The sequence below is a fragment of the Centropristis striata genome, chromosome 13 (genome assembly GCF_030273125.1).
Source record: "Centropristis striata isolate RG_2023a ecotype Rhode Island chromosome 13, C.striata_1.0, whole genome shotgun sequence".
NCBI lineage: Eukaryota > Metazoa > Chordata > Actinopteri > Perciformes > Serranidae > Centropristis > Centropristis striata.
This window is the reverse complement of record NC_081529.1, coordinates 8,817,716-8,880,702: the sequence shown is the minus strand read 5'-3', so window position 1 is coordinate 8,880,702 and position 62,987 is coordinate 8,817,716. Positions and strand designations below refer to the sequence as shown.

Sequence of the window (62,987 nt, the reverse complement as noted above, 5' to 3'; positions counted from 1 at the left end):
AGTGTGAACAAACATTGTCACATTGTATTCATGTATGGAAGGTAATTTACAGCATAGAGTAACTAGCAATTGACTTGAACACTGGTCTGCTGGGTGAAAGACCAGCGTCTGTTGACCCTGATGTCCTCCCTTTGCGGACTGTGTTGCTCTTTATATTGTGTCACCAACCCAGATCTAAAGCTAAAGGCTGAGGAAAATATTTGTTTTTGTACGAAAATCTTGAAATGGACTCTGTGAGAGTACGCTAATTTGCTTTCTCACTGAGAGCTGGATAAGAAGATTGTTAATTATTGAAGTATCTAAGATGAAAAGGAGTGTACTTTTGTTTTTTAAAACAGTGCAGTGCAGTGATTCCCAACCGCTGTTCCGCGGCACGAAAGTGTGCCGTGAGAAATCATCTGGTGTGCCGTGGAAGATTATCCAATTTCACCTGATTGGTACTCTAAGTGAGCGGTGTGAAGTGAGTGGCAGAACAATTAAATGCTCTTCCAACAGAGAGCAGTGTATCAGCGCGATATGTCCAGCAGCTGGAATAGTGTTGCCAACTTAGCAATTTTGTCGATATATTTAGCAACTTTTCAGACCCCTCCAGTGACTATTTTTCCAAAAAGCGACTTGCGACAAATCTAGGGACTTTTTCTGGTGTTATTGGAGAATTTTGGATAGTCCTTCGAGCGTGTGCTGCCGTGGGCCTGTCCCAAAGTACTCACAAGCGGCCCAGTCCTCCCGCAGTAGTCTCTCCCAGCTGCAGTCAGAGCAGAGATGTTAACCCCTCAGCGTCCAGTCTGCAAATTAATTGTGCATGTGCAAAGTTGCCACTGGCTGGTTTACAGTATGTTTTTGATTACTTTTGCCGGTTCCTAGGCCAGATAAAAAAGGAGGAGGGTTGGAATTATGACAGATGACACATGCAGTTCTAAACATATTTAGGGTATTTTTTACTGTCTTTTTGACATTTTTGTTTGGTGGTATGCCGTGTGATTTTTCTAATGTAAAATATGTGCCGTGGCACAAAAGAGGTTGGGAAACACTGCACTAGTGAAGTGCCTGTAGGAAGTATGTATTCGTACATTACATGAAGACCACTACAACGTCTGCAACTCCATAAAACATTTACTTTTCATAAGGTACCACACCATCCAGCACATACACATTGAACATTGATATTCGCTGGAAACTATTTGAATATTATTGGAAAATCGAACCTTGTAGCGCACTTTAAAACTCCTAAAGATAGGTAGGCTAAATAGACTTACAGATGAGATGAGTCAGGGTGGAAATCCAGAATGAATTGTGTTACTGACCAGGTGTAGGCCTATCACACAATGGGGTGGAGCTCCCCTAAAAGGCGTCCGAACAGAAACAGTGCAATTCCGCAACACGTCCTACGTAAATAATGATATTTTGAAAAATGAAATCAAAAATCTTCAAAATCGAGGATGCACACCTTCGTGCCATGCGCAAGCCACATACGAAATCTGAGGTCAGTCTGACTAACGGTCAGCGAGATATGCCCTAGACACACACAGGGCATGTTCTAAAAATAGCACCATTTACAATGAAGGTCCATCTAAAAATTGTATTTAGTTGTGCTACTATTCTTTTGAATCAATAACACTTGATGTAGATGTATTTGAAATTGACAATATTGAATATAACATTTTCAAAACAAAAAGGTTTAATGTATATATGAACTCTGACCTGGTCTGGGGTCAAAGTTCAATATTGTGCACAAGACAAACCTCCATCTTACTCTGCTGAGACGAGCTAGCGGACGCAGCTGCGATGGGGAGCTAAATGCTGTTTTAACCCCGCAAAATAAAGAAAAACATGGCAGAAAAGCAAAAAAAATGAACATTTTCACAATGATTTGGAGGAAGAATTTTTTTTTTACGACAGTTTGAGAAAAGTGTGTATGTCTCATTTGCTGGGCAACTGTGGCGGCGGCAAAGTGGCAAAATGTGGAGAGACACTTCAGTATGTGTCACAAAAGCTTCCATGCTAACTACCCACCTGGCAGCGCACTACTGGCAGAAAAAGCATGTGAGTTAATGGCAGCTTTGGACAAACAGCAGTGTTTTTTCAGAAGGATGGTGAAAAAGTAACAAGAAGGAACTGAAGCTTGATTTAGAGTGGCAAACTTTTTGATGAAGAGCAAGAAAGCCTTTTCAGACGGGGAATTCTTGAAAGAAGCTATGATGATAATTTGCAAACACTGTGTTCAAAGACAAAAAGTTTGTATCAAACAAGTAGCCCTTCGTATTTCTCAGTACCCTAGCAGTAGCCCTCGTTTCAAAAAGGTTGGTGATCCCTGCCCTAGACACACACACACACACACACACACACACACACACACAGAGACACACACTCAGACACACACACACACACACACACACACGCTTCTTGCTTTATAGATAGATTTCCAGGATTCTTGAAGCAAGACCGTGTAACTTTTGCTAAACCCCACCCAATGTGGCCACAAGCAGCAGTTACAGGATATTGACACATTGAATTTTTTCTGCCATGTCTGGCAAGATATGTCATGTCTATTTCTCATTCTACTGCTGTAATAAAACCCTTGAAATGTATGTTTGTGACAGTATATATTGAGAACATATAACATTGTCTAACTTTATTGTTACTTTTTACTTTTCCCAAAGTTTTAGATTCATATATAATCATAGATAATGCATCTCCTACCTTGTGGGCAGCCTGAGGTGTCTATACATGTCTGTGCTGTATGATAATCAGCTTGCAGACTCGCTTGCGATGAGTAATAAATCACAGTGAATATCAAGCTTTGATTTTTGGCAGAGTTGTTGTTGCTTGATAAAAGCACAGATTGTTTTTTATCTGTGGAGGATGGTGGTTTTGTATTTGTTGGATTGTTAGAAAAAGCAGAATTTGGGAGCTGCATTTTTGCGGTGCTTTGATTATCAAACCTGGAGAAAAAAGATTACAAATGTAGCACAAAGAACAAAGCTTTCCCCCCCAGCACAATATATTTTAAAATCAAAACATAAAAGAGTACAATATGCCTATTTGACTTGTATAAATGGGCAAAACATCCACCCACACAAGGAATTAGTCCTTTATCTTATGCTAACCTTAAAGGACCTTTCTGTGCTTAAGGGTGTTGCATTAAACCTCTGAAGTCCAGGAGATTTTGGTTTTAAATTTGTCAACTTCCTATGCATTCATTTCTGTCTCTGTTTAGCATCTTTCATTCTGTCCTTACATCACATGCTTGGCTCCTTTTTCTCCACACAAACTTGGCTATCAGTCAGATTTTTCATTTTATTTTAATTAACAAAGTATAAAGCTGCCAGGAACTGAAAATACAAACAAAAGACACAGGTTTCTATTGAAATGTATCATTTTTTTAAACCATTTATACACACAAAAACAGCACAAAAATATAATTTATATTATATATTTTAGTTTAAAAATGATCTAGAAACATAAATGGCACACTGTGAAGACCCCTGATTGCACTTTAAACTGGCTTTCTCAGCTTGTTTACATATCATATATAAATAAAGTCATTACTGTAAATAAAACATGTATTTTCAATAAATAGATGGACTCCAGAGGGTTAAATCGTCTATAAATAAATCTGAAAATGCAAAGGAAATCTGCCCACCACAGAATCAGCATCTTCACACTATGACAAAAAGATCTACCCACAGCCTCCCACAGCAGTGACAGTGAGTCAGACAGTGGAGTTTAGCTGAACGCCAACTCAATACATGAGGCCACATTTCATTATGAAGCCCGTCCAAAGTGTCTCTCTGCCTCTCGAGGTGCGAATGATGTGCGTGTGTCAGTTGATCTGATGAAGCAGCGAAGAGGAAACTGATGATTTCATTTCTTGAAGAGAAGCCCGGGGTGCTCTGCATGCAGCACTCGGCTGCAGCCCGGTGAGATCTTTAACATCACGTTAGCCACGGTCTGGTGCACTGTCTGCTCCACATTTGGACTTTTTAGCACTCAGAGTACCACATTCGCTCTTCTCTTCAATCTGACTCCTCTCTGCTTTCATTTCTGTCACCGCATGCCTTAAGCAGACAGTGTTACAAGAGTGTTGCTGCCTTCTTTTGAGCCCAGGCATGTGGAAAATATTTTACTTATGAAGGATATCTGGCTGCTCCAGTGCCTCTATTCATTTTCACTAGATTTATCAGTAAAATAACACAGTTAGATGTTTGCACTGCAAAAAAGGTGTGTCTAAAAACAAGATAAAAACTAAATCTGAGGGATATTATCTTGCTGCATGGACAGATAATTTCACTTGACAAGATTTCTTAAATTAAGATGGTTAAATCTAGAAATAAGCATGTTGAACGCTTAAAATAAGAAATTACTCTTAACACGAGATCAATGATCTAACACTTCTAAATCTAAAGTTTTTTTTTATCTTGGTAAGAGACACATTTGCAGTACACTCTGCCAGTTCATCGCTGCTTGCAGCTTTAATTTATCTTGTTTTAAGAGTTAATTTCTTATTTACAACATGGCATTCAACATGCTTATTTCTAGATTTAATAATCTTAATTTAAGAAATCTTGTCTAGTGAAATTATCTGTCCATGCAGCAAGATAATTTCCCTCAGATTCAGTGATTTTATCGTTTTTTTAGACACACCTTTTTTGCAGTGCATTTTCACAAGATTTATCAATAAAATAACACAGTTAGATGTTTGCTCTGTGGGGTTTGTTGACCACTGGTGGCACTGGCAGTTTTAAAAATCAAATTAATTTGTTTTCTGATGTCCACTATGTACGTAAAACTATAAATTATTAATGTTCATAATTACGAGCTTCCTTTGTAAAGGCCAGAGCTCACATTGCCCCAGGGGGCTTTGCCTCTCAAGCTTGACTCGGCTGTTTGCCATATGGTGCTGCTATAGTAGTGGTGCCAGCATTAAAAGCCCCCTGCTCTCCACTTGTTGGGGTTTTTTAAGATGATTTGAGGATTTGCAAGTGAGGAGAACATTTCATGCAGAGTTGAGAAGATTATTATCAGCGTGTGAACTGCTGACCTGTTCTTGCCAGTCCCTCAGCATCATAATTATAGTCACTGATGCATTGACATGGTTGATCATAAATAGTGTTCAGGGTAACTGCAATAACATGGCTGGGTTTGGGAGGTGTAATAAATAAACTTTGTGAAAATGCATTTGCAACAGGATCTTGCCATAGCTACAGGTCCAGGGGTCCTTGGATCAAAGTAGGGCTGCAACTAACGATTATTTTCATTTTTGATTAACCTGTTGATTATTTAAACGATTAATTGATTAGTTGTTTGGTCAATAAAATGTTGAAAAATATCAATCAGTGTTTCCCAAACCACAAGATGACGTCCTCAAATCTCTTGTTTTGTCCAAACCAAAGAAATATTCCGCTTGTTTTCATAAAGGAACCAGAAATATTCACATTTTGGACTTATTGTATTTAAAAAACTGCTCAAACCAATTATTCGATTATCAAAATAGTGGACAATTAATTTGATAACCGATTAATGTTCAATTCTAGATTCTAGAGCTCTAGATCAAAGCTTCTGTATGAGATGACGGTTGGAAAGTTGGTTAGTCAGTGAAATGACTACAAAGAGACACAAAACAGCAACAAAGAGACTCAGAATGACAACCACCCGCATGCATTGGGGCTGTTAGCAGCCAAGTGTGAAGCGGCTGAGATGAGACCATTGTTCTGTAAAGGTCTCAGGTTCGTAGATCGGAAGCCCTCGAGTAAACACACACTGGAACAAAAGACTGGTCTCAATGCAGGTCTTTTATTAGGTCACAGGTAAAGATAAGCAGCACTGGACTCAGACTGACACAGCTCTCACAGGATCACAGTCAGAATCATCCCCGATGTCTGTAATAATTCACATTTTCATTCTTCTACAGAAGTTGGACAACCGAATTCTATTGGCCGACAGCTGTTCAAGTCTCTTCGAAGGTTATGATACACAATGTGTGTGTGTGTGTTATTCTTACAAGGCGTGCATCTATGAGCTACAAAGCCTATATAAGATATCTTGTGTGAGAATGCGCTGTCTCAGGCCTCTCCGTGAGAAAGACAAGCTACTATCTGCCTTCTTATAATTATTCAAATATAACAGTTCTCTGCCGGAAAGCAGTGGACTGCCCCCTTTGGGTGGGGAGTGAGTTACTGCCCCGGGCGAAGGAGTTCAAGTATCTCAGGGTCTTGTTCATGACTGAGACTAGAACGGAGTGTGAGATGGACAGGCGGTTTGGTGCAGCGTCAGCAGTGATGCAGTCGTAGTACTGGACCGTCGTGGTGAAGAAGAAGCTGAGCCTGAAGGCAAAGCTCTAGATTTACTGGTCCATCTATGTTCCAACCCTCACCCATGGTCATGAGCTTTGGGTAGTGACCGAAAGAACAAGATTGCAGATACAAGCGGCTGAAATGAGTTTCCTCCGTAGGGTGGCTGGGCTCAGCCTTAGAGATAGGGTGAGGAGCTCAGACATCCAGGGGGAGCTCGGAGTAGAGACGCTGTTCTTTCATGTCGGAAGGAGCCAGCTGAGGTGGTTCAGGCGTCTAGTAAAGATCCCTCTCGGGTGCCTCCCATTAGAAGTAGGAGGAAGGAGGCCCCGGGGAGACCCAGAACACGTTGTTAGGGATTATATCTCTCGCCTGGCCTGGGAACACCTCAGGGTCCCCAGGAGGAGCTGATGTTGTGGCTGGAGGGAGGGACGTCTGGAATGCCCTGCTTAGCCTGCTGCTCCTGCGTCCCGGCCCTGGATAGGCGGAGGAAAATGGATGGATGGATGGATGGATGGAGAACCAGGGCTTTACATTTGAGTCTTCATATATGTTTTACTAATTTCACTGATGTGCCCCCTTTCTTTAAAACTGTTGAAGAAATGTAATTAAAATGTTTCTAAACCTGCCTCTGGCTGCTTCCCTCAGCTGGAGCTATTCAGAGTCTATTTCTGTTTACTGTTGTTAATGTCACCTGAGGTCACCTGAGTGGGCAGCAGTCCAGCACAGAGGTGAGGTTCAACAATCACTCCCTCCTGTAATAAATTTAATCATGAACCCATGCAAACAATCAGTGTCCCTGTGTAGGTGTGAGCGGTGTGATAGAGTTATCTGATCAGTCTTTATAACTGTACGACTACATGCAATTATCTGGCATGCAAAGGTTGATACTTTCCGCTGACCTCTTCCAGACACTCCTGCTGATGTCAAACCCTGTGGCTGTTTTCACGGTCACGTTAGGTGGCACCGCTGCATTCAAGGACTACATTTTCATTTTCTCAGTGTAATGAGGCAAATTAACTTGTTCAACTACCCTTCTCTGGCCTCTGCAAGTCTGTTACTCCTGTTACCAAAATAGAAAACACTTTATTTTCATCTTCTCTATTCAAGCTGATCATTATGCATTCTGTCTGTCTAGTCGTTCGTGGTGTATTACTGCCACCTACAGGCTCATCTCCACACTACCTGGAAAAATCCAGATATATTTGTCTCCTCAACTTTTTGTCATTTTCAATTAAAGTAATTACAATAACCAGATTAACATTCTGAAAGAGAGACCCAACATGTGTACAGATGCACTGCAGTATAATTCAGTGATGGTCACATATTCTTTTTATATATAAATTTGAGTGAAATTTATAAAGTCACCCTCTGGAGCCTTCATCTTCAGTAAGAAATGAATGTATTTCTAAACAACTCATATACTGGCCCACATTGAGACAATAAGGCAATGTCACTTAGTTGTTACAGAAAATAAATATTATTTTACAATACATTTAAAACTGATAGACCTTAGACATATGTATCATGTAATTTGTATATAAGTTACGAATCCATTTTAACTACGCATTTGTCTAATAGCCTGTGATATTTTTTTTATGTATATAGTTTAGTTTAGAAAAGGATTTGCTTGTTGAATAATTTAACCAGTGTGTGACAAAACAACATTACCCTCCAGGAATAACTTAGTCTCCAATCATGGTTAAAAAGTATAATATAGAAAGAAAGAAAGAAAGAAAGAAAGAAAGAAAGAAAGAAAGCATTTTTCGAGTTTTGAGTTTGTACCATAGACTGTATAAATACGTTTTGGACTTTATCATAGACTACAATAATCGAAATAAAATGACTTGCAATGCTACGTAGCTGTGCAGTCGGGGGCGCTGTTTAATTACTTTGAATCATGAACAAGGCTACTTCAGCCACTTCCAGTATTGCTTTGTTACCATGAAAAGATCATTTTGCAGGAATGCGCAGTTTTCTGGCCTGATATGTACATTTTTTGGATTCAAGGACGCTATTTAGGTAAAAAATGGCAACATAAAGGTAATCCGTTGTCGGCAGGATTCGAACCTGCGCGGGGAGACCCCAATGGATTTCTAGTCCATCGCCTTAACCACTCGGCCACGACAACTTACAACACTATATCTCATACTGACACAAATTATACTTAACTTAATAATACAAGACAATAATACAATATAATTGTTATAGATTGAAAGTAAATATAAAGTCGAACCGGTTACACCTAACTACACTCTTACCGAATTTGGCCATAATGTTGGGGACGAAAATTACAACTCTTCTAAACTCAGTTAACAATTAATTATATGTAAAGGAGCATTGTTTATTTGTAAAATAGTGAAACCCTCGTTCAACCATTCTGTCTTACTTGATATTGACACTCACATGGAAGTTCTTAAAAATAATATTATTTCACTGCATTCGACAGCTTTACATTGCAGAAAAATCTTTCACATGCAAACTACACGATGAACCGATAAAATATGATGTATTATAGTTTTACAAAGAAGTGTGATAGATAGATAGATAGATAGATAGATAGATAGATAGATAGATAGATAGATAGATAGATAGATACATAGATAGAGCCAGCTTTGCTTAACCTATTATAAAGTAATGCATCGAGCATCTAAATCAGGGATGGGCAACTGGAGGCCCGGGGGCCGCATACGGCCCGCACCCTCACTTGAAGTGGACCTCAGTACAACCACATGCATTTGAGCATGAAATCTTAATTAAATCGCAGTGTAAAAATGCTAAAAATTACTTCTTGCAATTAATCTTGACCTGTTGTACTTGCACTGAAAAAAAAGAAAGAAATCACAGTAAGTGGTTATTTTTTATTTGCTTTAAACATTTTGTATTCCTATTTATACTTCTATACCTGCATTTGAGCATGGAATTTGTTAAGTTACTGCACTGTTAACATATTTAAAATTGCAGTTTCATCACATCTGGTGAAGTGCCCGGTCCTATATGTGGCCCTGTGGTAGTGTCCACGAAAAATTGTGGCCCCCTCCAGCATTTAAGTTGCCCATCCCTGATCTAAACAATAGAAATATTCCAGACATTTTGATTACAACCTACCACACATTCCCCACCTGCAAGTGAGCGTTTAGACGGGCAATCTTTATTTGTGTTTTTTTTTCTATCTTGATTTAGTTTTATCTTGTTTGCATGACATTAACTGGTGTTAATCCCATTTATAACCAATAACACGCTGGTGTGAATTCCGTGCTGCAACATACTAGGTTTTTCCGTACACTGACAAATAAAATGATACCGCACACATTTAGGAAAAAATGTGTTGGCGTGTTTCTTAAAATATGAAACTAAAATTGAGTAATTGTGATTTCGGTGATTGTTGCCAGTGAGCTGGAAGCAGCGGCACCACGTGACTCCTCGGTGAGAGCTGCTGTTTGTTCAGCCAGAGAGCAGAGAGAAGAAAGATGGCGGCTCTAGGCGAAGCCAAACGGGACGCCGGGCTAACGATCTGAGCTTTCACACCCGAACAGACACAGGGGCTCCACCGGGTTACCGCACCGTCTGAACCCCACCGGGACAGCTTTGTAGGGGGGCCGCTTTCGCTCGCGTTCGTGCAGGCTAAATAAACGCAAAAATTGGGATATTAAAATAATAGATTTCGCCTATCATGCGAGGGAAAAGGGGCAGGCCGCCCAAACCGCTACCAGCCGAGGACTCTTCTCCGGCTGCGACCCGAGGTCTGAGACCCAGGAGGAACCTGAAGCCCCGGCTCAGGGACAGCGGGGACGAGGACGCAGAGAGCCCCACAAGGGAGACCACCAAGTCGGCGAAGAAGAGGAAAGCGGGCTCCGTCACGTCAACACGGGGCAGGGGACGAGGGAGAGGAGGCGGCGGAGGGAGAGGAGGCAGGAGAGGAGGCAGGAGGGGAGGAAAGAGGACTCCTGCCTCCAAAACAGTGGTGTACGACGACCACGAGAGTGACGAGGAGGACGATGCTGTCAGCCTGAGGTCGGAGGAGGAAGAGTATGTTGAGGAGGAAGCTCAGTCCGAAGAGGATGAGGCCCTCAAAGAGGAGTCTGATTGCCTTGAAGATGATCTGCTGGAGGAGGAGGAGGAGGAGGAGGTGGAGGATGATGCCAGCTACTGTACAGAGAGTAGCTTTAGGAGTCAGAGCACACACGCCAGCACTCCGGGTAAATACACACCATGATCAGGCTGTAGCTACAGTGTCTCCACTTACAGTGCAGGAGCTGGAGAAAACCTCCAGAAACCTGCTGCTGATCTGATGAGTGCAGGAAGCAGAAAGGTTATTGTTCAAAATGGAGAATGAACACAGGCCGCAGTCAGTCATTAGAGCTACTGCAGGTGGATGGATCGGCAGATGGATCACTAGATTACCTTGTTGTCAACACACAGTTAAAGCAGGCCGATCAATAACACATCTTTTAGGAATAGCCTCGAACGCCTCTAACTCTAAATATCCAGTTGCATAAGTTAATAACTTAGCTGCTAGCATGCTAACGTTAGCAAGTCAAATTGGCTCCTGCTGCCTTCCTTCTGTCATCCTGAAGGATTATAGTTGATTAACGGTAACTTCACGTACTTAAAGCAACATTTAAAACCCACTGCGTCACTCAAAGGTGAAGAATGCATTTTAGTTTCTGACCGGAGCTGATAAAATGACAATGGAATGAAAATAGCTAGCTAGCTCACTAACTTAGCGTGGCTAGCATGCCTGTCATTTTTACACTCTGGCAGCTTTCAACTTGGTTAACCCTACAAATCATCGCTCCATAACTCAGTACATATTACCGATGTTTTCTCTCACGGTGCAACACGAAGACGGGGTTATAACGTGTGGTCTGACTAATATTTAGGTGATTTTCTAGATGGACAGCTAATGTTTTCCTGCTGCAGGAGGACGAGGCAGCCTCATTGAGCTAATAGTGACACTGGCCATGTGTTGAGCCAGCTCGGCCAAAGAAGCAAACTGAAGAGTTTGCAACTAACTTAAAACCAGATATTTATATCATGATCAGATTGGTTTCTTTTAGTGCGTATGGTAAACCAACTGCACCTATAGATTTGAAAATAATGTGAATAACAACAATGTTTATAAATTATGCACAGGGGCTGTCACCATATCAGATTTTCACTACAGGATTATCTTGGCCAAAAGAGTCCAAGAAAACAATATTATTGCGATGTCCATAGAAATAGATGTATAGTTTGATCAATCAAATTCATCTTTAATTTGATCTGTTGTGTGTTTTCTCTTTGTTGTGGCAAGTTAATGTCACTTAACAAAAAGTGTAGGGAGTTGGAGAGTCTTTAACCAAAACTGTACATAGAGAGGAGAGGCACTAGATTCTTAAGAGGCACTGGGAAACTTACACAGTATCATGTGCATTATTAAGGATGATTTCAGTATTTATTTATTTTTTTAATTACCACAATATTGCCTGTATATCACAACAGCCCCTATGTGCACTTTATATCCAGTTACATGCTAGAAATATTGTCATACATCGATATCTCTGCTGTATCCTATGAATAATAGTACTGTAATAATGGCTAATTATACCATTTGTTTATTCTACAGGGAAGAAAAAAATACGTGCCCCCCGACCTCGCACTCCTGTCCTGGAGGATAAAGAGATTCCTCCTCTTGAGCTTCCTGACACCTCTGAGGATCTCCTGGTGCCCAATGAGGAGCTGCTCAATGCCACCTCCATCTACGAGGTGATTCGGAACTTCAGCACGGTGCTTCGTCTCTCCCCCTTCCGCTTTGAGGACTTCTGTGCTGCGTTGGTAGGCCAGGAGCAGTGCACTTTAATAGCAGAGACCCATAATTCCCTCTTAAAGGTAATTCTACGGGAAGAGGAGACCTCAAACACTACTTTTGGCCCAGCTGACCTAAAAGACAGCGTCAACTCCACTCTGTACTTTATCGACGGCATGACGTGGCCGGAGGTGTTGCGGTCTTACTGCGAGAGCGACCGGGAGTACCATCACGTCCTGCCGTTTCAGGAGCTGGATGACTATCCCTATGGCCCCCTTGAAAGTAAGATCAAGGTGTTACAGTTTTTGGTGGACCAGTTTCTCACCACCAACATCGCCCGTGAGGAGCTGATGTCGGACGGCAGCATGCAGTACGACGACCACTGCCGCGTGTGTCACCGCCTCGGGGACCTGCTGTGCTGTGAGACCTGCTCAGCAGTCTACCACCTGGAGTGTGTGAAACCACCACTGGAGGAGGTTCCAGAGGACGAGTGGCAGTGTGAGATTTGTGTTGCACACAAGGTGCCGGGTGTCACAGACAGTGTGACCGAGGCGCAGAAGAACAGACCCTACATCCGCCAGGAGCCCATTGGATATGACCGCCACCAGAGGAAATACTGGTTCCTAAACAGAAGGATTATTGTGTAAGTTAGAACCCAAACTGCATTCTGCTCTGCTACAATGACCTCTTTTCTGTGTCAACTGCTTTATTTCCCAAACTTACAGACGTTATTACCAAATGCATTCAAAACTAGAAAGACACTCGGACAGTACAGACCTCTGTTAAGGCGTACCCTATCTCGCAATATAAATGTTCTGAGTTGAGGGGATATTCACATGAATCTGGCGCGTCGGGAACCAATTTTTTCAATTATTCTGACACCACATGAATGCAGGACAAGTAGCCTTTGTAACAATGTTTCTGAAAAGTGAAAACAGTTGTGTATCTGCCCTGTGAGTTGGATTCACTTCAAAATGAAATGGGGTCATCCTTTGCCCATGTTACAGACCATCATGGTTATGTGACTGTCACAGAGTCATGTGGTTAACAATGGGAAATTAAACTACTAGGTTATGTTTAGGAAGCAGAACAACTTGGGTTAGGTTTAAAAAAAGACGTCATGACATTGTTACCATCTGTGACACAACCTAACATCGTCACATTATTTAAATGTGTAGCAAAACCAACCGGTAAGTTAGAATAACTCAATGTTGAGATTTGGTTTTATATGAGACTCAAACACTGGAATTCTGGGTGAAAAAATCCTGTTTCGCCCTTTATACTCTGCTACTTATTCTCTCTTTTGACCCCTTTACAATTGTTTTGGCCACTAGAGAGAGACGCCTATCAACAAACGTAAATATAGGCCATAATAAATCACCTGTTCAGACAACTTCTACAGCCGTTTTTTGGTTTAGGACGATCTATATATATTCATAGTACTTAAATACCTCAAATTAAGCATCCATGTAAAACATGTCACCAAAGTCATGAAGCAGAAAAAAAAGTATTAGCTATGCACTGTAGTTACTCAAGACCAATGTAAATATTTAGTAATCTGCTCCAAATTTGACAAACAAGGGTCTCAAATTTAGTAAGAAAGAAAAATCAATCATGCAAAGCATTGCAGTCAGCTGAATAAAGTTCCTTAAAAGGTCATCTTGCATTATCAGACACTGTGTGTAAGAGTGAAAATGAAAGTGACAGTGAAAACTTTTGGCGCGTCAGATGCAACATGCTTCCATGAATGTAGTTGTGTTGACTAGAGATTATGGAAGAGACATGCTCTTTATCTTTACTGGTAATGATGTGTTTTCTGGTTGCCTCCTCACTTATCACCACCCCAGACCTGTGTTAGACTTAACAAATAAGAGGCTGAACTCCTCTAACTGTGAGACAGTATCTGCCTTAGCCTTTAATTTGGTTAAAGAAAAGACACTCCATGCTTGAGCTACACCAAGAGAATATAAATGTGAGTGGGTCTATTAGAGTCACAGTAACCTGTCCTTGACACTCCGTTTTATCTTGAAGCCCATTATCTTGACTTCTTCACAGATGGCTGGTATCATTCTGTATGAAGGAGCTTGCTATAGCTGTTGAATTCTTGTATGAAAATAGATTTTGTGCAGGCTGGCTAACGTTTTATATAGATATCTAAACGGAGTGCAGAGTTGGTTTAAAGGTTCCACATTGTAAAAAGTGAGGTTTTCTTGTCTTTTTTTGATCATTAACCAGTTCTGTGAAAATATCCAAATGCTCAATCCACATAGAAATACATACTTAGAAAGTGTCTAGAGTGCCATTACAGTCATTCCCCGGCTGCAATGATGGTGCAGAGACATTGAGAGTGCAGGTGTGATGACCAATCAGAGCAGACTGAACTTTTTCCAGAGAGCGTCTTAAAGAGACGGGCACTAAAACAGAGTGTTTCAGACAGATTGTGAATACAGGTATATTCAAACATATAGTTTCTGAAAAATTAAGTGTTTTTGTACTCTAAAGAATGTAAGCATGTTCTAGTAGAAACCCAAAGTGCAAGTGTGAACCGGAAAATGATCAACATATGTCCCCTTTAATCCAACCCAGACTCTAAGTTCAAACTCAAAAGGTATTTACCGGTAGTGTCATTATTCTTATTCACACTGTAACCAGTTTGTATTGTCTGATAGAGGAAGAGGAAGACATTTGCTTTGTTCCAATATAAAAACTCAATCTCCTGTTCTCACCCTCCAGCGAGGAGGACGGGGAGCATGAGAAGAAAAAGATCTGGTACTACAGCACCAGGACGCAGCTGGAGGAGCTCATGGAGTGCCTGGATAAGCAGTACTGGGAGATGGACCTCCATGCAACCCTGGAGGAGATGAAGGAGGAAGTGCAAGCTCTCATGGACATCACAGAGGACCTGACCAACAAAGCCCGTGGAAACAATAAAGCCTACCTCACTGCTGTCAACGGTAAGGATTAGATTTTATCATCGTTTCCTAAAATAGAGAAACATTGCAGTGGTGCAAGGTTGTTCTGGTGCGGTTCTGAGTAGGATGATTTTCATGTGAGAGAAGTGTTTTAAGGGAATGTTCATCCGACAGCTACTGAGCAGGGTGTGTGTGTGTGAATGTATATATCTGCATCCATCCTGCAGGCCTGCATTCTGAAACACTATCGAATCTTCAGATATTATAGTTCCTCCCTCAGGCAGCATCGCTCTGCTATGATGGCAGTTGGCTCACAAATGTTAGGTGCTGCCTTTTCTTCCTGCTTTACACTCTCTCAGACATCAAGCAACTGTTTTTCCTCCTCCACCTCCCTCCAAGGTGACGGAGTGGTTAGAGAGCTTTTGATTGCTCTGCCAGCCGTTTCCATTTGTGTTTGACAGGCGGCCATATCTGTGTTCGAAACAGTTTTCCTGTGTCTGTCACCAAGCTGCTCTCAGAAAGGCCGTGTGGCACTATGTTTTATTGGGGGTTGGTCTTTGGCATCCTGTCAAAAACTAGTTTTGAATAGGTGTTCTATAGCCCTACATGGAAGAGATGTTTTTGTAAAGTCATTGCAGAGCTTTTTCCCCCATCATAAGTGATTTATGTGTGTTGCTGGTATTTTTCATCCGTTAAAAGCCCACTGCTGCTGCAGCACAGGGCTGCCTGCACCTTGCATTTTTTTCATTTAAGATAGCCGGGACACAGCTTGTTCTATCCCAGTGAAAATCAAGTTACGAAACATGGTTAGACAGATTAGATTTGGAGATTTGTCTTTTTGAGGAAATAAATCTGCCTTATCTTAAATCTCTGTGGATATAAATATATTTTCTTTCTTTGCTGTGTTAACTGAGTTATGGAAACTGGAACTGGAAAAAAGCAGCATTTTATCATTGGAATATGTTATGCTCCTATATGCCTGTCACAGTAATTACAATATTGACTTATCGAGCTCTGCAAAAGTTATCGAGGTCATGTCCATATATTGTATGATATCGCCTGTTGTGTTTGCATGTGTTTTTGTGTGCATAAGAATGTCACCAATATTTTAGCCAACACAGTGCCAGAAACAGCAAGGATTTCCTGACCATGATAAGACTTAGGCACAGTGCTGGAGCGTTTTTCCACAGCACCTGAGTCAAATGAACAAAAGAAAACAAGATGAGACCAATGTTGTTGTAATTTCTGGTCACACCACTTCTGTCCTCTTGTTTACTTTTTATGTCAGCATAAGCAGGGCTCAAGCAGCTTCTCCACACAGGCAGACACATACATATTAAACGTTTGTTGCTCTTTGAGTGGTTGTACTTTAGACACGGGGGGGATCGATACAGCATAGTATCGTGATATTTTGGGTGGCAATATTATATCGATTCATGGCCGCCAAGTATCGATATTTAGCGTTCTGACGGCCAACAGGCCAGCAGTGTTTTCACCGTAGCAGGCTCATTTTTTGGAATATACTGGAGCTACTGGTATCATATGAAACTAGAAGACTAAAGAAATCAGGCACCAGGTGCTTCAGGATATCATGTCAGGAAGTTGTTGAAAAAATGCTGCAAAGTTAGGCTTCTTTAGGTTTCATAAAAAAAAAAACTTCAGTGCAGCGAAGCTTAAAGTTTTTGAAAGTTTGATAAAATGCTGCAGTTGTTGTCGTGCATACATGTTTGATATCAGTTCAGTTCAGTTTGACTGAATACTTTTTTGGCCAGTCTGTGGGTTTGACTCTCATTGTGGAGAAATTAAAAGACTGAAGTGATTATTTGACCAAACATTTCTTGATTGAATTTAATTTTTATGGACACAATGCAGCTAAACAGTTAAATTGCAATATATTGTCTCGCAAATTGTATCGCAATAATGTCGTATCATGACTCGAGTATCGGGATAAAATCGTATTAGGGGCCTCTGCTGTACTTGCTAGTGTACTTGCATTATAATGCGGTTTTATTATCATTATGTCAGTGACATTATATTAAACTTCTTTAATCAAATATCTTGAAATGACAATATAATTTATAGCAAATATTCAAATATACAGTCCAATAATATGTAGTTATCATAAAAGGCCTATGCTCCAGTTTATAGACACTTCTTTTGAATATTGTTAATGCAACTGCAATTCTGAACAACTATTTGTTGCAGCCCTGATTATTTTAACTGGAGCAAATGCTCAAAGAAATGGGGAATGTAACTGTACGATTTTTTTAATGTTTTTGCCCAGATAATTCATTAGTATGAACTGCTTTTATACAGTACTTTGACTAGCTTAAATCTGAAACCAAATATATACAATATATGTGTCCTTATGTGTTTTTTTTCACTTGTGGACTAACTTGGAAAAAGCAAATGCGCAAGACAGAGTGTTTACATTTGTTATATTTGTTTAAATTTTACATGCAACTATTTTTAAGAGTTGATATTTTTCCTTTTAGATGTGGTCATGGAGCGCCTGAAGGTCAGGCAGGAGGCACAGGAAGCAAAGAGGCGATCAGAGGAAGTAAAGCCGGAAGCAGAAACGGGCTCAGCTAAGACGGCAGAGGACACTGCCCAGTCCACATCGCTGCTGGACAACGGAGAGCACAAAGACACTGAGGCCAAGGAAGATTCTAGTTCACAAGGTAAAAGTGAACTTCATGTGCAGTATTTCTCCTAACAGAAGATCCAGTATTGATGGTAACAGCAGGTGTATTTTTTGCTTCCGTTGTTCTCATATTATATGGTGAAACTGTGTCGCTGTTTCTGCAGCAGCATCAATATCTTTACCTCTACTTGACCTTCTTCTAAACAATATTATTCCTCTGCTGGCGCTGTTCGCTCTGTGCATGTATCTCATACCACAGCAGTCACGGTTCCCCCTGCTGCAGAGGAGAGCTGCATGTCCGACGTTAACCCGGGCTCGGCCACCCAGGACACAGCCGTTCCAAAAACGGAGTCCCTTGAACCTAATAAGGAGACGCAGTCTGCTCACTGCACGAGCCAGGAGAGTGGGGAGTCCCCTGTGGTGGCGAAGCAGGAAAGGACAGGTACTCTGAGGCAAAGATGGACTCATGTTCGCTGTGGTTGTCTCTAGCTATTCAGCTAACCTTCCACTTCACACCCTGCTGCCAGCCTGCACATCCATCCTCATCTGTATGCTTGTCTGTGCTGGTTGCCACTAACCATACTCGCCCCTTCTCACCCCGCTCATTTGCTTTGTTGGGTGTAAGACAGAGGCCATGCTGATTTGTGATCGGTCTCCATACAGCTGTCATTTTAAAGTCAAGACAGAAATCTTGTTTAAGAAAATTGTGCAGCAAAAAAACTTTTTTTTTTCTCCACCCAAAAAAAGCAAGGGACCTCACATTCACTCGGATCATTTTGGCTAAAAGGAAACTCAATAAAAAAATAGCTTGCAGTTGCTCAGGCTATTCAACTTACCTCTGAATAACAGAGGCTGCTTTAAGTCAATAGGCTTCTTTCCACTGAGTACTTTTTGGAAAGCGGTGGAGTGTTTTGCCTCCCCCCACTAGTTGGTTCCCCTCGGCCTCTGTTCCCATACAGGTACTTTTGTAGCGGCAAACCAACAGAGTTCAAATATGACGTAAAAAGATCTGCGACACTTGCATGATTATTCAGCGACAATTTTGACTGTGACAACAGACCAACGCGGCAAGTCCAAACAGTCCAGACATCAACATCGTCTTCTCTTTGGTTTCTTGTTCTGGATTCTCTCATCTCAGTCTGCTCTGCTTATTGCTTTTAAAAAGGCGCTGTTTTGTTGTTGTTGTGTCGAGTTCTACTCACATAATATCCCCCTTCAACTGTATCCAATCAGCGTCAACTAGTGAGTAGTGGCTCAGAAAGTACCTACCCGAGGCAGGTACTTTCTGAGCCGCTAACCGGTGAAGTTGGGTGGATCCTCTCTCCCTTACCTAATGGAAACGCGCCTAATAGAATCAGGAAGGTTTGTTCTCACAAATTAATTCAAAGCAAGTGTTGCAACCGTCGCATATGCATCCATTATTTGAATGACAGATTTGTTTTTTGTTTTGTTTTTGGACTTGGGGAGGCGTTCCAAGGTTTGTTTGGACCTTGTAGGAGGCTGTAATTAATGCAGTGTACGCTTTCTTTGCAGACCTGGCATAATGTGGAGGTGATTGTAGGTGTTCCAGGGCTTTGTATTTAGACTATTTATTTGTTTCTGTTTTCTTATACCTCTGCCATGTCTGCAGTGTTTAGATATCTGTCCAATGGAGCAGTGTAATCGTTCCCTTGGGGTTTCAGCATCATTTGTATTCACACATACTGTGTGACTGGCCTGAGTTTGATGTTGTTCAGATGGTTTGGTGATTGTGTTGACTGGATGCTGAATGGAATATTTCCCTTTTACATGGCTTCAAATGGGTATTATGGGCCTCTAACTGTGGTGTATTTCATATTACCTAGTGGAGAAATGTGTTTCTGATCTGTCAGCCTCTATGGATGGTACACAATGCAAAAGAGGACTTTATGGGTTTCTCTGTGTTGAGCATAAATAACATTTGCATTCAAAACACAAGCTGTGGCCATTAAATCATCCTTTTTTTTTTTGAGTAGCTCAATCCAAACACTGTAGCTCTCACCACTCATGCAGCACTGGAGTAACCATAATTAGCCTGATCCTTTTTTCAGATTCCCTTTCACAGCATCTTTTCATTATCTTCAGTAAACTTCTAATTAGATCGTGGGAAGACGTTTTATTCTTTCATTTAATTGTTCCTGAGAGACCTCAAGCTGCTGCGGGCCGTTTTCTGCCATTCGTCTTGTCTTGACCTACACTAAAGCATGAAACTAAAAGCTGTTGCATCCAGCACCTGCTCTGCTGGCTTAATGTTCCATTTATATTTGGTGCATTCATTTCTTGTCTTGTGTTATGTGTCGTCTCCTGTGCTCACGGTCTTGAAAAGCACGCTTTTGGCACCGTGGTAGACGGTGTCCCTGGCAGCAGCTATCACGCCACGTCTGTCAATACCGGCTCCTTTTTCTCCTTCCAATTTATGGGCATTTGGGTGGGTTCCTGTTGCTGAGACAAAAGGCTCTCTGCCTGGAAGCCCCACCTGCTACCTCATCAACAAAGAGCTCTCTCCCCTAACAACTCAAAGGCAGGGCTGCTGTCTTGGTTTGGCTTTGCGGCAAGTGCACAGCTTGGTTTGGATTTTTGTAGCCTTTCCTGTCCAAGATGGGTTTGGTTTCATAGGCCTAACTGGACAAATGAAGCACTTCATGATCATCTAAAGACACATTTTTGAACGGTTTGTTGGTCATATGCACATGCAAAGTCTTGAGACCTGGTGTTGCATTGAACAAGACCAGGTTGAGCTATATTCAGAATTTCCCAATTGAAGAATTTTTATCAAACTCATGACTTTGTTTGCACAGCTGCCATCTTTGCTAAAAGCCTGTTGCTTGTAATGACTGTTACGCCTTTTCACCCTTTGCATCACAAATACTGTGTTCACACCAAACGCTACGTGAATTTTTGCCGTTTTTATCCATCATTTGTGTTTATTCACATCAGTCTTGTGATGCACCTGTGTAGATTCCAACGTTTCTTTTCCCCATGTCTTTCTGTTATCAACCACAGCCACAATAACCGCAGTTGCTGCTTTGTACCTGTTGTGGAAGATGCATCAGAAAACCAAACTCATTTCTGGGTTTATAACATCATATCGAGGCCCTCACAGCTTGGTTAATTTCACTGCCTTCTCCAGGAACTGTCTCGATGACTGCTGCTGTGATGCAATTACAGAACCCAAAATAAACAGTTATTGCCCAAGGAATAAAACACGATTGTCAGATTTGTTTTATGGAAAGTCTTGCGATGATATCCACTCGCGTCCAATGGTGGAAGAAGTATTCAGATCCTTTGCTTCAGTAAAAGTACTACTACCACACTGTGAAATTACTCCACTACAAGTAAAAGACCATTCAAAACTTACTGAAGTAAAAGTACAAAAGTATCAGCATCAAAATGTACTTAAAGTATCAAAAGTAAAAGTACTTGTTATTCAGAAATGACCCCACACAAATTGTTTTATATATTTTAAATATATTATTGAATTATTTGTATTGATGCTTTTATGCAAGCTGTGTTTTAATTTTGTAAAGACAGGGCTGCATTAACTACTTAATATACTGAATACTGTAAAAGTACCTCAGAATTGTAATTAGGTACAGTACTTGAGTAAATGTACTTAGTTACTTCCCACCATTGCTTGCGACAAGGCATCACCCAACTTTCTTGATTGATTTTTCCTCATCAGTTTCACATATTTGTATTATTAGCTTTGAGTAATTTCTATCACCTGATGCTAATTTGCACCTATTTGCATTGACTTTTGATAAAAAATTTGCTTCGCATTTAGTGTCAGGCCCACCATAATACTTAATATTACACCTGTACTCAGTCTTTCTGACATTTGTCTTTGTAGATGAGGATGTGAAAGCAGAGTCGAGTAGTGAAGACAAGCCCCCTGAAGATTTCCAAGACCAGCCACCGCCGCAGCCATCCCAACCAGAGGCAGGCAGCCAGGCTTCAGGCCTCAGGAAACCAGAGCAGCCGGACCTGGCTGATCGCTCCTCCCAGTCCTCGTTCACCAGCCAGGACGGGACAGGTAAACACATGAGTGCTCATTGGTGCTCCAAAAGTAGACAAACACTGACATTAAAATCAGTTTCTGTGTCTCTGTTTGAATCAGTGCTGAATTTGTGTCACCTGCTTTCTGAATGACAGACGAGTACAACGACAGGTTCAAGAGGGACGGAGGGAGACCAGCACGACAGGAATCCAATAACCACACACCCAGAGGCAGCAAAGAGGTGAGGCATGGTTTTATTAACTGCAGTCTTGAACAAAAATGTTGTTTAATCATACAGTTAATTTTAGGGGTGTGACGAAACTCTCAGCTCATAAGACGAGACAAGACGAGACGAGACACGATATTGGGGCAGGATTTTAAGAAAACTACAATGACAAAATATATGACTGGACCAACAGACTGTTATTTAACCGAGTTACACATGCATTTTGAAATGTTTTATTATAACTCTTTACATGCTTACATGCACAAATTGAAACTAAAACTAAAATTTATAAAAGTTAAAAAACGAGTCGCTAACTGCACAACATCGTCGCTGATCAAAACAAAGCAGCATGGCTAATTATCGTAAACTTAGCGATCTTGAATTAACCGGCATCACTTACTGTGCACAGAGTGTCCGGTGCTTGTTGTAAACAAACAGACATCACTAAGAGAACACCTCCTGCAGCAGCAGCACATACACACTGTACTGCTACAGAGCTAACTGTTAGCCTATTAGCAATTTGCAGACTGGACCTTAAGGGGTTAACATCCCCTCCGGCTCTGCAGCTGGGGGAGACTGCTGCAGGAGGACTGTGCCGCCTCGATTCATTCTTACTCTTCTTAACGAGCCCCTGCAGCGTCATTCTGGCTGCTTGCTGCTTCCCCTCCTTCTCCTCCTCTTCTTCTTTTCATTTTACTGTCCCCACAGGGCACAAATAGAAGTTTGGATAGCTCACAAATCTCATGGCACATGATCTCGTCACACCCCTAGTTAATTTATATCTTAAGAAATCTTGATTATGATCTTGAATATTGATAGTTATTTTTGTGCACTGACTTACTTGTGTCCACAACATCTAGGATCCTGTATGTTCAGACAGTGTTCTGTTTGTTAGTATACACCGCATTCACTACGCTTAATTATTGACTTAGTGGAGAGAAAATGGGCTTTTAGGTACCCAGAAAGATATTGTAACAGCACATGTATGAAAATCTTTCAAATCTCTAGTATTAAAACTACGAATCCCTCGAATGTTTCAGCCATCTCCCGTCCGCTCTGATGGTGAATCTTCACGTCTCAGCTTCCTCAAAAGGGACCTGACAGTGAATTTGAACAACTTGTTCAAACTGGGTCAGGAGGGTAAATACAGGGTCTACCACAACCAGTACAGCACCAACGTCCTGGCTCTGAACAAACATCAGCACCGCGAGGACCACGACAAGAGACGCCACCTCTCCCACAAGTTCAGCCTGACCACCGCGTCAGAGTTCAAATGGAACGGCTCCATCTACGGTTCACGGAGCCTCACCGTCTCCACCCTGCGTCTCACCATCATCCAGTTGGAGACCAATGTCCCAGGACCATTTATGCATCCAAACTGGGCATCACACAGGTACAACTCGGATCAAGTTCATGTGAAGTTGTTCGCAAAATTAACTGTTGCTTCACCCCTATATCTGGTAACATAGGGTGCTTTCCCAACCCAAGTCTGTTTGGTTTGTCTGAATCAGAGTGTAATTCATACATTAAGTTTGTTTTGTATTTAGTCTGGTTTGCTTTCACAGTGTAGAAATGTAAGCGGACCAAATAAAATAAAAAAAGTTTTTAAGAGGGGGCGTGTACGAAGGCGGAGGGCTGGAAATTTACGCATACTATTATTTCTTATTGGTTCAAAAGTTGGCGGTGAAAAATGTAAACAAAGCAACGTGGAACCGAGTGCAAACCGAGTACCTTTAATTAATCCGGCGGTAATCTGCTCTGGTGTTCTGACTAAACTAATTTGGAGAGAAATTGTCAGAAGGAGCCCCTGTTGAGGCTCCGGGTCAGCAATAATGTTGATCCATTATTTACAACATGCAGCGATCAGACAGCTGTAGAATCAGAGAAGGCGAGCCTTGATGCTCCTACCACGATCTGTTTCTACCACAAAGGTAAATATTAAGTTATTTTGAGCAACATGTTGATAATTCTCCAATGACAAATTAGCTTTAGCTCAGTGGAAGCCTACAGAGTGAAACTGAATGACACAAGTTTCATCTTTATAATATTATCTGTGTACATCTCACCGCGCAGGTTGCCCACTATCCACTTTGGTTCATTTCCTTCAATAGGGTCAGATTCTGGTCAGAGTACGTTCACAGTGGAATCGAACCTAGGGGGACTAGGACTAGGGTCGGATGTTTTGGTGCGCACCAGAGTCAATTGGATCGTTCACAAGCAAACAAACAAACTGTAAAAAGTATTTAACCATACCAGAGTTTGATTTAAACAGACTTAACTTTGGGTTGTGAAAGTAGTGACTTTAATGACTTTTGGTTCTTGCAAAATATGATGATCTGTTGTTATTTGTTATAAGAGTTTCATTATAATGAAGCGATTGGAGGGAATATGCAGATGTGCTGTTTTATCTATTGCTTTATACAGTTTGTCTGTTTTTTCTAGGACCAACTGGAACAAAGCAGTGCAGATGTGCAGCAAGGCCAGGGAGTTTGCTTTGGCCTTGGCTATACTGGAGTGTGCCATTAAACCAGTGGTCATGTTGCCTGTATGGAAAGATTCTCTTGGACACACAAGGTGAACAAACTGTTAGCTACACACAGTAACACAACACATTAACATTTATAGTGTGCCTTCCAAAAGATCAACAGGACTCAAACTATTTTTAACCTGTTTGGACTATTGACCAATCAATCTGAACGTTCAATAATAACTTTGCTTTTTCAATACTGCTCACTCGCCTTACATCTTGGTTACATGCTGTTCTTTTCTTGCTCCAGGCTGCATCGTATGACCTCCATGGAGCGGGAGGACAAAGAGAAGGTGAAAAGGCGAGAGAAGAAACTGGAGGATGAGGAGACACTGCAACAGGCCACTTGGGTGAAGTACACCATCCCCATCAAGCACCAGGTAAAACAACAGCATCCGTCATCTCTGTACAGGTGTTACCTAGCACACTGATCAAGAGCAGGGCTTCAGACATAACCCCACAGCCTTGTCAGCCTAATCACACATTACTTTTATCTGTTTGTACTGTTGAACAATTTCTTTTAGGGAACAAAAGTCTTTCAGAATGACTCCAACTAATGAAAAATATACTTTGAGCTAACTGTATCAGCGGTTTATCCATTGCTTTTAAAGTTAGCTAACTGTTTCAACTCTTTAGTCATTGCTTTTAGCAACCAAAATTTAATTTTAGCTAACTGTTTCAGTTGTCTATTACTTTAAGCTTACAAAAAATGCTTTTAGCTAACTGTTTCAGCAGGTTATTCGTTGCTTTTAACATTTGCTAACTTTTTAAACTCTTTAGTCATTACATTTAGCTCACTGTTTAAACTGTTTATCTTTTATTTCTAATGTAAGCTAACACTTTTAGCTAACTGTAGCTAACTTTTAGCTGTTGCAGCTCTTTATCTGTTAATTTTAGGTAACTTTTAAATATAAAGTGTTAGGTCTATTTAAGACATAAAGATAAGATAAGACTTTATTTATCATGCAGTGGGGAAATCTAGTTGTCATAGCAGCTCAAGATACAGACACATAGATATAGAAAACAGAATAAAGAAAAAAAAAAATAAAACATATACATACATTATATACATATATTTCTGCTATTTGGTATTTATTGTTAATATTTTTGCAATTTATTGCATTGACCGTGCATTTATTGTTAATATTGTCCAATTAAAAGACAGTTCAAGGGAAGTTATAGTTCACGTAAAATCAGGAAAAGCTCTCTGATAAAGAGATCCCTGACTCAGTGAACCTGATTTCCTCCATTAGCTGTCTATTTTAGCCATTTATCTATTACTTTCAGCTCACTTTTTAGACCTCTCAATTTAACAATGCACACTTTTAGGTTCTCTACAATATCTCCAGGAACCTCCTGACAGCTACAGAATCACCCCCTGGGCTACAACTAGTCCAGTTTGAGAGTTTCTAATTATTGTTGCTAAGCTGTATTATGTCTTTAAGGCTTCTTTACAGATGATATTGTTGAATGTGGGTAAATGTTCTCTAAAATGATTGCAGTTCTTCATCCCAAAGCTTCACTGTATTGAGCCTCCCTTGTGTGTGTTTTTCCCTCCAGGTTTGGAAGCAGAAGGGGGAGGAGTACAGAGTGACGGGGTACGGAGGCTGGAGCTGGGTCAGTAAGACTCACGTGCCGCGATTCGTCCCAAAGCTACCAGGCAACACAAATGTAAACTATCGCAAAGAACTGGAGGGTAAGGGTCACTGGTAATATTTCCTCAATACATTCTCCTGCTGCTGGCACTTTTGGCTCATATTTCTCTTTTTTTGCTGCTGTCTCTGTAGCTAAAATGAAGAAAGAAAGGGCAGCAGCTCGCGCTAATAAGCAGAAAACATTGATAGAACCTGAGGAGCAGGCTACTCAAAACACATCGGACAAGGACGGCGAACAAGCATCCGTCACTGCGTCATCTGAGAGCACCTTGTCAGAGGAGGACTGCAAGCCTCAGACCTCCAAAGAGGAAGAAAAACCCACCGAGGAGGAGGAGGAGCAGGGCAAGAATCTAGAAGAGAAGAGTGAAGATGAAAAAATGGAGGTTGAGCCCTGCTCACAAACTGCTGCTTCAAGTGACGAGAAAGGTACATGTTTGAAGTAAAATATTCTCTGCCCTTGATGCTATTTTTGGATGCACAGGGTTTCCGCTACATTCATTCAGTAGTGACGGCCCGCCGCTGCTAAATTCTGCCTGCCGCTGCTTCAGAATAGGGGATTGTTGTTGTTTTCTTAACTCTGTAGCAATGACCACAGCGCTCTCTCCCATGAGGACGAGTGAATGGAGATGTCATAACAACCGTAACGGCGCAGGCACTCTGTTAGCATAACTCCAACTACTCCAACAATCTTTTATATCTCTTCTTAAACCTCACTTTTGTCATATTGCCTTTTATTGACCTTTTCCTTCTTTTACATCGTTTTATAAATTGTTTAATTGTTTTATTCATGTGTTCTTAATTGCATCTTGTTTTATTGTCAACTTTGTTTTGAAAGGTGCTTTACAAATAAAGTTATTATAAAGGTATTATTACCTGTTGGCGCGAATGGCTAGCTAACGATACTGTCAGTCAGCCTCCACTTGTTTTCCCAGTGCTTGTATTAAATAAGCCTTTACAGTAAGAATGTGTTAGACCCGCTTTCAAAATAAGAGCACATGAATGTGTAAACAGAGTCCAACACAGAATTTAAAAGAAGACTGTCAAAATGTGATGCCTTAAATAAAACATAAGAACCCTTATTCTCCTTTACAATAATTCATTAAAATATGCAATCATTAAGATGGAATAGTGACATTAGAATGCGCGAGAGGCACCAATTTTAAGGTTTTATGGCAAAAATTTTGCCGGGGGAGAATGCTCCTGGGCCCCCTTACTTTGTTCAGGTCTCGCCAGCATAGTCTCAGAAAATCCTGTGGCAAACACCAGATCTAAACTTTGTTTTGCAGTCAAGTGTCTTTTTTATATTGTATATTGCTGGTTGATATTTACAATTTACTCACACACCATCCAGGGGACAAATCACCCTTTACACCGCCTGCTGAAAAAAAATCCTGGAGGAAACACTGATGGATATATGTTTCCATCATGCACTGACCTCTGTGACTCTTTTTATAGATCAAGCTGAAAACGAAGGCTCTTCCTCGCCTTCTGTGGAGCCTGTGAGGGAAGAACCGGTCCAGAAAGTTGAAGAACCCAAGAAGGAGGAGACCACGGCATCAAAGCCCTACTACGATGTCGTGAATGTCAGCGAGGGCTTCCAGCTGCGGACGGCTTATAAGAAGAAGGTAAAGCCCTCAAAACTTGACGGGCTTCTGGAGCGGCGGGTAAAACAGTTCACCTTGGAGGAGAAGCAGAGGCTGGAGCGGATGAGACAGGCGGCGCTGCTGTCCAAAACGGCCGCCACAAAGCCGACCTCCACGGTTAAAACCGAAGGATCCACATTGGCCAAACAGCAGCCTGCCGTGACCCCGTGTGTAAAAGAAGAGAAGGAGGAGGACCTTCAAGTGAAAGACCACGTGGTTAAAAAGCTTGACTTTGGCCAGGAGCCGACAAAAATAAAGTCAGACATGGATGTCAAATCAGAAAGCGCAGCACCCAACCACAGCAAGCCCACGGAGGTAAACGCTGCGCAGGAGAACTGTGGGGAGGCTCACAAAGAAGTGAACGGAGGACTCCTGTCAAGCCCCGAGGCCAACAGTAAAAACAACGGTTTATCAGATGCAATAGAAAAAACCCAGAAGCCAGAGGTGGCTCGAGTGGGAGAGAATCCTAAGAAACGTCCGTACGAAGAAGTTGAGCAAGGCAGCGACCAGAGCACTGAGGTCGACCAAAGCAAGACCGCTCCAGTGCAGGTTAATGGAAAACCTGACACTAACGCCCCTGCAGACTCGAACATCAACTCGGACCCAGCCAGTCGAGTCCAAGGTGATATTAAAGAGGCTCAGAAGGAGCCTGTGAAGTCTCTGATGAATGGAAACATCTCGCAAAATGACGTGTCTGACATATGTCACCCGCCTCCCCTGAAAGTCCCAAAACTGGAAAACCACGTAGCAGCGAAAGAAGACACTCTGGACAGTGAGGGGACAGTACCTGCCAAGCTTCCATCCTCAAGCCCTTCTCACGTGAATAGTAATAATGCCGACAATAACGGTAGTAGCGAAGGTTTAAAGACAACAGAGTCTCAGAATGACCTGACCAGCAGCAGTAAGACTGATGTGACGTCTCCAGCAGCAAGCAGTGCCGTCTCCTCGGTTACCACCACCACCACTACCCAGCCCTGCTCCACTGCAGCTGTCCCTCACAAAACTAAACCTCAAGTCACGGGCCCCTCAACCAGCTCCATGACCATCAGTAAAGAGTATTCCACCAAAGACAGAGTCAGCCTTCTGAGATTCTCCAAATCCAAGAAGGCTCGCTCCGGGACAGCCCTGCCGTCCTACCGCAAGTTTGTCACCAAGAGCAGCAAGAAGAGCATCTTCATCCTGCCCAACGACGACCTGAAGAGGATGGCGAGGAGAGCAGGGATCAGAGAGGTGCCCATCTTTAACTATAACGCCAAGCCCGCCCTGGATATCTGGCCCTACCCTTCACCTCGGCCCACGTTTGGGATCACATGGAGGTTGGTAACACATTGAGCTCTTTTGACACTTTGTGTGTGAGATACTTAACCCTCCTTTTATGTTCGTTTCTCAGGAACAACAATAATGTTCGTGGATCAGTTTGACCCAAGGCATGTTTAATTATCCAAAAGTGTCAGTAACTACAAAATAAACATTGTCTATATTTCATTAATAACTCCATTACTAACCATTTCAATCAATATTTAGTGCAATGGTGTTCTTTACCTCTCACAGATCATGGTTCAATGAGGATAATTCACTTGATTTACAAAAAAAATGCATGTTAAAACTATTTTTATGTACATTGGAAGACCTATATATAAAATATAAAGGTTTTACATGACAGATTTTTTAAAATGTCATCATACATTTTTATATTTTTTCGTTTTATTAAAAAATACTTTTAACATTGAAGCTTTGAAAAAGGTCAATTTCACCTGCAACATAAGAGGAGGGTTAAAAATTACATTTAGAATTCACACTTGAAGTACACATTTATAATATACCGGTGAAAATCAGATTTGAATTATCCTGAACAATATCATGATTGGCATGCCAACTTAAGCTAGGACATAATAAATTACATCATTGCTTCTTTTTACAGTAGCAGCAGAGCACGTCCGATATAATGAACTGAAGCTGCCAGTAGGTTAATTATAGAAGAAGTTAAACGTGTTCACTCTGCTTAAAAAATGATTAAAGATCTTATTGTACCAGAGGCAGCAGAGCAACCTTGTGGGTGTTTTTACATTCCTCATTAAAATAAAATCAATAAAATCAGTGTGTAGCCATGATCCAGTAGTTAAAACAATCCAGTTAATTAATACAGTACCAGTTGTCCTGCATAACCAACTGCATGATCACTTGGTAAAACTCAATATGCACACAGTGAAGCTGACAGCAACCACACGCTACAACGAGTGTGTGTGTGTACCAGGTAAATAACCTGCCTGCAGATAGGGGTGGGTGATATGGCAAGAAAAAAAAATTGATTATTTTTTTTAATTTTCCTATAATGATAATCTGACGATATCCTTTGAAATTAGATTTTTTTTTACCAAAAAAAAAAGCTGTCAAAATTCTTCTTGCTTACCAAGACATCTATGGATGGACACAATGTTTAAGAACAACAGCTCTTGTTTATTTTCTTTAAATTTAAGCATTCAAGAGACTCCCAGTTAAACTTCAATGTAGAGACATGAAATGAGTAAACATCAGTTTGTTTTCTTTTTGAGATATTATAAATACTCGATAATGTAAAATTGCATATCGTCAAAACAGTGTTAACGATGTTATCGTAGACGATATATATTGCCCACCTCTACTGCAGACGTGATGTACCGCGTTTAAACACCAGGGATGTTTTTTCTTCTTTGCTATAAATTTGCATGTTAATCTATTTTTTTTTAAAGTTGTGTTTGTCCTGAGTACTTTCATACAAACGCAAATATTACCCTTTTTTTCCTGAATGAGTTTTATTTTTCTGTGCGGAACATTCACTACAAGTCAAAAGTTTGGGCACACATTCTTATTCAATGGTTTTTAGTTATTTTTATTATTTTCAACATTGTAGATTAATACTGAAGACATTAAAACTATGAAAGAATTATGTAGTCAGAAAAAAGTGTTAAACAAACCAGAATGTTTTATATTTTAGACTCTTCACAGTATCCACCTTTTGCTTTGCACACTTCTGTTATTCTCTCAGTCAGATTCATGAGCTGCTCACCTGGATGGTTTTCAGTTAGCAGGTGTGCCTTGTCAAGAGTTAATTTGTGGAATTTCTCGCATTCATAATATGTTTGAGAGCATCAAAGCAAAATGTGGCTACAGGGAAGAATCTAAAATCTAAAACATATTCTGGTATGTTTGATATTGTGTTAGCACTCTACAAAAAAGGTGTGTCTAAAAACAAGATAAAAACACTAAATCTGAGGGAAATGATCTTGCTGCATGGACAGATAATTTCACTTGACAAGATTTCTTAAATTAAGAATATTAAATCTAGAAATAAGCATGTTGAACGCTTAAAATAAGAAATTAACTCTTAAAACATGATAAATTAAAGCTGCAAGCAGCGATGAACTGACCCGAGCAGAGTGACCTGACAATTATTTGTTTCTTACAAAGATAAAAAAAACTTTAGATTTAGAAGTGTTCGATAATTTACCTTGTTTTAAGAGTTAATTTCTTATTTTAAGCGTACAACATGCTTATTTCTAGATCCCTCAGATCTAGTGTTTTTATCTTGTTTTTAGACACACGTTTTTTGCAGTGCAAGATTTAAAAATACAAATGCTGTAAAGTATGGATGTAAACATATTTCCTGTTGTTGGAATTAGGAGCTCTTGTTTGTTTTGTTTTTCTAGATTTCTCTAATGTTATTTGTTACTGTGTTCCCTTGTCCCAAGGTACCGCCTCCAGACTGTGAGGTCACTAGCTGGAGTGAGCCTGATGCTGCGGCTGCTGTGGGCCTGTCTCAGGTGGGACGACATGGCTGTTAAGCCTTCTGCTGCTGTAGGGACGACACGGAAAGGTGAGAAAAGGCTGTACACGGACATCTTCAACCCTTTCACCTCCCTTTGGAACTCTCTCTGGAAGCCTTCTTACATTAGCTTCTATTTTAGTTCAAACATGCAACTTCTTATGATGTTTTTTTTAATGTGTCAGTCATAAAAACCTTTTGTGTGTTCACCTTCCAAAGCTTATATAGGTGCTTGTAGGTAAATAACAATTAATGTTTGCCATTTAAAATAGTTGTGCTGATTTGTTTTATTCTCGCCACAGAAACTACAGAGACGGACATCATCACGACGGAAATCATTAAACGAAGAGATGTGGGGCCTTACGGCATCCGCTCAGAATACTGCATCAGGAAGATCATCTGTCCCCTCGGAAACAGAGACACCCCCAAAGGTAAAAGCATCACAAACAATGGAGGATTTAAATAAAAAAGAAGAGAAACTGCTCATTCCCCCATTTCAAATCACAACTCAAAACACATCTGTTTAAAACTGCCTAGTCCCTCTGATGACAATCACCCTGTCCAATCTATTGTATTGGGATTGTTCTTAATTCTGTATATTCTATTGTATTTTATTGCTGTTTCTTTTCTATCTTTTTTGTACGGTGTCCTTGAGTGCCAAGCAAGGCGCCTTCCAAATAAAATGTTAAAAAATTAAAGGTGGGGGGGAAAAATTAATACTGCAATATTTTGCGGCAATATTATATCGATTCATGGCTGACAAGCATCAATATTTATCGCCGGCGGGCCATCAGTATTTCCGCCATTTTTGTTATTTTCCAGAGGCTGTAGCGGGCTAACTTTTAGGAATTTACTGGAGATATGGTATATGTCGTCAGGATATTGTGTCGGGAAGTTGTCGAAATAATGCTGTTATTATCATGTTTGATATCAGTTCAGTTCAGTTTGACTGAATACTTTGTTGGTCAGTCTGTGGGTTTGACTCTCATTGTGGAGAAATGAAAAGACTGAAGTGAGATGAATAGACTGAGAATTTTCTCTTATGTGACTAAACAATTCTTGATTGAATTTTTTGTGGACACAACACATTCAAAGAGTTAAATTGCAGTATATTGTATCACAATACTCACTATATCACAAAATGCTTAAAATCGCAATATCGTATCGTAGAACAAGTATCGGGTTAAAATTGCATCATGGGGCCTCTGCTGATTCACACCTCCTAATATAAATGATGTTTCTCTTTTCCCCTGAGCAGAAACCCCGACTCCACAGAGGAAAGGCCTGCGCTCCAGCGCCTTGAGGCCCAAGAAGCACGAGCCGGCCAAGCTGACAGGACCTATAGCTGTGGAGACGTGGGTGCCTGAGGAGGACCTGGAGCTGTGGGAGATCAGGGCTTTTGCTGAAAGGTGAGAAAGGCACAGCCAGTAACACTTAACAGTGTCTTTACAGGTCTCCCTAAAAAGTCAATCAGACAGCTGCAGCTCAGTCAGAACGCTGCTGCTTGAGTTTTCACTAAGACTAAAAAAGTAGATCATAGAACTCCAGTTCGGAGGTCCTTACTCTGGCTTCCTGTCTGTCAGAGAATTGATTTCAAAATACTATTGTTGGTCTACAAAGCACTGAATGGTTTAGGGCCAAAATACATTTCTGATCTTCTTCTTAGCTACAAACCACCACTAACTCTCAGATCATCTGGGACAGGTCTGCGCTGTGTTCCCACAGTCAGAACTAAACATGGCGAGGCAGTGTTCAGTTTTATGCACCAAATATCTGGAACAAACTCCTAGAAAACTGCAGGTCTGCTGCAACTCTCAACTCTGTTAAATCAAGACTAAAGACTTTTCTTTTTGCCACTACCTTTACTGCACTGTAACTTTTAGTCCTTTGATATTTGATATTTAAAAAAAATATATTTTATCAGCTCGCTTTCAATTTAAAAATTGTGTATTTGAATCTACTTTTCCTAAATATTTTATCTGCTTGCTGTTACTCTTAAATTTTTACATTTGAATGTCATTCTATATACCGTATTTCCTCAAATAGTAGCCGGGGCTTCTATTAATAAAAAAATCAGTTTGGGACCCAGCTAATAATAGGGGCAGGCTATTATTTGAAGGAGGCTTTTATTAAAAAAAGAAAATCAGAGCAGCTCTGACCGGCACTTTTTAGATTGTTTTACACAGCGCATTGTAGCCAGTTACCCGGATGTCAGCCATATTGGAAATACTGGGATGTAAACAAACAATGAACAGCACGCTAAATGTTCATTTTAAGCAGGATTTAAAATGTCTAAACTACTAAAAAGCCCAGAAGAACGTGCGTAAACGGCTGGACTTTACAGAGAATGACTAGGACAGCGGGAGAAACAACCATATTTACCTACAGTACTAACTCGTGTGGCCAAACTTCAAAATACAGGTGTTGTGTTGAAATCTGTTACCGTCAAATGATGTTTCCTGAATGTTGTTCTCTGTAGCATCACCTCCAAGGTTGGAGTTAGGATTTAAGTTTAAGGCCTTGTAGAGAGAACTGTTTGGGGTTAACGTAAACTTGGGGTCATGTTAACAACTTAAAGGAGGACTGGTTGGGGTCAGGGGTCAGGTTGGTGCAGGTTAAGGTAAGGGGGACACATATCAACGGGGGAACAGACTTTGACATAACACCGGTAAGACACCCGGCTTATAAAAGAGGCCGGCTTTTATTTACTAAAAATTGTTTTTACACCCGGTTACTAAATGAGGCCGGTCATTAATAGGGGCCCGGCTTTAAATTGAGGAAATACGGTATGTCTCTTTCTACTGCTTTTAATGTTTTGTGAAAAGCACTTTGAATTGCCTTGTTGTTGAAAGGTCATATACAAATGCTTTGCATTAATTCACATGATTTTTTTTTTCTTTTTCAGACTGGAGAGGGAGAAGTCACAGGGTATTGATTCCTCCAAGACTGGCACTACTCTGAAGACAGCAGAGGATGTCAAGGCCCATTTGGAGAATCAGCTGAAACAGGCCAGACTGGCAGCCCAGCAGGTAGGAACACACACACACACACACACACATACCTGTTATCAGTTTTATTGGTTTAGTAAGCCCTTCTGCTGGGAAGTCAACTAAATCTCCTTATGTCTAAAATGCTCCCATGTTTTTGTTTTAGAAACGTCTGGAGCAGCCGAGACCGGGTACACCTGGCACCACTCCCACATCCACCACCACCACCACCACCTTGCCCAGCACTCCCAGCACCCCCAGCACCCCAGTGTCCATGGGCCAGAGGACAGGCCAGGTCACATCTGGAACTAAGATGGTCCTGGCCTCCAAACTGGGCTCTCCTGTTTCCTTCCAGCAAGACAAAAACTTCCATCAATCTTTTGCTTCCTGGGTCAAGCAGGGTCAGAACAACAGCAGCCCAGGTAAGAATTTATATCATAATAATCCCATCTGAAGTCCTCGAGTTGTGCACATTCTCATCCATCACATTCTGTGAGCAGGAGGCAGACAAACAACTTTGTCACTAGATAGCCTTTTTTGGATTTCCTTTTTTTTATTTTTTCATTCTTATTTTTTTTTTTATATATATGTTTTTTATTGCTGTTTGACAGTCCTATCAGTTCGTAAGAAGTCAATCATTGGCATGACTTTCCACAGCCATTCTCTTTGTGTCAATTTTCCATATTGGTAAATGTGATTGGCTTGCTGTAATGACTGTGGCTTGTGGTGTCCACTATCAATCCTGTTCAAAATGGATTTTCAATTTGAGTCCTTTATAACGTGAAGGTATACAAGGGCATTAAAACGCATGGCATTGTGGCCTCATTTTGATCACTATGTGCCCGGGAGAGGTGGGTTCATTTTTGATTGTTGGCTCATAGAGCTGTAGAGTTTCTGCTTTTTGACTCATCAGTCATCCGTAACACTGGGCCCTCTTCTGATGAGAGGATCAACCAATTGGGTCACAGTTGAGGAGGAGCAACGGCCTCCTTCTAATTTGGATCTTTAATCACTTTTGTGTTTTGTAGTTGCTGTTTTTGTTCAGATGTTGTCATTTATTATTTTGTTGATGTTTGATAGGTTTACAGAACTTGAGAACATGCTGAGTGGAGTAAAGTGCTTGCAAAAATTAATAACAATACATTTTATTTTTACAATAGACACATGGCGAAACAAGATCATGAACTGAAAAAGTTAGTGTTTACCCTCACTGCAGAACTAAGCCCTCCCCCTTCTGGCAGACAGAGTAATTACACAAGCACTGTCAAACACACTACTAATTTGACCAGTGGTGGAAAAAGTATTCAGATCCTTTAATTAAGTAAAAGTACTAATACAACACTGTGAAATGACTCCACTACAAGTAAAAGTCCTGCATTCAAAACTTACTGAAGTAAAAGTACAAAAGTATCAGCATCAAAACATATGTTTTATATATTCTAAATATATTATAACATTATTTGTATCCAAGTTTTTATGTAAGTAGTGTTTTGATTTTGTCAAGACAGCTCAGCTTTAATTACTAATATACTGTTATAAGATTTACTTGAAAAATATGTCTAATCACTTTAAATTGATCATACCTAGTAAGGGCAGCATTTATATATACAGAAAGAAGGAAAAAAACAATGAACTCTGGATATATTTTTTATATCGATATATCGCCCAGCCCTAATTTATAGGCTTAATCCGCATTATGTAAAGAAAATCAGCATAAATGCATACTAACATATAAACATTCATACAGAGAGAGAGAGAGAGAACTCCATCCATTTCAGTTTGATTTTTATTCCTATTTTTGTCATTAATACCATTTTTTGTGGATGTTGTTCAGTATAATAATATCTTAAGATGAATAAAAGGTAAAAAGCAAAAATACGGCAAAGCAATAATCCGAAAAATGTAGAAATTCTCAGCCCCCTTATTGAGTCAAACCTTCCAGTGGACACCACAGCCGTAGACTGGCTATGGTGGTGGCCCTTGTGGGTATGCGTGACCGCAGTGGGTGGCATGGTGTGTCTTACAGCCTCCATTGGCTCGGTGGCCACCGTGGCCGGCAGCATCGCCACCTCAGAGCAAACGTTCCAGATCGCTGGCAGCCCAGTGACTGTGGCTGGCCAGGTCCTCGCCGCCAAACTCCCGCTCCCCGCTAACAGCAAGATTGTCACGCTCAACATGCCCACCACTCAAGGAGGTAGGGAGCACGAGTGTCATCCATTGCTGCTGGTTTGTGCTAACACTTGCCAAATGGATGGGAGAGTGTCATGTGACCGGAAAAAATATATGGGCACCGAGCATGGATGATGCATCCAGTGTTACTTTTTGTTTTGTTGTTTTGTTTTTTGATGGAAGATCTTCAATGGCTTCGATTGATGTTTTTGTCTGAGCTGGATTGTGTGTAAACTACAGTTCCCATGATGCTTGTTGAGTTGCTTCAGAGATCTTCCCTACACACAGTGCATGCCTCGCTGCTGCTCTACATCCCTGATCTGTACAATAGTATGTCTCTGCAGACCTGGAGACTGCAGATTGAGACCTGCAGTTCTGGACCCGCAGTTCTAGACATTACATTACATGTCATTTAGCTGACGCTTTTGTCCAAAGCGACTTACAATAAGTGCATTCAACCTGATGGTGCTAGACTTAGACCACAGGAATCAAGTAAGTACATAACTTTAAGACTCCTTGTATTTTGCGAAAGCGCCCCCTACTGAACAGCTGCAAAATTTCAACTAAATCAGCCTCTCATCCAAACACCACTTTTTGAAATAAGTTACACTTTGTATTACAATTTACAATTTTAAAATTTTACGACACCCGAATAAAAATACTAAGATTTGATTATTGACGAAGCATGAAGCTTCTACCTAAAAAAAGAATTTCCCTACAGAAATCAGTCTGATTCTGATGAAGCTATAAGTCTCCCTTCTAACAAGTTTTGAAGGTTTATTTACACCATCAATTCTAACAGTTTAAAGGTTTAGTACATCCCAACACTAAACAGTTGGAAGGGTGATTATACAAAATACTAACAAATGATTAAAGGTTTGTTAAACCTAATGTTTTCTTTACGTTTAATCACACCCAAATATGTATTTTTGTACATTTTATATAATTTACATGTTGTTTGATCCAACTATTTCTGTTCTTTATTTCTTGTATTTATCAGAGCACAAATTGAATTGCTAACAAGCTAAACTATTATCCACTCAAGACATTCATATCATTTTAAACATATCACAATTAAATTTAAGTTTGTTAGTTAGTTAGTTAAATTTATGTGATTCACAGTCAATGCTCCCACACGGATCGTCGTCTATGTCCAATAGTTTGCAATAACAATAGTTTGTAATGTTTCCAATGAAATGGGGACTCCAGAACTGCGGGTCTGAATCTGCAGTCTCCGGGTCTGCAGATACATCCTCCTCTATCTGTATAACCGCATTTACAACCGATGCATAGTTGCTTCTTTGCTGACATAATGTATTCTGCTTTCCAACAGGTGTAGTCCAGCAGAAAGTCCTGGGCATTTTCCCCTCTGGGCCCCCTGCAAACCTCAGAACATACAGCACACTACACCCCACAACTGGAAACATGAACCTCAGAGCCACCACCTCCTCAGCTACCCAGCAACAGGTCTTTTGTCTTTCACTCTGTCCTTTTCAGTTGAGGGGCAATAATAAGCACTGTGACTGATGATTTTATCTTTGCTTCCAGACCGTCACAGCAGGAGGCCAAATGCAGCCTGGCACGGCGGTGAGCCAGTCATCCACCCTGTCTACCTCTGTGGGCACAGCGGTCAGGAGTCCAGCGTTGGCTCAGCAAGGTGTTTGTCTAACTGATCATTTGTATTGCAGATAAATGTCTTCAGTGGTCTTTCCTTACAATTATCCTTACAATCTCTGTTTTGCACTATGTTCCGGTCGTCTCTGCAAATGTTTAATTTATCTTCACATTATTTAATTTAATTTCCTGCAAATGTTTAAGTTCACAGTAATGTCCAATTTCTCTGCAGATGTTTGAATATTTTAGCAAAGGTTTTAATGTAAATACAGATTTATCCTAGGTTAATTATAGGTTATTTTATTTTTAATGTATGTATAGTGTATGTTCAATGTATGTTTGAATGCTGCTACCGGAGGCTTGAATTTCCCTTGGGATAACATAAAATTAACATATATATCCATCCATTATATATATCCATCTATCCATCCATCCATCCATCCATCCATCCCACATAACACATTCCCTCCTCGTCCCCTCCAGGCCATCCCCAGCAGACTGTGGCACCAACGGGTGCTGGTACTACACCTGTGCAGACGACTGCAGCCCAGAGAGCAGCAGCACCTCATGCAGCCACCACAGCACCTGCCCAGTCCCCCGGAGCTTCCTCTCAGCCCAACAGGCCACAGCAGGGTCAAGTTAAACTCACTATGGCACAGCTCATGCAGCTAACACAGGGAGCTCAGGTGAGGGCAATATGCACTTTGTTTTCTCCTAAACTGAAGGTTTTTAATGTATTTACTGAAGGTGTTAATTTTGTCAGCTATTTTTTTTTAATTTAGTTGTATGACTAGTTCAGTTCCAGTTGGACCCCATCTTAGTCATTAGATTTAATTCAATTTTAGTTTCAGTCAATTTACCACATTTTCGTCTTTTTTCAACAATGTTGATATCTTAACATTTAGTGTCATAATCACAGCAGTGTCGTCTCGTCTTTGTTATGGAAAAGAAAGGTTGTTAAAAAACATATTTCGTCATAGTTTTCATTGACGAAAATAGTACTGCTCATAACTTGTTTTGGATGGTGCTGTATCAGCAGACCACCCATTACTTGGGTTCAAGTGGTGATACTGTGTAGGCAACTCTAGAGCTCTAGCGCCACCAACAGGTCAAAGTTGAATGTTTATTAACTTTTGACCCGTTCATCCGTTTTTCACAAAGGATGTATCACTGTAACCCTTGGGGCAATCCAAGCTCAATGAATCCTCAATGGGGTTTTTCGGCCATATTGGATTTTCCGCCATCTTTGATTTGATCAAAAACCATTAAAAGGCCTCTCTTATCACAAATTTCACCACTTGAACCCAAGTAATGGGTGGTCTGCTGTTAAATTATTACAATATTGGGGAATTATTACATTATCAGGACTTGCAAAATGAAGGCTAACCTGATAATGTAATAACCTCCCATTAATGTTATACTTTATTACATTATTGGTAAAAAGTTTATTACATTATTGGGAAATGCACTTCATTACATTATCGGGAAGTTATTACATTATCAGGTTTTATTACATTTTCAATGGACTCAAGTGCAGATTTTTATTACATTATTGGGGTTATTACATTATCAGGAATTTCTTACATTATCAGGTTCTACACTGTATGAAGAGAAAATGATATCACTGTTAGCTGAGGGAAACATTCCTTTTGTGTCCAACTCTTTAGGGTGGAAACCCAGGTCTGACGGTGGTGATCCAGGGTCAGGGCCATACCCAGGGACAGCTGCAGCTCATCCCACAGGGTGTCACCGTCATCCCCAGTCCTGGCCAGCAGCTGATGCAGGCAGCCATGCCCAACGGCCAGGTCCAGCGCTTCCTCTTCACCCCCATGCCCCCATCCTCATCAGCTCCAGCTACCACTCAGACCCCTCAAACCCAAATGCCAATCCCAACACAAGCTAGAACCCCTGCACAAGTCCAGACGACCCCCTCAGCCCTAGCCCAAACCCAAATGGCAGCCCCGCTTCCTGTCCCAACACAAATGCCAAGTTTGGCCCCCACAGTCCCTGTGCAAACCCAAGTTGCAGCCACCACCCCATTATCGGTACCTGCACAATCTCAAATATCCACTCCTGTGCCTGCTCTGCCACATGTCGCGGCCCAGGCGTCGACACAGGTTTTATCCTCCACGCCGCCCTCTGTCCCTGCACAACCCCAGGTCGCGAGATCTGTGCCTTCCCCAGCACAAACTGCAGGCCCAGCAATGTCTCAGACACAAGTCTTCGCCTCAGCCTCTCCCCCTGCACAGAACAAAGTCCTCCCAGCTATGGTGCAGACCCAAGGCTCCTTCCCCACACAAACCCAAACTGCAGTGTCACTACCTGTCCCGCGACAAGTTTCCCCTCAAGCCCAGACCCACGCCTTCAGCCCCGCCCCCGCCGTAGCCCCCGTCTCAGTCAAACCTGCTGCCACAGCCGCCGCAACTAACTCCCAGATCGCTGCTTCTGCCTCTCTCCCCTCACCTGTCCAAGTTCCAACCCCTGCTCTCGCTCCCGTCTCCGCTCCTGTCATAGCTGTTGTGTCCACCCACATTGCTGTCCCGTCCCCAGCCAAAGCTCTAACCCAAATCCAGGCCACAGCTCCCATTCCTCTTCACGCGGCTGTGGCCAATGCTGTCGTCACGCCAGTCACAGCCACCTCTACAACACCTTCAGTGCCAGGTAAAGAGCCTCTTGTTATTCCCACAAACACACATCAACAGCATGCTTGTTTTTATCATGTGTCTCTCCACCTTAGTCTGTTGAGTGCTACAGCAGAAAAGATTACGGGTGTAACTTATAGTGGAAGCAGCAGTAAACTAGTTAGTCACAGTGATTAACTATGGTGGAACTGACATAAAATATTCACGTAAAATATTTTTATAGCACTTTTTAGGAAGTGTACATTTTTTGCACCAAGGGTAGTATATTATCTATTAACCCTTGTGCACTCCTTCAGAAAATGTTAAAGAGAAAGTTTGCATTTCTGGTTTGGGGTTGTATGAGGCACTTATCCATACTTAGTGTATACCTACTAGAGAAGAAGGCAGGATTACTGGAAACAGAAGCTAAGCAATTTAGTGCTGTGGACAGGAGCAGAAGCAAAACATACTTTAACCAACTTTAAAAAGGCCCTCATGAAATCAAAAATCAAAATTCTGTATACCTTGTGTCAAGCAACCCTTTCCAACCACGAACCAAGGACAATATATTCATCTATGCAGTCTTCAACCAGGCTCCTTTGACAAAAACAGTAATTTTACCTTGCAGAAGACAGGAGTTTCTGGTGCACCGCTGCTTTGATTGGTTAGTTTGTTTGTGTTATTGTGTGACTTTGAGGCCTTACGGATTAGGAACTAACAAAACTTAATAACTAATAAGTAAATGATCGAGGCAGCAGGAGACCAGGAACTCATATGTTCTATGAGGTAAAATACTTGCTTTTGTCAAAGGAGTCTGGTGGCTTTGAAGGGAGCGCAGCTGGATGTAACAGACTTCAGTTCTGTCTGCCGTCACGGCAAAAGTGTAGAAAACATTCTAAATATAGTGTACACTTAAACTGTTGATTTATTTAGTGGGCTGAAACATGTTTTACTCCTGCCTTCTTCTACTCTGCAGACCGCTGTTACTCCATGTTCTGTAGCAACAGAGTCAGTAAAGTGGGTAATGCTAGTTGTCTGAGGGAACTTAAATCTTCTTGACTATTTTTGTATTCATTGTCTGTCTTTACCTCTCCATTCTGTTCTAGCTCTGACCATGCAGAGGGCAGCTCAGCCCCAGGTCTGGACTCCAGCCTCATCTCAAGCTCAGACTCCAGTTCAGTCAGTTAAGCAGGCTGGAGCTCCCACTCAGACCCCTGCCCTGGCCCCCGTACCCGCCTCCGCATCAGTCTCCATACATTCACCTGTCACCCCTCTGCCCCAAGCTTCTCTTCCTCCTCAAGCTCAAGGACACATCCAGCACCCCACCGTTGTCTCCATGCAGCAGGTGTCTCAAATCCCAGTCTCGGCAGTCCCGGTCCACATGGGAATCCCAGTCTCTTCTGTTGTAACGACGGTCAGACAGCCTCAGCTCCAGCCCCAAACCCATCCTCAACTCCAACCGCAGCGTCAAGCCCAAATCTGTGCACAGATTCAGGTCCAGCCCTTTGGCCAAGTCCAACAGATGCCACACATTCAGGCTCAAGCCCATCTCCAGGCCCAAGCACAAGTCCAAAACCACCCCCAGGTCCGAGTTCAGTTTCAGCCACAGCAACCACCCCAAGCCCCAGTACAGCCGGTCGTTCCAAATCAACCTCAGGTGCAGCTTCAGTCCCAAAACCAAACCCTGTCCCAGCCCCAGGTCCAGGCCCAGCTCCAATCCAGGGTCCAGCCTCAGTACCACCCCCAGGTACAGGCTTCATTTCAAACACAGGCTCAGCCCCAGCCCCAGCCCCAGCCCCAGGCTCACCAACAGCCTCAGGTCCAACCTCAACCCCAGGTTCAGTCTCAGGCGCAAACTCAGCTACAGCCCCAGATCCAAACCCAACTCCACCCCCAGGTTCAGGTCCAGTTCCAGCAACAGAGCCAGGTGCACCCACAACCTCAGGCCCTGCAGCAACCCCAGGTCCAAACTCAAGTCCAAACCCAGCCCCAGTTTCAAGTCACGTCACCGCAGCAGACCCAGGTCCAGCAACAGCTTCAGGTCCAAGCCCAACCCCAAGTCCAAGCTAAGCTCCAAGTCCAGTTCCAGCCTCAGAACCAAACTCAAGTTCAGGCACAGCCTCAGCTTCAGGTCCAGTCTCCAATCAGGCATCAGCTCATCACCGTTCCAGGCCTCCAGCAGCCCGTCCAGCTACTCTCAGCTCTGCCGCCCCATGTTGCTGCGCAGATCCAAGCCCAGATCCAGGCGCAGGCACAGCAGCAAGGCGGGACAGTTCCCCAGCAGATCAAACTGCAGCTGCCCATTCAGATCCAGCAGACAGGGGGGCAGATTCAGGCCCACCAGATCCAGAACATGGTGACCATACAGGCACCAGCGAGTGTCCAGGAGCAGCTCCAAAGGATGCAGCAGCAGCAACAACAACAACAACAGCAGCAGCAACAACAACAACAGCAACAACAACAACAGCAACAACAGCAACAAAAACCAAAGAAGAAGAAACACCATGAGGCTAAAAGGGAACAGAAAGAGCAGAACCTGACTGTTAGCCCCGGGGATGGTATCCAGAAACAGGTGTGACAGAAAAAGATTAATTCACAATGATTCATTTCTTGCGTCGTCAAGAAATGTTCAATATTAACAGACATTTTTGTTCTTTCCAGGTGGTGGTGAAGCAGAACGCTACAGCAGAACAGCTGAAACAGAGGAAGACCCTGGCTGCAGCTGAGCGAGAGGAGAACCAGAGGTATTCACTGCATTTCCCTCCACTCTTGTTTTCTGTTTATCCTGATATAAAAGTCACTCAGTATGTTTACATGACACTTGGAAAAAAACAAATTATTGCCTTAATCTAACTATAACTGGTTGTGGGAGTTAGCCCGACTGATGTCGGAGTTCTCCAACTCCCATTAAGACACCCAGATAATGTGATTGGAATAGGATTTTCGCCCTGGAACAAAAACATCCAAGAAAGCCGGTGGCACATTAGCCGGTCGTGCATTAGCCGGTCTCGCATTAGCCGATTGCATTAGCCGGTCACACATTAGCCGGTAGTGCATTAGCCGGTTGCATTAGCCGGTCGCACTAGCCAGTCGCACATTAGCCACTCGTGTTGAACTGAGGTCAACCGGAAAGGGCGCCAGAAGTCCTATTAGATGCCAATATAGATTTTTAAGCATAGCTCGATTAAACTGCGCATGTAAACGCACTGACTGAGTTTCTTCCCAACTAAACAAAGTAGCCCATTTTCGACTGCAAGAACTTTCCACGGGGATTATAAGCTTTTTGAGGTACTTGGATCAGGGTCTAGATTACATTTTGTGGTCATTTTATCACCCAAAAAGGCAGGCACAACCATCGCTGATTGGTGAAACACAAATAGTGCAGCTGCTTTAGTTTAGTTTTGCATCCCGTGTATTAAGGCTGAGTCCTAACTGCAGCAGCTCTCTCCTTTGCTCTTTGCTGCTTAGCATCACTCTTTCCTTTGCTCTCTGTCTCAGCTTTACTGTCAAAGAAAAGAGAGAGAATGATCTCTTTAGCAGTAAGCAGTAGAGGTGAGAAAGCGTGTTATTTTCTAATTTTTTTCACAGCAGGTATGTTGTGAAGCACAAATGAATAATCTTCAAACAGTCAACAGATTATTTTACGGTGGGGTCGCACGCTTGTCATTTCATTTTCCTCTGCATTTCATTCATTACATCCAGCATGTGTCAGAAAATATGTAGAGCAAAAAACATTTTTATTTTTCATGTTTCAATATGTTTTTTTAGATGAAACAGGTGGGTACACAGATGTAGAGCTGTATCTTTTAGAGCACTAAAGATATGGGCTGAAGGAACCTTTTAAGCTGCGAAGAGGTTCCTGGTAGTTTTAGTCAGGGGACCACTTTTCAAGGAACTTTAAGGTTCCTTCAGTCCGTTGTTGTCTGTGTTTACGTCACAGTCCAATGACCTGCAGAGATTAGGCAAATTAGTCCACTGATGTATGAAAAACAATGTGACATGCAACGTTTCGGATGTGCCAGTCAGTCATATCTCAAAAAACATGTTGGAAAAAAAGCCCTGAGGTCTTAGACCTTAGATCAGTCTCTCTTTTTTAATATGAGTCAGGAAGCAGACAGCAGAGCATAACTTCACTTTTCATGTGATCAAAGAGAAATGTTCTCCCCTCATCCTATAACTGTCCTAAATACAGTACTCCCTCTTTTTGGTGTGTTACACAAGCTGAAGCAGCTGTGTGTTCATCATAGCCCCAGACCAGGGCCTTTTTAGGTCAAATGTCCCAGAAAAATGGCCCTGGAACTCAATTTAGCCACTTTTTTCAGCAGGTAAAACACAATGAGTTCCTCAAAAAAAAAGGGGGGGGGGGCTATCTCAATGAAAATAGGCTCTCTGTGTTCCCACAAGTCTCCTCTTTACATAATCTCCAAAATGACCAAAGTTTTTGAACCCAAATCACAGATTCTTCTGTGTTGTTCTAAAGATCTTGGCATATTGATGATTTTAATATTTTGGAGGGTCTTTTAGACCATTTTTAGCCATTTTTGATATGAATAAAAGTGCATTTGTCAGCATCAAATCTGTGTAACAAATGGTATCAATCCAAAAATTGCTGCAACCATTTGTGGGACATAGTTGAACATGGAAATGGACTTCAGATAGCAAAATATTAATGTTATGAAGCCCTTATACACCTTGATAGGTTTCAATAAATAATTAATTCGTTAAGTCATTTTAATTAGAGATTTTTGACCAGAACAACTTGACACACAGTGTTGAGTTCCATCTCAAATTAATCAGGTTCACAGCTTTCAGATGATGTTCACAACTTCTATGTGGCATTTATTGTTGCCCTGCTATCTCCCCCTAAACATACCACTAATTCTCAAAAAAAGGACCTCTAACACGAACTGGTTAAACCCTTTGAATAGTAGTTACCAGGAAAGGAAAGGCAGCTTGTGACTCTCATCTTGTTTCCAGAATGATCGTGTGCAACCAGGTGATGAAGTTCATCCTCGACAAGATCGAGAAGGACGAAAAGCAGGCAGCTAAGAAGAGAAAGAAGGAGGAGGTGGTGGAGCAGAAACGCTCCAAACAGAACGCCACCAAGCTGACCGCTCTGCTGTACAAGCACAAGGAGCAGCTGAAGGCCGAGATCCTGAAGAAGAGGGCCCTGCTGGACAAGGAGCTGCAGCTGCAAGTCCAGGTGAGCAAAAAGCCTGCCTTTATCAAGATGGTTATAGAGGATATCAAGGAGTAATCAGAGATACTAACATGACACGTCTTGTTCTCAGGAGGAGCTGAGGCGGGACATAGCCCGGCTACAGAAGGAACAGGAGAAGTCCCGAGCTGCTATCGCTCAGGCTGCCGCGGCAACAGTCAAGGCGGCCTCTTCCCACTCCTCCCACCCCTCCCACTCCACACATTCCTCTCACAGCACCCACACATCCACCTCACCTTCCTCGTCCCATAAACGCAAGAGGGAAGAGGAGCGAGACAAGGACCGAAACAAAGACAGGGAGAGGCATCACGAGAAGAAACGGGACCGGGACAAGGACCGAGACAGATGTAAAGACAGAGATAAAGACAGAGACGGGGATCGAGAGGAGAGAGAGCGAGAGCGGGACAGACACCGGGACAGAGACAAAGACAAAGACCGGGACAGAGACAAAGACAAAGACAAGGACAGGGACAGAGACAAGGACAGAGATTCCAGCTCATCGAAACACAAGAAGAAGAAGAAGCTGTCTTCTACCTCAAAGGATCATAAGAAGGACACCAAATTGTACTGTATCTGTAAAACGGCCTACGACGAGTCAAAGTAAGTTCTCTGCTGTATTTACAGGTGCATCAATACATTAGAATATGATGGAAAAGTCCATTTCTAGTAGTCAAATAGCCCCAACCAAGTATTGAGTCATATAGATGGACATACTCTTCAGAGGCCAACATTCCCATATTAAACATACTTTTAAAATTTGTCTTTTTGTAATATTACATTTTTTTGAGACATTGAATTTTAGGTCTTCATTAAATGTAAGCCATAATCATTAATGCAATGTTTCATTCTGTGTGTAATGGATCTATATAATGTGTTATTTCACCTTTTTGAATTTAATTACTGACATAAATAAACTTAAAAAAAACACAGAACTACAAGAGTATTACTTAGAGCAAAACTAGCTTACTGTATCAAACCTTGCTAGCACGAATTACTGAGTTTAATTTGATCCAAAACTTATTTAAACACAAAACACATTTAAATATGAAGATTACTGTGAAAACTAACCTCATGCCTCTGCGGGGGCTAAAATATAAAACATTGAACTCCTTGATGTTATCTTTACAGTAACGTCTCAGTTGAGTTAGTTTTATGATCGACAGGATGTCTTTGTCCTTTCAAAATAAAAGCTTCTGTTATCAAAACAGGCTTTTTTATAGTACTGTATATTTATATTTTATTTTGCCCATGTATGCATATTTTATACATACCGGAGTATGTATAAAAACATAGTGATTAATCGATTAATTGATCGTTAACATTATAGATGCTCAAGTTGGCCGGTTTCTTCCAAACGCCTATCCTTATTGTCAAGATATCTTTACTTGTATTATTCAAAAAATAAACTTTTCTATGATTTTCTAATTTATTGAGATGCACCTGTACATTACGACATGCCACTGCAGTGCATGCGGGATGTTGTCATGACGATTCTCTTTCTCTCAGGTTCTACATAGGCTGCGACCTGTGCTCCAACTGGTTCCACGGCGCGTGTGTTGGCATCACAGAGAAAGAAGCCAAGAAGTTGGAGGACTTTGTGTGTAACGACTGTAAGCGCGGTCAGGAGGGAGGCAGCACCGAGGAGCTGTACTGCATCTGCCGGACACCATACGACGAATCACAGTAGGGCTCCCCATCATGAGTTACACAACGGCCGAATGCATAATGGAAGGAGTCAGTGTGTTAACAACGCTGTGTCTGATCCTCACCCACAGGTTTTACATCGGCTGCGACCGCTGCCAGAACTGGTATCACGGCCGCTGCGTGGGCATCCTGCAGAGCGAGGCCACTCACATCGACGTGTACGTCTGCCCGCAGTGTCAGTCGACAGAAGATGCTATGACGGTCCTCACGCCGCTCACTGATAAAGACTATGAGGGGTTGAAAAGAATATTACGCTCGTTACAGGTATGGAACCTATTTAGTCAACTATGGATGGGAATAATTAATTCAGGATCGATTAATGGTCGTTAAGAATTTGGTCGATCATGTGGATTTTTTAATAGAGCTATGTATTTTTTTATTTTAATTTTATCTCTGATTGCGTATCTGAACTCACTGAACTGAAACACACCAAGCATTCAGTTCTGCAGCCGTACGTCAATAAGCCAATGAGCTGAGAATTAAGTTGGATAAAGTTACAGTTTGCAAACTGAAAGTTGCAATAACAATTCTAAAACACACAAATAGAAGAGTATTATTTTGAGCAAAACAAACTTACTGTATCAAACATTACGAGCCTGAATTACTAGGTTTAATTTGATCCAAAACTTATTTAAACACAAAACACATTTAAATATGAAGATTACTTTGAAAACTAACCTCATGCCTCTTCAGGGGATAAAACATAAAACAAGCAAACTCCGCACAGATTCAGATTTGAACCTGCAACCCTCTTGCTGTGAGGCGTCAGTGCTAACCACTACACCACCTTTACTTTACACTACACACTACGCTCATTAGTGCCAGCTGCCACCATTGGGAATTCATTCACACACCGATCAACGCAGCACCGGAAGCAATTTCGGGTTTAATATCTTACTCAAGGATACTTTGACATGGTCTGGGATCGAACCACCAACCTTCCGATCACTGGACGAGCGCTCTACCAACTGAGCCACAGCCGCCCCAACTTATACAATAGCATTACATTTCCACTAAAAGCTAAATAAAAAATGCTTTACAAGACTACTAGTGGAAAGAAACAATAACAATAGTATAATAAATGCTATAAATAGGTCATTTAAAAACTCCACAGGTAATTTAAGTAGATATGCCCAAGAGGATGGACATCATATACTAGTGGAACATGTCTTTGGTTGAAGTGCTATATAAACGTAAAAGTATCAAAAAACTCAAGCACACAGCCCGTATTCAGAAACTGAATCCTATAAATTAGCCGTCAGGACTTCCACAATGTTGTAATCTCGTATAAGTAGAAAGTGCTGCTACAGTGTGTGTGATAAGTGTAAGTATGTCCCAACATAAATGAGCATAATATGTCCTCTTTAAGCTCTTCATTTATTGTTTTTAAAAGTCCTGGGCCGGTATCCTAAAATATCTTGGAAAATAGACATTAAATATGAACTGATTAAAGAGAAATTATGTTGAAAAGCCTGAGTCGGACACATGGGAAGTCTTAGTAGTCAGTATTGATAAAACACCCTGTCATAAGCTTTTCCAGCATCCAGTTATAAAGCCATTCATTTACAAGAAATTCAAAATCAAATCAAATCAAAATGACTTCATTTATCCCCGAGGGTAAATTCAGTTAGTCTGGTAGAATCTCTGTTAGAATGAGACAGCCTGATGGCTGTAGGAGAGAAGGATCTTTTGTATCTCTTGAAGGTTTTGTGTAACGGATGATCCGGGTATTTCAAGATGGCCTCCAACATGTTGACAGGTTGGCACCACCTCCATGTCCACCCACAGGTATTCACTGGCTGAAGAGGGGGCTTGAACCTGCGGAAATCTCTGATCATTTCCTGAGTCTTTGAGGTGTTCAGTAGGAGATCGTTCTTGTGACTCCAGAGTCTTGTCTCAGAGATTTTACTCTAAACTTTAGTTTACTCTTTAAACAAAATGCAAAACCAGTTTCACTGTGGTGCAGTTGTATGTGACATTAAAACAAATAAATCAAGTTTATTTCTTGTTATTTCAACAGTCACACAAAATGGCATGGCCTTTCCTTGAACCAGTGGATCCTCACGATGCCCCTGATTATTACCGCGTCATCAAGGAGCCGATGGGTAAGAAGAAACCACAGCAACTCTTTGAAACGTTATGTGCATTCTTCTTCTTTCTTTCTTTAATCCCATATTTTCCTCTGCCCCCTTGTAGACTTTTCCACAATGGAAACCCGTTTGCAAAAGCGACATTACCACAAGCTCACAGAGTTCGTGGCCGACGTGACCAAAATCTTCGACAACTGTCGCTACTACAACCCCAACGACACGCCGTTCTTTCAGTGTGCCGAGGTGCTTGAAGCCTTCTTTGTACAGAAGCTCAAAGGTTTCAAAGCGAGCAGGTAAGGTCAGGTGCTCCCACTGCCGCAGACCCCCGAGGTCCCCAGGTTCCTCTCCTCTCTCCCATGCTCACGTCCTGTAAAAACCTTTGACTCTGGTCATGTCAGTCCGGTCTATTCTTCAGTTATGCATTAATGCCTATCATTCACTTTTCTTTCTACACTGGCATGTGTAGTGTGGAGTGTTATTTTGTGCTTTGTAGACTAGAGGTGGCTTTACAGGTGCATCTCAATATATTAGAATATGATGGAAAAGTCTGTTTCCAGTAGTTCAAGTCAAATAGCCCCAACCAAGTATTGAGTCATATACAGTCATGGAAAAAATATTAGACCACCCTTATTTTCTCTAATATCTTGTTCATTTTAATACCTGGTACAACTGAAGGTACATTTGTTTGGACAAATATAATGATAACAACAAAAATAGCCGATAAGAGTTTAATTTAAGAGCTGATATCTAGATATTTTCCATGGATTTCTTGATAATGATTTTGGTTTTTATCAAGAAAACTAGAGCTGAAACGATTATTCGATTAATCTAACAATAACCGATTATTAAATTAATCGTCAACTATTTTGATAATCGAATAATTGGTTGTAGCAGTTTTTTAAAGACTAAGTCCAAATTCTCTGATTTCAGCTTCTTCAATGTGAATATTTCTGGTTTCTTTGTTCCTTTATGACAATAAACTGAATATCTCTTTGGTTTGTGGACAAAACAAGAGATTTGAGGACGTCATCTTGTAGTTTTAGAAACACTGATTGATATTTTTCTACATTTTATTGACCAAACAACTTATCGATTAATCATTTAAATAACCAACAGGTTAATCAATAATGAAAATAGTTAGTTGCAGCCCTAAAGGAAACCATGGAAAATGGTTAAAAATGGTCTTTTGTAATATTACTTTTTTTTTTGAGACGCTGAATTTTAGGTCTTCATTAAATGTAAGCCATAATCATTATAATTAGAAGAAACTAAATGAAGACATGAAATGTTTTATTCTGTGTGTAATGGATCTATATAATGTGTTATTTCCACTTTTTGAATTCAATTACTGACATATATAAACTTTCCTATGATATTCTGATTTATTGAGATGCCCCTGTGAACTGTCGCTGCCGCTGCTTGGCCGTACTAAAACCAACAGAGCTGGCCGACGTTAAGACATCACGTCCGATGTCTTAACACTACTGAGTGTTACATCTGTACCGTGTGTCATCTTGCATTTGTGTCTGTTCACCTTTGCTGCATGCCTTTTTGATTTATGCCATCCCATTTTCTTCTTTTCTTACAGATTGTCAGATTCTTAAGTGGGCCAGTCTAGCTGGAGTCTGGACTGGATGCTGGGCTCTCTAGTAATAATGACATGGAAACTTTTTTTAAAAATCCTTTAATAATGAAAAACGCGCACACACACAAACACCAAATGTGCTTTCATGTAAATGTCACCGATTAACATTTTTTGGTAACCATTCTAATATTCCGTTTAATCTCAATACGGCAGCCATGTTGACATGTTTATCATGTAATGGAGGGACATGCTTTCTTCTCATCACATCCTGAAATCTGGCCTTTTCTCATCACAGTAGCGAGTATGTTTTCTGTAGGATTTTAAATGCATTTTAGTTCCTAACTTGTATTTATTTTCTGTTATAAATCTGAGTTGGAATTGGATAATTGTGTTGACCTTACCAGATATAAAAAAATATATAAATAAAGCTGCATATTTTATTATATAGAGATATTTATGAGAAGTTTTGTATGTTACTTCCCTTTTTTGAGTTTGATCGAGCTGGTTGTTAAGGTGGTTGTCTTGAATGTACATACTTTTTAATCATGTACAGTTGGTTGTAAGATATATCTAACTCTGTGTTTGAATGTTTTAAATAATTATGAAACAAATCGTTTTAGATAGTATTATTGTATGAGACTAAAATGTACTACAAAGAGCGAGGAGCTCGCCCCGTTTCCTCGCTTCACAAAGTAACCTCAAGTTTGTAGTCGTGGAAGATTTCGTCTGTAATAAATGCATTCCCCTGTAAATTACACCAACATGGCTGCAGGATCCTGGGCCCACACGCTTTTGCATCCTCTTGTTGTCTTTGTTTGTCGACATGTCACAACAATAAGTTTAAAAAGAAATGCGAAGGGCTCTCAACTTTCCCCCTCTCTCCGCATCCTGTAGGTCTCATAACAACAAGCTACAGTGTTCGTCAGCCTCTTAGAAAGCATCGCACATTGCTCAAACAAAATGCACTTGCCAAGAATATGGCTTTTTCTGAACTGTAACTCTGTGCCAGACTCTGCCTCATCCTGTGTTCGGGAATCTCCTCTTGACTGTCGTTGAAACCAGCACTGTGCTGCTTTCACACAAGCGTTCAGGCAGAGCTGCCTTCTGCCCATTTCAGCTCTAAGGGACCTTTTTTTTGGACCTGTCTTCATCAGTGGGACTGTACTGAGGAGCAACTGAGGCATTTCAGAAGAAAGTTTACCTCGGAGAAAAGACTCTTTAAGGAGCTCTCATATTTCCATGTTTATTTTTTTGATCTCAGTCTTTTTATTATTATTTTTTTCCTTTCTTGTTAAACCCCCCTCAGGCCATCCTCGTGGTCATCATGTCTAATGAGAAATTGAATACTGACATACAATGAGCATAACGTATCAAGAGTTTTGTGTCTAAATTGGGATATGTGGAACATATCCACTCATTGTTTAGTCTGAAGTGGCATGAGAGACAGTTGTACTAAATATCTGGACATCAGTAGTCTGCTTGGTAAAACTGGTATAACCTACTGAACGTGCAGTAATAAGCTATTGTAAATGGATTGCTCTGCAGTAGTGACTGACCCAGAAGGATGAAATAATGTATCTGAAGGTTCTTGCCCTGTTTGTAAAAATAATTGTCAGATTTTGACTTGATTTCTTTTTCTTTTTTTTGTATTACATCTGAAGAAATATTGATGTATATGGAACTTAATAAAATGCAAAAGACTGACTTCTTCTTTGTGTTTGTGTTGTCATCGAGGGGCCGGATTCACAAAAGTATTCTTAAGTTAAAACTAAAGAAAAAAAAATAGGATGTTCCTAAGAATGTTCTTAAATGCTATTCACCATTTTTTTTCTTAAGAATTGTATGTCTTAGGAACTTCTTAGTTTTCTCACTCAGGAAGTTCTTAGATTTTTGACTTAAGATCATTCGCCAGAAAAACAATTGCGGGCCTAGAGAGCCTATATTGTCTAAGACGTGATCAGGGTGTGTAAGAGGATCCATTCTGTCCCTCAGAGGTCTTGGTGGATTTTGCTCCTTAGCTTCCACCCAAATAACTTCCATCTTAAAGTAATAGTAGTTAGGACATGGTTTCAGTAACTTGTCTTACTTAAATAATATGTTCATAGTGATTAATGAAGTAGTATCAAATACAACAACTGCCTCTGTGATTTACTAAGAGTACATTGTAGTGTAATCTAGGAACAGGCCGACATGTCACACAGACTTAAAGGACATTTCAGTTATCTGTCAACTGCCAAAATAATAAATTTGTTGTGTTTTTTTTAAACTAGGACTAAAGTAAATAAAATTTCATGAAAATTAGTTAAAGTAAATCCATATCAAGACTTATCTTTTCACTGTAGCTGTTTTAAGACTGGTGAGGGCTTCTCTTAAAGTTGGGAAGAAATTTGAGAAGAAATCTAAGAACTTTGTGTTCAAGAATCTAATTTATTCTCAAGTTCTATCTTAGGAAAAAAATTAAGAAAAGTTAAGAATTTCTTCAAGAATACCAATTTTTCTTAAATTTTGTCTTAAGAGCAAAGTTAAGAAAAAAGTGGCACTTAAGAAGCATTTTTTTCTTAAGAATACTTTGTGAATCGGGCCCCTGGTGTTTGAGCATAAGAAAAATGTGTGCAGAGCAACACACGTGCTGTTCTTTGTGCCTGCAACTGAATTTCAATTTCCCTGCCTGAGCACAACTGTGAAGACATTTTTTTGGGTAATATTTTCATTACATTGTCCAACATAGACACAAACAGCAACACATTGTGGCCACAAAAAAAAATCCAACTACTTCTGTAATACAGACAATACAAGGAAAATGCTCTGTAATAAGAATAATACAATCTCAATTTCCATTTTGAGAGAAAATGCTTAGTTTTTTTTAAGGAAAATTAAAAAAATAATAATTATAAATGAATGTCCTGCCTTATAACCTAAAAACATCAGTTAGCCAGTTTTCCTCATTGCCATCTGTCATCCCTTTTAATACAATAGTTGTGAGTCTTTTACCAGCATATTTAAAGAAGGGTGCTCAAGAATAATTTTAATACATTTTTATAAAAATGATTCATGAGTATGCAGGAACATTACCACAACTCTGAGGTTTATAAAAAAAAACTTTCAAAATCGGTTTAAAATTAAGCAATCTATGGTTATTTAAATGCTACATGAACCATAGACTATGATGTTATGAGTGGGCGAGCTGCCTGTGGTAAGATGGCCACCACGAGGGAATGTCGGTCTCCATTGGCTAACAGCGAGCGTGAGCCATCTAGTGGTTATGTATATATCTATGGTACTCAACGCCACAACAACACGCGCCATTTGTAAAAGCCGGCGGAGCAGTGTTGCCAAGTTAGCGACTTTGTTGCTATATTTAGTGACTTTTCAGAACCCCTTAGTGACTATTTTTCAAAAAAGCGACTGGCAACAAATCCAGCGACTTTTTCTGGTGTTATTGGAGACAAGCTGTGGGGACCGGCGGAAGCGGCACAGTCCTCCTGCAGCAGTCTCTCCCAGCTGCAGAGCCGGAGGGGATGTTAACCCCTTAGCGTCCAGTCGGCTAACAGTTAGCTCTGTAGTAGTACAGTGCGTATGTGCTGCTGCTGCAGGAGGTGTTCACTTAGCGATCTCTGTTTGTTTACAGCAAGCACCGGACACTCTGTGCACAATTAGCAATGCCGGTTTGTTTACGAACACTATGTTTATGATCAGCGGAGATGCTGTGCATAATTAGCCATGCTGCTTTGTTTATGATCAGCTGCTGACATTGTGCACAGTTAGCGACGGCGGCCACAGTTGCTTTCCGTGTTTAATCCATCGCTTATGTGATCATGGATCATGGTCCGAACTGTTGCTAAGCGATTACACGACGATTGAAAACCATACGTCACCTCCAGAGTCTCATAAATCCCTCTGGGGCCTTTTTGTAATGGAGACACGCAGAGTGAGCGGACTTTGAGAGGGCGTGGCCTTAGACTTTCCCGGTGGCCACTCTTCCCCCTAAAGGAAATATGGCTTTACACAGCTCTTGCAGGATCCCAGTCAGAATAAGCTCAGATTTCTGTAATAATTCACATTTAATCCTCTACAGAAGTTGGACTTACATGCAAACCAAGTTCTATTGGCCAAATACCAATGATGTGGACAGGCCAACAGCTGTCCAAGTCTTGTTCAAAGATTGTGATACACAACATGTGTGTGTGTGCGCGTGTGTGTGTGTGTGTGTGTGTGTGTGTGTGTTGTTCTTACAGGTGCGTATCTATGAGCTACAAAGCCCAAACATGATAACTTCTGGGAGAACAAACCAAACTGCTCTGTCTCAGGTCTGTCTATGGGACACATGAAAGCTACAGTGGAGAAAAACACATTGGCTATCTACCTTCTTATAGTTATTTAAATAACTTTTCTTTTTTGGTGCTTGAGCACCAAAAGCCAAGTGCCATCTAGTTACATTAGAGTGACGGTAGACATTTTTACAGCCAATATCTCACACAAAACAAGGTTGTCCAATAGCACTCCACAGGTAAGAGTGAAAACATGTATTTTGGATCTGGGGTGAACTGTCCTTTTTAGTTAATCAACAACCTCTCTGTTATCAGTACAGGCTCAAAATCAGAAAGATACATTTAACTAAATATTAACAAAGAAACTGTAGTAATATTGCAGAATGGCCATGAAAGAGACATGCCCTCACATTTACTTAGGAATTTGATTACAGGAATATTTATTTGAGATGTGGATATCAGTATTTTCCCTGTAAGAGTATCATGATATGTGGCACTATGAATAATTTACAGAAAACAGATGTTTTCTTTATTATTCTGAAAATCATCTGATCATAGGTTTTGTCTTAATTTTAAATCGCCTTTTGTATGACATGTTTCGTATCCAAAAATGGTCTGAAGTTGACAGTTTTCATCTAACATGTCTTTAACAGGTTTTTTATTTAAATATGTATGTATCCATTTTTCCTTATCTTGTCTTTTTAATGCTACTATTTGTATTTTCTGTCTGTTTCCAAGAATGTTGAAGTTACAAAAAAAAATAAAAATTATAATCCAATCCAATCCAACTTTATTTATAAAGTGCTTTAAAACAACCACAGAGGGCCAAAGTGCTGTACAAAGCGATAAATAAACAACACAATAAAATAAAAAATACATAACAAATTACATACACATTACAATAAACATAAAATCAGTGACTCTGACTATCTACATTGCATAAGTTTTTAATTTATTTTTGTTTAAATTGTTAATCCTTTTTCTTTGTAATTCTACTTGTTTATTTGCTAATACCTCTTATATTTCTTGTTTATACTGCTGTTCTTGAAATTTCCCCACTGTGGGACTAATAAAAGTCGAAGGCCAAGGAGAGAAGGTGGGTTTTAAGAAGAATTTTCAAAATAATGGCCACGAGGACTGCATTTTTTTTTTTTAATTGATAAAGAATCATGTACAAAATGTCATGGCATATTAACAACAATAAGTAACACCTCTCAGCAGGGCACATAATATATATATATATATATATATAGAGAGAGAGAGAGAGAGAGAGAGAGAGAGAGAGAGAGAGAGAGAGAGAGAGAGAGAGAAGAGAAGAGAAGAGAAGAGAAGAGAAGAGAAGAGAAGAGAAGAGAAGAGAAGAGAAGAGAAGAGAAGAGAAGAAAGAAGAAACAAAAGCTCAAATGAAATAGGAATTTTACAATTTTTTATCATTTTTTTAAAGGGAAGAAATAAACAGGTCAATACATCATACATCACACGTACCTATTAGGGGTCTATAAATATTTTAAGATCTTTATACGCTGCAAGGAGAGACAGTACATGGTTGTGTTTTATTAGTTTCAAGGCACTGAGGTGTCTTTTTAAAAACATAAAAAGGTTGTTTTGTTTTTCTCCATTTGGGTGCGTGGATGAAGAATTTTGCCAGGAAAATCAGGTTGTTTACAATCAAATCACATTTGTCTTTCAAAATAAAACCAAACACAACATTTTCTCTTGTGAGATGAGTAAGTTGGATTTTAGTTGATAGCCTGTCCTGCAGATCCTCCCAAACAGTCCCAGAGTGTATGCAATGGAAAAACAAGTGATCAGTAGTTTCAATTTCAGTACATAGACTGTATATAAATAAGTAGAAAGTACAGTTGTTATGATCAATACCAAATCTCAATCTTAGCAGCCAAGGAGAGAAGGTGGGTTTTAAGAGGAATTTAAAAAAATAATGGCCACTGGGACCAAAATGCACTGATCTGGGAACAGTTTACGCCTCTCAAACCTTCAATGAAAAATACCATAGAGACAAAGAATCCGACCCAGGGTCAGATCTCGCGTGGTTGCATTAGTCACCCGCAATGAGATATCGCGATAGTTCAATGTCCTGACGACATTTCCCGTGTGTTCTGTGATTTTTTGAAACGGACCAATGAGCGGATGCGGCTGGATGCGTTTGCTCGAACGGACCAATCACAAGGCTTTGTTGGAGAAATTTAAAGGTCAGTGCGGCACTTTCTGTGAATCACAAGCTTCTGCGAAACGATAAGGTAAGCACGAGTCAGCTGCTTATGAAGGTTAATTTAAAGGAATGTCATTTTATAATTGTAAATGTACAGTTTGCTATGTTTTTCTCTGTTGTGTTTATTGTATTTTTCATTATAAAGAGCTGTCAGTTGGCATATTTAATGTCAAATGACAGTCTGCTTAGCTTGGGCTGCCTCGTGATACTCTAGCGCGACAGAATAACAAAGTAATGTGTAACTTTTTCAACTTTGCAGCTTAAACACCACGAACCTTCATTTCCACTGCTGCTACGCTTTCCTTGTCACTTGAAAATGTCTGGAAATGAGAACACCGAGCGTCTGAACAAGTTCAAGAACAAAGGCAAAGATGCCAATGTGAGTTTTTATTCGGACAAGTTCAGCTTCCTAAGTTAGCCACGATTTCCAGTTAATGTTCATCTTTTAAAATAATCGCAGGAACTTCGACGCAGGAGAGTGGAGGTGAACGTCGAGCTCCGCAAGGCGAAGAAAGATGATCAGATGTTCAAAAGGAGAAATGTGGCAGCGTTTCCTGACGAGGCGACTTCTCCTCTGCAGGAAAGGACCCAGAACTGCCAGGTAATCCTTCAGATGGATTATTTAAATCCACCAAGTGTTTAATCTTGTGTTCCACAGCTTTTGATATCCAGTGGAAGAACACTTGTACAAGTTAATATCACTATAATGTCATAAAAAGACCACAAATCTAACGCTGTATGTGCTTGAGTCTTGTAAAACTGATTTCATTCAGCTTTTTGGTCAACTTTGAGTATTGGTGTGGCTGAATTGAAGTCTATTGTCTCCACATTAGTACAGTATAAACCTAGGTTGGACAAAATGGGAGGAACCCATGCAAGAACACCACAAACACTCTTAAATGACTTTCTGACACATTGATTATTATGTATTCATGCAAATGTGGAGCTTTCTTGCTCGTATATACTAAATGTATTTGGGTTCCTGACAAAACAAGATATTTTAAGACTTCACCTTGGACTAGGAGAAACTAGGATGGAATTTTTTAAAAGTATTTTCCTGTGTTTTTGTTTTTTCAAAACCAAATGATCAAGAAACGGCATTAATTAAAATATTTGTTAGTTGCAGTTCTGCTTTGCATGTGATGTACTGCATGTCCACCTCCTGTGTATAGATTTTTCAAAAATCGCTCATTGTATCTGACCATTGGCAGGCCTCCAGACAGTGGACAGTTGAAGAGATTGTTGCAGGCGTGAACAGCGGTGTTGCAGAAACCCAGCTCCAGGCCACACAGGCTGCACGGTAATAAGTCATTAAAGATCTCCGTTAATTAATCTTTACTGCGCATTCAGAACTACTAATTCCTGCAGCGAGGACTCACTGTAACTGTTCTGACTTGCAGAAAACTCCTGTCTCGTGACAAGAATCCTCCCATTAACCAGCTGATCAGCGCCGGCCTCATCTCCAAGTTCGTGGCCTTCCTGGGGCTGGCCGACTGTCCTCCAATCCAGTTCGAGGCTTCATGGGCTCTGACCAACATTGCCTCTGGGACGTCTGATCAGACAGCTGCAGTTGTGGAGGGCGGGGCCATCCCTGCCTTCATCAGCCTGGTCACATCCCCCCACCAGCACATCAGCGAGCAAGCTGTCTGGGCCCTCGGAAACATTGCTGGTAACTCCCAGAATTTTACTGATATTATTGTTTTTTGTTTATTTTTGTCAGCTTTTATAAGTTTGGTTGGAAACAAAGCTAATTTTTTTAAAATTTTTATTGGAAATCGGTATTCATAAGCATCAATACAAGACATAAGTTATTCCACAGCTGTTTTCCACATTTTTGATTTTTAAACGGTACATTAGAACAAAGAACCACAATAAAGACAACCCACAAAACAAGAGGAATAAATGCAATGCAATACAATAAATTACATACTATTATAATATATACTAGCAATACATAAATAAACACAGGATGCAGAGTGTGCTCATTGAATAAAAACAACTTTATAAAATTTTTATGCATCAAATTGACTCAGTTGGGGTCCAGAGAGGTGAGGGTACTCGCATATGTGATGAGAGGTTGCCATCTTTTATATATAAAAAAAATTGGCGGCTGAGCCTCTCAAGGAATATTTAATTTTGACAGAAATTAGACGGAAAAGACATTAAATCACTCCTCTATTAAGAGGCAGGGGGAGTGTTTGGGCTTTTCCAATGTAATAGAATACGGGTTATGAGCGAGGCAAAGGCAATAATATCACAAAGCTAATTTTGTTTCCTTTTTTTAAGGTGATGGATCTGCACTAAGAGACAGAGTCATCAAGCATGGAGCTGTGGCCCCTCTGCTCTCTCTGCTGGCAGTCCCTGACCTGTCTGTGTTTAACGTAAGAGTGTTATTTAAATCCTATCAGCAAGCATTTATTTGAATGCCATTTCTTTTCCTCATTGCCCACTAGGGGGGGCTCTAACTCAACCAGAAACTGCTTCATATCAAACTAAAGCCTTCTCTTCTTTTTGGTTCCCTTGCAGACCGGCTATATGAGAAATGTCACATGGACTCTGTCTAACCTCTGCCGCAACAAGAACCCCTCCCCTCCTATGACCGCCATCCAGCAGATCTTACCTGCTCTGATTCGCCTGCTACACCATCATGACCCGGAGGTGCTGGCCGACGCCTGTTGGGCTGTTTCATACCTGACAGATGGCCCTAATGAACGCATTGAGGTGATCGTTCAGACTGGCTTGGTTCCTCGCCTGGTGAACCTGCTCGGCTTTGAAGAGCTGCCTGTCGTTGTACGTATAAAACCTCCCTCGTGTAGTCTGGTACATTGTGTCTGCAACCTCAGGCGACTCCACAGGTTGTAGACTGACCCCTGTCACCCTTTTCTTCAGACCCCAGCGCTGCGTGCCATCGGCAACATCGTGACCGGTACAGACGAGCAGACTCAGGCGGTGCTGGATGCCGGGGCTCTGACCATGTTCACCCACTTGCTGCGCCACAAAAAAGCCAATATCCAGAAGGAGGCAGCCTGGACTCTGTCCAACATCACGGCAGGGAAAGACACCCAGATCCAGGAGGTCATCAACGCAGGCCTCATTCCATACATCATCCAAATTCTTGTCCAGGTATGAGTGTTTATTGGTTGGATCAGTTTCACTAATGGAGATAATGTAACTCAATGCACCTAAATTAGCAATATCTCCTACTTTTCAGGTCATGACTGTCTTATGATTTCCTCCTTTTTTTTTCTCTTCAGGGTGACTACAAAACTCAGAAGGAGGCAGTGTGGGCTGTTACAAACTTCACCAGTGGGGGCACTGTTCAGCAGGTGGTCTACCTTGTTCAGGCCAATGTGCTTGAGCCTCTCCTGAATCTTCTCTCCTCAAAGGACAGCAAAACCGTCCTCGTTATCTTGGATGCAATTACCAATATCTTCATGGTGAGTGTGTTATCATGGAAGTCTATTAATAAGCTATATGATCTGATAAGTCCACTTTAGAGGTGACAGGATGGCTGTGAAATGGTTCTGCTGATGTTTTCTATCAGGCTGGGGATAAAATTGGGGAGTCAGACAAGCTGAGTCTGATGGTTGAAGAATGTGGTGGACTGGACAAGATCGAGGCTCTGCAGTCTCATGAGAATGAGATGATCTACAAAGCATCCCTCAACCTGATTGAGAAATACTTCTCTGAAGAGGTAAGTGCCTTTTAAGATGTTTGAACATATTTTTGAAATTAACTCGTAATGCCTGAGAGGTCTTACTTTTTGTTTATCTGCTCTTTAAAGGAGGAGGAGGTGCAGTGTGTGGCCCCAGAATCAACCACCGACGGTTATTCATTCCAAGTCGGTGACAACCAGAGCGCTTTCAGTTTCTAGAAACCTTTCAGACCTCGACTCTCTTTACTGTACCCTCATCACTACTGTCTGTCTTTTCTTCATGTGATTGTGGACTTTTGCGGTCTTTGTATGTATTGTACATACTGTTTTTTAATATGAGAAAAAAAACATGATTGTAAATAAAGTTGTCAGATCATGCATGGGTTTTTCTTTTTTTCTGCATGTAATTGTTAAATCAGTCTGTGTACTAAGAAGGAAACAACTTTATAGCACGCACTTAAAAAAAAAAAAAAAAAAAAAAGTTTTTATTATACATGTAAGTCTCTATAGCCAAATGGTTTAGGGTCCACATACCAGACTTATTATGAATGATGCTCCAGGGTTTGTCCTGATGTCAGTCACAATCACTAAATCTAGCAGCCATTTATTGATTGACATGTGAAACATTTGGTCAGTGGTGGAAAGTAACCAACTACAATTTTTAGATACTTGTACTTGAGTATTTCTATTTATGTAACTTTATACTTCTACATCACTACATTTTGAGGCAAATATTGTACTTTTTACTCCACTACATTTAGCTGACAGCTTTAGTTACTTTTCAGGTTGAGAACTAACATAAAAAGATACATTCAAAGTGATTAACTTTTATTTATTTTTTAAATAAACCATAACAGTATATTAAGTAGTTAAAATGCTGCTTAAATAAATGCATCAATAAAAATATATTTAGAATATACATACAACAATCTGAGTGGGGCCATTCTGCATAACAAGTACTTTTACTTCGGTAAGTTTTGATTGCAGGACTTTTACTTGTAATGGAGTAATTTCACAGTGTGGTATTAGTACTTTTACTGAAGTAAGACACCTGAATACTTTTTCCACCACTGCATTTGGTCCTGTGTACTCTCATCTTGAAACCAATAGCTCTCTAGTGTTGCCTTCTAAGAATATTTAAATTAATAATTTCCATTTACCACTTGCAGCCAGTAAACAGCCTGTCACATACCAACCCCACACACCTTTTGACTTTTGGACAAAGGAGATAACATGTTAGAGCTTCAGAGGTGTGCAGGTAGGAAAATGTTTTCCCCCAATATGTTAGACTTCATTTAACCTAGTTTACCTTTCCAGTTCAATGCAATGAATCCAATTTGTTAA

The 62,987-nt window shown here is 40.9% G+C and overlaps 2 protein-coding genes and 1 non-coding gene across 4 annotated transcripts; 2 read left to right on the top strand and 1 right to left on the bottom strand.

Annotated features, from left to right (window-relative positions):
• Window positions 1-8,339: 8,339 nt before the first annotated feature.
• trnas-aga (transfer RNA serine (anticodon AGA)) lies at window positions 8,340-8,421 on the bottom strand. Its single transcript has one exon. It is a non-coding gene; the product is annotated as a tRNA-Ser (tRNA).
• Window positions 8,422-9,770: 1,349 nt separating this feature from the next.
• bptf (bromodomain PHD finger transcription factor) lies at window positions 9,771-53,199 on the top strand. 2 transcript variants are annotated; one of them, XM_059347805.1, is made up of 32 exons: window positions 9,771-10,489; window positions 11,899-12,721; window positions 14,812-15,032; window positions 17,486-17,671; window positions 17,894-18,076; window positions 21,503-21,685; window positions 21,805-21,890; window positions 22,916-23,268; window positions 24,318-24,449; window positions 24,653-24,782; window positions 25,963-26,098; window positions 26,190-26,483; window positions 27,513-29,016; window positions 31,429-31,553; window positions 31,805-31,933; window positions 32,761-32,911; window positions 34,408-34,531; window positions 34,656-34,911; window positions 36,516-36,683; window positions 37,992-38,125; window positions 38,207-38,315; window positions 38,756-38,958; window positions 39,940-40,933; window positions 42,000-43,465; window positions 43,555-43,637; window positions 45,871-46,096; window positions 46,185-46,711; window positions 47,618-47,794; window positions 47,887-48,079; window positions 49,836-49,920; window positions 50,012-50,198; window positions 52,385-53,199. In XM_059347805.1, exons 1-32 carry the CDS (start codon window positions 9,964-9,966, stop codon window positions 52,422-52,424), a joined length of 10,134 nt encoding a protein of 3,377 aa, XP_059203788.1. In that variant the 5' UTR covers window positions 9,771-9,963; the 3' UTR covers window positions 52,425-53,199. The 2 variants fall into 2 exon arrangements, with proteins under 2 accessions (XP_059203788.1, XP_059203789.1); XM_059347806.1 differs by lacking the exon at window positions 36,516-36,683.
• Window positions 53,200-57,954: 4,755 nt separating this feature from the next.
• On the top strand, window positions 57,955-62,021 carry kpna2 (karyopherin alpha 2 (RAG cohort 1, importin alpha 1)). The gene is made up of 11 exons (XM_059348014.1): window positions 57,955-58,016; window positions 58,248-58,367; window positions 58,449-58,589; window positions 59,200-59,288; window positions 59,389-59,657; window positions 60,275-60,369; window positions 60,515-60,778; window positions 60,878-61,111; window positions 61,243-61,425; window positions 61,533-61,682; window positions 61,773-62,021. The coding sequence occupies exons 2-11, from the start codon at window positions 58,305-58,307 to the stop codon at window positions 61,860-61,862; spliced, it is 1,578 nt and encodes a 525-aa protein (XP_059203997.1). The 5' UTR covers window positions 57,955-58,016; window positions 58,248-58,304; the 3' UTR covers window positions 61,863-62,021.
• Window positions 62,022-62,987: the final 966 nt, after the last annotated feature.

What these genes read in the sequence shown, in the direction of transcription:
- bptf (XM_059347805.1), top strand. Translation starts at nt 9,964, where the DNA reads ATGCGAGGGAAAAGGGGCAGGCCGCCCAAACCGCTACCAGCCGAGGAC. An exon ending in CCATCCCCATCAAGCACCAG is followed by an intron (nt 24,783 to 25,962) that starts GTAAAACAACAG and finishes TTTTCCCTCCAG; the next exon opens with GTTTGGAAGCAGAAGGGGGA. An exon ending in TCAGAACAACAGCAGCCCAG is followed by an intron (nt 34,912 to 36,515) that starts GTAAGAATTTAT and finishes TGTGTCTTACAG; the next exon opens with CCTCCATTGGCTCGGTGGCC.
- kpna2 (XM_059348014.1), top strand. Translation starts at nt 58,305, where the DNA reads ATGTCTGGAAATGAGAACACCGAGCGTCTGAACAAGTTCAAGAACAAA. An exon ending in GGCCCTCGGAAACATTGCTG is followed by an intron (nt 59,658 to 60,274) that starts GTAACTCCCAGA and finishes CCTTTTTTTAAG; the next exon opens with GTGATGGATCTGCACTAAGA. An exon ending in AGAAATACTTCTCTGAAGAG is followed by an intron (nt 61,683 to 61,772) that starts GTAAGTGCCTTT and finishes TGCTCTTTAAAG; the next exon opens with GAGGAGGAGGTGCAGTGTGT.